Source organism: Colias croceus, chromosome 18 (genome assembly GCF_905220415.1).
Source record: "Colias croceus chromosome 18, ilColCroc2.1".
Lineage (NCBI taxonomy): Eukaryota > Metazoa > Arthropoda > Insecta > Lepidoptera > Pieridae > Colias > Colias croceus.
The window spans coordinates 1,813,159-1,885,247 of NC_059554.1; the positions used below are offsets into that span (position 1 = coordinate 1,813,159).

The following is a 72,089-nucleotide window of genomic DNA, read 5'->3' on the forward strand; positions in this document are numbered from 1 at the left end:
ATTTCTCTATTTAAGTTGTATATTAAATACTTGTATGAGAGTGGAAAGAGTTTTTGGAATTTGTTGAGTAATATTATTTGTTTTTTTTTCCTGAGAGAGCTTTTACTCAGTGTCCTATCATTAAAAGCTCTACCTAGTCCTGAGAGAGCTTTTACTATCATTAAAAGCTCTATGAAGTCCTGAGAGAGCTTTTACTAATTATCCTATCATTAAAAGTTCTACCTAGTCCTGAGAGAGCTTTTACTAATTGTCCTATCATTAAAAGCTCTATCAAGTCCTGAGAGAGCTTTTACTTATTGTGCTATCATTAAAAGCTCTATGAAGTCCTGAGAGAGCTTTTACTAATTATCCTATCATTAAAAGTTCTACCTAGTCCTGAGAGAGCTTTTACTAATTGTCCTATCATTAAAAGCTCTATCAAGTCCTGAGAGAGCTTTTACTTATTGTGCTATCATTAAAAGCTCTACCTAGTCCTTAGAGAGCTTTTACTATCATTAAAAGCTCTATGAAGTCCTGAGAGAGCTTTTACTAATTGTCCTATCATTAAAAGCTCTACCTAGTCCTGAGAGAGCTTTTACTTATTGTTTTATCATTAAAAGCTCAACCTAGTCCCTATAACTTTTATAACTTTACATTAAAGTTATTAATGTACATAATTATCTATCTCTTCCAAATTTATGATGTGAGGTCTTGCAGTATTCCTGAAAATCAACGTTTTATAATATTACTAGCTTACCGCCCGCGGCTTCGCCCGCTTTGTCTAAAACCTAATAAATTATATACTAAAACCTTCCTCTTGAATCACTCTATCTATAAAAAAAATCGCATCAAAATCCGTTGCGTAGTTTTAAAGATTTAAGCATACAAAGGGACATAGGGATATAGGGACATAGGGACAGAGAAAGCGACTTTGTTTTATACTATGTAGTGATAAACATAATTATCATGTAGTGCCCAAAGTGAAATGAAGGAAAGGAGGAAAGAGAGGTGGAAAAGTATCTACTTTTCCACCTCTCTTTCCTCTTTTCCACCATACATTTAAAGTTCATTTTATTTCATTTTTTACTGACTTTATCGTGACGAAATTAACCATTTTCACAGAAAGTCTCCTTAAAGACGGTTCTACGATGTTTAAATTCTGCACACGAGTAGACCGTACGTTACTGCAGTATAAATTGGAACAGTCTTTTAAACTGTATTTTAGAACTATTTACTATAAGAGAAGTTTAGTTGTAGTAACAGCCCGAATAACTTGTCTGTTTTTATAAGTTTTAATCATTAATGATTGTGCAAATTGGAAGAGAGAAGATTTATTCAGGTTTTATGTTTTTGATATTATAATGTTTGTAAGTTTAACTGGGACTTCAAATAAGACAAATTACAATAAATTTCCAAACTATATTAGACAAAAGCCTCCAAATTATAATATTATAGAAGATCCTCTTTGTTAAATGTCTGTAAAATAATAAAATGCTGATTATGGTAGGGTTTCACGATTCGGCGCATTCCATATCTCAGTTAATATGGCGTCCCTTCACAGGTCACAGCATTTATCATTGCGATAAAAGGACATCATTTCTGGTCCACTTGTTTTCGCCTTGGAGGGTAAATTACATATTTGGTGCGATGGCTTGGAAGAAAACAGTGTGTGAGACAAGAATTTATGAAACTTTGTAGCTAAGATTATCACTACATAGTATAAAACAAAGTCATTTTCTCTGTCCCTATATGCTTAAATCTTTAAAACAACGCAACGGATTATGATGCGGTATTTTATAGATAGAGTGATTCAAGAGAAAGGTTTTAGTATATAATTTGTAGACAAAGCGGGCGAAGCCGCGGGCGGAAAGCTATAAAATAATACTAAGATATTATTAATTTAATGGTGAATATAAATTCAATTGTAATGTCTGTAATCTTTAGTAATAGAAAACCTTTAGAAAACAGATGTCTCATCATCCCTTGAGTCACTATGTATGCGTGTTTTTGTTGATTATTTTTCCGACCCAAATATCGACCAATAGAATTGCACCATTCGACGTCACGTGGTACAACCTACATGGTATTATACTGATAATTTTTTGAAAATTTTCTCTGGTCGTTGACGTCAAACTGACAGGTTGAATTCAATTGTGAAATTATATTGGCCGACATTTGGGACGGAAAAATAATCTCCCGAATACCACACGAGCTTCAAAATTATCTGGCATTTCCCTCAAGGTTCCCTGCAAACAAATAAAGTCGTCAAGTTTTTCAGGAAAAATCACTCGCGCTTCGCGCTCGTGATTTTTTAGCCTTGACGAAAAACTTGACTCCTTCATTTGTTTGCAACGAACCTATCGGAAAATACCCGATAATTTTGAAGCTCTTGTGGTATTATAAGTGATTAATTAAGAGAAAATAAATGAAAAAGCTTTTGAAAAAGAATATTTATGCTTACAAATAAATAAAACAGACCAAGTCAAAAATTTCCGCAATTCTAATTTTAACCATGAAATGTTTTTACAAAAATCTAAATACAATCCGCATGAAAGGTCATAAATTCAAATGAAGCTCTATTATTTCAATGTAAATTAATCTGTTGGGCAAAAGTAAATATTTATAACATCCTAAATAAATATTTTCTGGAGTGAAACATGATAAGGCGTCAGTTGCGTTGAAATATGAGCAAATCCTTATAGAAGCCTTGACTATAGTGCTAGTGAAAGCGGAAAATCATTGACTCATCACGACTGACTGGTTGGCTTGGTTGGTAGTGGCCCTGCCTTTCAAGCCAGAGGTCGTGAGTTCGATTCCCACCCGGGGCAAGTATTTGTGTGAACATAGATGTTTGCTCTGTGTCTGGGTGTTAATTATCTATATAAGTATTTATTTAAAATTATATATGTATGTTTATCAGCCATCTGATTTCCATAACACAAGGGAAAGCTTAGTATGGGATCAGAGCGTGCCGTGTGTGAAAATTGTCCTAAAATATTTATATTATATTTATATTATTATATATCTTATTATGAATTTCGGAACTACGAGTAGGTATCCATCTATTTTTTCGTCAGTGGTACATAATGTAGCTTATATCTATTACTCGGGAATCACGTAGGTACATAACAATAAAAATATAACAAAAAATGTTACCTCTTTATATAAGTTTGGACAGGAGCTTGTGCTACAGTGGGATGAAATATATGAAAATAATATATGTAATGGTTACTCTACATCAAATATCTTGGAGCAATGCAGTACTGAGTACAGTTTATTTTACCGTGAAAAAGCAGTAGATACCTACTATGGCATACAGCAATAAATGCCTACTTAAAAAAAGTAACATTGCTTTTGCCCGCCGGCGAAATATTATTCAAATGCGATTCATTAGTTCTTTGAAGATATTTTGCGAGTCTTTCACAAAGTCTATGTAGATGTATATCTTCTTTTTCTCTACAAATTACGATAATTTTCGCTTCTTTTCCCACCAAAATCTCAGCCTAATGCCGCAGAATGTTAAGTCATGTTGTCTAAAAGCTGAAAGCGATAAATTGTAAATTTTTGCAAACGACATCTCATTTCGGAGAATGGAGACGTTGATGGGACGCTGTTTCTTTTGAACTCAGTGTTAATTGTCGTACCTAATGAGATTATTGTGCTGATTTATTTGTGTATTTGCATATTAAATTACATTTTTCTCGTAATAATGTTGTTTGGAATCGTATCGCTATGATTTCATTCATCTACCTGAACTTTTATAAATACGATATTTCAGTATATACCTAAGTGTAAACAGAGATCACTGAAGTATTACATAATAAAGTTACATGTTTACATGTTACATGTTTACATGTTACATAGTTACATGTCATAGTATATAACTATGTTAGGTAATACTTTTAACACAGTTTTAATTTTAAATTTCAGTGTACCTGCAATACGAATTGCTTAAACAAGTTCTCCTTTTGTGTTTAATTTTTATATTGTTATTCCACATAAACAAATTTTTTTAACATATTTTTATTTTATTGAGTTGATATCAAAATTCCTTAAATCTAAGTCTAAAAAGTTGAACGTTGAGGAGTTTTTGCTGTTTGCCGAATACACACAACACACATTCTTTTTCACAAAAATGTTAACACATTGCAGTACTACCTTATTTTTATAAAAATAAAAGCTGGGGGCTTTTAGTTCACAAGGGTAGAACCGTAGAAAGGTAGAAAGAGGCGGGAATTGCCTTAAGCATCACATGATGAGTGGCGAAATGCCAACTACATAATTAAACAAATAAGGAGTCCTTAATACATTTTAGTCTCATAAAACGTAGCTTTGTGTAGTAAAAGGTAGGAAATTTTTACCAGTAGTTCCTGAGACTAGCGCGTTCAAACAAACAATCAAACTCTTCAGTTTATAATATTAGTATAGATTAATACAATATTCTGAGGCGATATTTGAGTATTATTAGTTTTTATTGCGAATAATTCTTGTTGAAGTCTAAAGCCCCATTCGTGTAATGTAACAAAGGGGAAAGACATTGCATTTACTTCGGAGTTCGGGCTCGTGGATGGTTTTATTTGAAGTTAAAGCTCATAATGGGTTCGTGTCAAATTAAACTGTTTATGTATATAGCCTATAGGGAAGTTTGTTGTTTGGTTTGTTACGTAATACGTTTATTTCTATATGAGAGTTTTTATTTAGGGAATTTTTGCAAAGAACCTTCTGAAAAAAAGACGTGTGGCACTCGGGGACTGCCGCGGTAAAGCTATTGCATGCTATGCCTTCAAGCCACACCTCTGCCCGTCGGAGTGGGGAGCGTGAGGTTTTTTCGTTACGGAATTACTCGATTCGGTCCCCGCGCTCATGGCCCGCAATAGAAGCTATGCAATAGCTTAAAAGTATAAGATAATATTTTAAAATGTTTTGGTCAATTGAGTAAAACCTTACTTTAACTAACATGTTAATTACAAAAATTTATTTACCTACCTGTAATATACATTTTTTAGTCCATGAAATAAAATACAGAAAAAATAAACAATATGATACAATAATGATATAAAATCGAGCCCCCCAGCTAGGCTTATCACTTGAACTTGAACTCTACCAGACTGCAGACAAGCACTAATAAAATGGGTATAATAATTTTAACATAATATACCTTTACTAGCTTTCCACCCGCGGCTTCGCCCGCGCAGTCAAAGAAAAACCCGCAAAGTAAAGTTCCCGTTCCCGTGGGATTTCCGGGATAAAACCTATCCTATGTCCCGGGGTAAAAAGTAGCCTATGTCCTTTTTTGGGTACCAAAATATCTTATAGGTACCAAAATTCATGAAAATTGGTTCAGTAGCGTGATTGAGACTTGAGTAACAGACAGACAGAGTTACTTTCGCATTTATAATATTAGTATGGATATAAAAGCTATTACACTAACAGTATCTGATTTATTTAAGAATACAAAGATATTTCATCCAAATTAAATTGAAACCGTCCAAATAAGATGTCTATATTGTGGTCTATATCATCGTGTATGTACACTGTACAGTGTACGCGGTAGTACGTGGCGTGGTTTCTAAGTCAGGAAGTAGACAGAATATGAATGACTTGTATACGAGTATAATGTGCTTAACGTTTAGACGTGAGAACATTTTCATAGCACTGAAGGGAAATTTTAGGATTCATTAAGACGTGTATTATTATGAGGCGTTTTTAGTGTGTGTTAAAACAGTTTATCTTGCCGTTTAATTAGATACTAGCTATGTCCTACAAAAATGGTAAAATACACTTGTGTTTATCCTGGTGACTATTTTCATGCTAAATTTCATCCAAATCCATTTCAATCACCACTTTAAACTATTTAAATAAATGCATAGGTATTAATTAATACTTTGATACTTCTATTTAGGTACATCATACTTAGGTACCTAATTTATAACTAATTTATCGCCGAGACAAGAATCACTATACTTACAGTTTGAAAAAAATGTGTACCTACGTGTACTATAGTGTACACATAACACACGTAAGAAGTGAAACTTCTTTATGACCTTATTTAAAAAAAAAATAACAATATACAACTTTACAGAAATACGTCAATCACGCGTGGTAGGGATAAAAACAAGATGGCGCGTAGCGGGAAAATGTCACGCGTAACGAAAAAGTGTTAAACTAAATTTTTTTCCAACCCCGATAAAGAAGTTTCACTTCAATAATAATAAAACTGCATCAAAATCTATTGCATAGTAAGCATACGTAAGGACGGACGGACAGTGACTTAATTTAATCTATACCTATAAATCTAAATTTTCTTAGATAAAATAAAATACAAACGTCATTTCCCAACATAATACATTACAGGGACCTCGCCTCAATAAATCTACTCGGCAGTTAATATAAATAATGCCGCCATTTTCTCGTCAAGCTCACGTAATGTTGGTATTAATGAACTCGCTCAAACAAAAACCATTAACATCTATTAGTGACGGAATAAAACTGTCACCTGCAGTGAATTAGAGGTTCGAGCACCCTTGGGTGTGTGACAAGGTCGTAATATAGGTAACTACTAGCTAGCCGCCCTGGGTTCGTTTGATGTTCTTTTATTTATTAAGAAGTCATTAGGTAACGAATGTATCCTATGTGAAAACCTATTCATTAGGAAGTTATTGTTGTTTATTATGTGCCTGGTTAATTTAAACATATTCAAATGTTCTAAATTAAAAAGAAAATGATTTTGATGAAGATAAACTATTTAACTGAAAATAATCGTAGGTACCTAATTAATACATACCTAGGTAATTTTGATGATGCTTTAAAATGTAAAATTTATTAGATATAGGTCCTATACAAAAATTGACAGTAAATGGTATCCCAGCCAACACAGATTAGCTGAATAAATTTTGCGTAAAAGCAATTCTTTTAACTTTATGCTGGATAAAGTATTTGTATAACTTCTGTGTAAGCGCTTATACAGATGATATTCAAGCAATTTGGGCACAAAATATCTTGCTTCAATTTGGATAACATTTGATTAATAGCCACATAGCAGCTGAATAAATGTACAACACACTGAATATCTTCTGCATAAATTCTGATTTTTCTTTAGTCCAGAAATTATACAGCTTTTATGCAGTTGTTAATTTGTGAGTTCAGATATTCAAATGATATTCAAAATTCCGATCTTAGAAGTAGTTTTACAAAGAAATTATGCAAGTAAAAAATGTATAAATGTATTTTTAATTGTGACGAGAGTATATTTTGTGTTATTATTAGTTGAAAATTTGTTAAAATGTCCGCTGATGATCACTTCTTCAAAAATTGGGTAAGTAAATTGTTTAATACATTTATTATGTAAGTATAAGGTGAATTATATAAACGCATGGCACTTTACTGTGAATTATCAATATGATAATTGTACATTTTTTGAGCGCCTCAAGATAAAGCTACAATTTAAAAGGTAAACAAATGTGAAATAATATTGAAAATAAATTATCTTTACTTTTTATCAAATTTCAGTCCCAGCAAATAATGAGAATATAATTTTATATCACTGCTAATGTTTCCTACTCACTAAACAAAGCGTTTCATAAGATAAATGGTGAGGATTTTTTTTAAAGATGTTATGTCGAACCTGATATTAATGGCGGATGCCAATGCGGCGGCCAATTTGAATAAAAGTGTCTAATTCAGTGATTATTTTGCTTATTTCTGCATAATAGTTCACATACGACTACATATCCAGAAAATATTTGGTTTAAAATACAATAATTATACATTTCTCAGAGAATGGTCTTAAATAACATAATGCAGTATAGTCTTATTCAGCTTTTTAGGGTTCTTTTTATAGAAAATAAATCCATAAATATTTGAGGTTGATGAGACCTATAATTATGTGGGTAGGACCCACTATTAGGTATTTAAAGTTATTTATTACAACTATGAATGATGCATTGCGTAATATTTAGTTAGACAATTGTTTATATTACCAACTAAAATATTTATTAATTTATTATTTTAAACTGAAACAATTATAAGCTTAACTAATATAGAAAAAAAATTTTTTTTTTCAGAAACATGTTCAAAATCATTTCGACTCGTAAAAAAGGCCGGGTTGAATTATCAACAGTGCCCGCTTCTTGGGAGAACCAAGGAAAATTATAACTACTGGCCAAAAAAAAAATGGCGAGCTTCTTTGCAAGAACCCTTAAATCCTACCACAGCCGGACTGGAACACCTACAAAACTGTACATTAAAATAATTTTTATTAAATTCAGAGTTTTCTTCCAAATCAGTAGAACTTGTATCACTATCAAATTGTACAGTCTGTGATTGAAATGCAAAGTTGTCACACATATTATATAACTCTCGTTATCTGCACCTAAAGTTGGACCCGCGGGTCTATTTGTTTGAATCACTAATCCTGATGGTGATGCACAATCATCGTGTACAGAACCCTCTTCATTATATCAGTTTTGTCACAAAATGGTGAAATATCTGGATATAAACATACGATATCTTCAACTAATCAGTTATTTGCTGCTTTAGATATCCACATTTGTAACTGATATTGTTTTAAGCTGAATATAAGACAATTGTACGCTTATAGCGCTATAAGTTAGGTAAAACAAAGAGTTTATTTACAATTATGCAGAAGTCAGCTGTGTAAAGAAGAAAAAATCTAAAATATTCAGCATCTGAATAAATTAGTACCATTTCGTACACTATCCAGCTTAAAGAAAATATTTCGTCTACTATTCAGCGTTTTGCTGTTTAACTGCTTTGCTTGAATATGTTATACAGGACAATGCATAAACTTCAGCTACTGTGCAGATAATAGCTGTTTCAATTACTTTTATTTGAATATCGCTTGTTTAGCAGATTCTACTCTTGATTACTATTCAGCTTGAAATAATACCACGAACTTTATACAGAATTTAGTAAGCTTACAACATTATTTTAAATTATGAACTCTCTTATTCAAAATAAAGCAATGATGTCAGCTGAAATACAAAAGTAATAAAACTTGACACTGATTAGTGTGGTATATTTTCGCTACTATCTGGCTTATGTGTTGGCTGGGATGTAGAGGCTAGAGCTGAACATCTTCGAGAGTTATTTCTTACAATAATATTTAATACCATCGATTTCAAAATTACTCATTCGTTTTGATGCTTTCATAGACTAACACACAAATGAAACCTTTAAAACTCTGTCATTTCATTTGAATTTAATAACACAATTTAATACAATCGGCTCTATTAAGGTCACATTGCAACGTTGGATTAACTCGATGTTCCAAATTTCATAAGCCTAATTGATTAGATTATTAACATAGACTAATTCAAATGAACATCCACAAATCAGTAGAACACCTGTAAATCCAATAATTTACTACTAACATTTAGGGAGTATTTACCAAATAAATACTTGAGAACTTCGCTAATTGCGTCGTTTGTTACGAGTGGAATCTCATAGTAGATTTATTATTCCCTTAGTTTTATTTAAGTTCACGTGAAGATATATTTTTGTCTTTACTGCAGTTTAATCATAATATTTAGCAGTTTAATCATAAGCTAATATTGATAGTTGTTCTGTAAAAACAGACAAGAACAAGTTAATAATTCCATACATACAGCTCTTGAGCTCTATTATTGTGATTTTACAAAAATTATTCATTTAAAATTCTAAAACTCACTCACTCAGGATTTACTTGCTCCGGAGTAGGTACTACACCTATATTTTAATTTAACCTTCTCAATTCTGATTTTTCAATGCATTAAAACCATAAATAGTCTAAATCTATACTAATATTATAAAGCTGAAGAGTTTGTTTGTTTGTTTGTTTGAACGCGCTAATCTCGGAAACTACTTTTCCGATTTGAAAAATTCTTTAGATGTTAGATAGCTCATTTATCGAGGAAGGCTATAGATCATCACGCTACGACCAACCGGAGTGGAGCCACGTGGTTATATTATAAAGCTGAAGAGCTTGTTTATTTGTTTGAACGAACTAATTTCAGGAACTACTGCTCCGATTTGAAGAATTATTTCGGTGTTAGATAGCCCATTTATAAAAGAAGGCTATTTATCATCTTGCTAAGACCAACAGGAATGGAGCACTGCGGGTAAAACCGCGGAGCACAGCTAGTTTCTTATAAGATATCTTTGAAACTGGGTACAGTAATCAGTAATTGCATAATATGTTTTCAATCAGACCAACAACGATGATTCATACATACCTAATCGGACGCGTGAGATTCTGACCTATGTCACACACATGTTGTTCATAAGTTTACCTCTTTGTAAATAATTTAAAAGGTCTTGGAGTCTACGGTCTAGATTCTATGATTAGGACCGACAAGAATAATTTTAATCAATAAATTAACTTGAGAATAGATTTATAATTATTACCTACGTACTATGTAGCGGAGCAATGCTACTGTAGTGTATAAATGCTAAACTTTTATTACAGCATTTAGGAATATATTATGGAAGATGAAAATCCATGAAGGCTTGTCGCGTAAGAACTACAGGACAGTTCTTTGGCATATTATGATAATATATTATGTAGTTAGATGTAAATAACATGTAATGTAAAATTATATTGTAATATTATATGGACATGACTTTAAAAGAGAAACTATGGAGTTTCTTGCCGGTTCTTCTCCATAGATTCAGATCACTTCTAAATGTTTAAACTCAAACTCAAACATTACCGCTTTGTACTGCTTTCCGAATCGGTGGTAAATTAAAAAAAAAATGTAACTACGGTTCAAAAGTGCTTCTGGAAGAAGTCTAATTGAATAAATAAATGTTTGAGTTTTTGAGTTTAAACATTTAGAAGTGATCTGAATTCTGAATATACATGAATCCTGACATATTACATTCCTTTTCATACTCGAGTAATGTATTAAATTAATTTATATCAATATACTTTCATTCCAACTTACCTATACGTTACTTTTGGTTCGACAATCGACATAAATTGTAGGTCAGTAGGTAGAACAAGCTTGCCAAAAGTTTTAATTGCATTGATCAGTTGTATCTCAGAAACCGGTGTAGACCAAGCTTATTTGTATACATATTATAATATTTATTGGCAATTTATTTATAAATAATGCAACTTTGTATAAATAGAGTTATCTTAGGGTCGAGTCAGTCACCCTGTGCGAGATGAAGAAATAGGACACTTTGAATAAAATAATTATTTTATTAATTATTTATATTTTTAATATTATAATGGATGCTGAAAGATTACCTCTGCTTTATGAAGCGCGAAGGAGACATACAAGGTAGGGTAAACCGCTTTTATTTCTTTAGTGGATCTCAATAAGTAACTCATTTATTTTATAGGTACCTATAGGCTATCCATAATTTTAAATTTTTCAATTTGTCATTTTAATTTTTGTAATTTACCATTTATGTTTTATATAATAAATAAAGAATAAATAGGATATAATATTATAATCATAATTGATTTACTCAAAAATAATATTAAGAATTTGTCATTCGTCAAAATTTAAATAAAAATTAAATCTATATAAGTATCTAAGTAGGTACATACGTATAGATTTAATTTTTCAAAAAAGATTTGCAAAATTCGTTCAGTGTTAGATAGCCCATTTATCGAGAAAGGGTAAGTATAAATTATAATATAATATCATTACCTCATTACGCTGACACCAACAGGAGCGGAGCCAAGCGGGTGAAACCGCGAAGCGCAGCTAGTTAAATATAAACTAGAGGTCCGTCCCGGCTTCGCCCGTGGTACATATTTCGCAATAAATGGTAGCCTATGTCCTTTCTCGGGTATCAAAATATCTCCATACCAAATTCCATGCAAATTGGTTCAGTAGTTTAGGCGTGATTGAGTAACAGACAGACAGACAGAGTTACTTTCGCATTTATAATATTAGTCAGTATGGATAGGTAAAGGTAGGTAACCTTTACCTATCTAGTTTACACAAAAACAGTCATAGTATTATTTATTTTAGAACATAGATATAAATGTCAATTAAAAGATTTGCCCTTTCAAAAATAGCGGTACGTTGACCTTTAGAGAAACAAGTTGCAATTTTGATGCACAATTTCACTGTTTTAGAGGACACTTTTGAATAAATTATTTCGTGTATTGTTTGTTTCCTTATAGCTGATGTAAGTGCTCAAATATGTACCTACCTATTAAATAACACAGTATTTATTAAAACATACGAAAAGAATTAAAGAAACTGCCGTTATCTCTGAAAATGTAAAAAAAAAAATACCTACAGCTCTAATACGCAATTATATTGTTATAGCTTTCATTCCGCACATTGGAAAATTTGAAATAACACTAGCATACTATTGGAACACTCCAGATAATATCAACATCGAACACTCTAAAGTACTACTTTTTAAGTAATTTGTTCCAGACCGCTCTCAATCGAGGAAGTACGCAGAACCCAAAACCAACAACCCTGGAGGCGCGCTCAGTACTTCATTATCGTATTTTTCTGGGCGACCATGGCCACGTTCCTATCTCTTGTGGTCTGCATTCTGATGACCAGCGCTTGTTCTCTAACAGGGAAGGTGCCCAGTGTTCCGCCAGTACATTTAACGTTTGCACCGCTTTTGTCGCGAACCTTGCAGTAGATTTTAGTTGTAAAAAATCTATGTAGAAATATTGTTATCTAGGGATAAGTGACTCGAAATATAGTTTTATATTGTACCTAATGATTTAGCTTTGCTTTTGATTAAAAATATCAACTAACAGGTTTCCAATTTAATGTATTCTTGTAATAAATTTGTGTATCTTTGAGCTTAATTTCACCAAAACCAGTTCAGCCATTTCGGTGTGAAAACTGAACCTTCAAGCAGTTTCACTTGTAGGTATGATTAGTTTAAGGAATAGTAGGTATACGTTGGTACACCGTGAATAGGTATTATAATAACATAATATTATCATTCACTAGTCTAACAAATCAAATTATTAGAACAGTGACAAGACATTATCAGGAGTCTAAAAATAATTTTATTGTTTTAGACTCCCGATAATGACTTTAAGACTACCTACTTCTGTGTTAGGTAATCTATACATATAATAAATCTGTAGAAGGGTCAATTCTGTACATTGAAAATATTAAAAAAATAAATAGCAGGGGGTGTTACTGGATCGATACCAAACCCAAATATGTGATTAAAAAAATTTTTGTCTGTCTGTCTGTCTGTCTGTCTGTATGTGAAGACATCACGTGAAAACTACCGGTTCGATTTCGATGAAACTTGGTATAATTATACCTTATTATCCTGAGCGTAAAATAGGATACTTTTTATCCTGGAAAAATACGTAGAAAAAAATTAATCTTAATTTTTCAGTTTTATCCATAGACGTTGTTCCGTAGAACCGCGAACACACGTTGCGTATTATTATAGGCCTAGCCGTATTTGGGTCCAATAGATATATTTTATGTCATTTTCAGAGTTACTCAAAATGGAGAAAATATAAACCATCCACGCGACGACCGACATCCGCGCGGACGGAGTCGCGGGCGGAAGCTAGTTATCTCTAATATATATAAATCTCATGTCACAATGTTTGTCCTCAATGGACTCCTAAACCACTTAACCGATTGTAATAAAATTCGCACACCATGTGCAATTCGATCCAACTTGAGAGATAGGATAGTTTAAATCTCAAATCGTTTTAGAGAAAGCGGGCGAAGCCGCGGGCGGTAAGCTAGTTATAATAATATATTTATGACAGTGAATATACATTGAATGGCTTAGGTAGCTATGCACTTTGTAGAAAATGGTATCTAGATAGATTGAATTAGGACACATCATAAATCATTTATTTATCTTAGTGTAGGTACTATCCAAAGAAATAGTTTATCGCACAGTATACTTGTACCAGCCTAATAACTGTAGTAATATCACAGAATAATAACTAGCTAGCTAGTTATATGGCACATACTAGTCGTGTTCATGCTTAAGTCAATAAGGTTATTACAGAAAAGGTGTCAGAAGTGAAACTTTTTTGGCAAGATTTAAATCAAAATCCCCGCCTTACTCAATGACGTGACGGTACTATCATGACGCGACTTTGAAATTTACCCTCCATGTGCCTAAAAAAGTTTCACTCCAAAATCTTTTAAAACTAGTCTAAGAGTTAATGGATAAGTCGTTGAAATAAAACAAATTGTAACATAAATATTGTATTTTATTCATCCTTATAAAGAAACAATCATTAAATTAACTGAAATCAATATTCAACTGTATCATGAAAACATTCCTTGGATAATTATTTTTATAAATTCACTATAAAAGTTTAAAAACTTAATTAGTGGCTTGAACCATGGGCTATTTTATGTATTTCGTATTTTGAAATACTTCTATTGGCGCGATGGAGAAAAATGATGAGAGTGAATTTTTACGATGCGCGCGCACACCGACACCTAAATTTAACAGCATGAAGTTAGTTCTAGGTGGTATGAAAATTGATAACTAAGTTCAAGTTGTATATTCTAGTATTTTTTCCATACGCCAAAGAAGTATAACTTCTAACGCGTTTACATAAGTACACACACTCTTTTTTATACTGTATCAATATAAATTTGTCTTAATAAGTACAATTTTTGAAGTCTTTACAGTACGATTCAAACTTAATGGCGGCTCGGAACATCATATTTATCAATTTTAGGTATTAGCGGGACGTTAGTGGACCTGTGCGCACCCGCACTCGTACCTGCACCTAAGGCTGGTTGCAGAGCTTCACCGACCATCAGTGCGTACGTCAGTCGCGCTTGTCATATGTATGGAAATTCATAAAACCGTTCATAGCTAGACCGACCATACGCACGCATTTCCATACATATGACAAGCGCGACTGACGTACGCACTGATGGTCGGTGAAGCTCTGCAACCGGCCGAGCTTCCGAACCGCCATTAAGTTTGACTCGAACTGTACATGCTTATTAAATGTATATGAATCTAGTTTCTTCGTTTAGTACCATTTTTCAGTTAGACTGATTAGAATTACATTTATAAATAATAGTTATAGGCACGTTGTAATACTGGTTCATTATTTTACCAAATTTTACCTACTCTATAATCTAATTCTATAATTAGTGTAAAGGTACTCGAATTTTTAGGGAATTTTTCTAGGTGAATAATATATTATAATAAAAATTTAATTCATTAAACCAAGGTGACGAAGGTACATACACAAAATAAAGGGCAAGACACAAAAACGATGAGGAAATTTAATCCAAAATCATAATATTTATGACAAAAAGAAACAAAACATATTTTTGGTTTTAATGATAATTATAGCACCTGTTATTATAAGTATATAATATTATTATAGACCTGAGACGTCACAGGTTATTATATTAGATTGTGACCTGTGACGTCACATGACAGAAATAATTTTATCTTAGAAAAGTTTTGACTGTCGTTTATGTTGATCGGAATTAACTAAACCCGAAAAAAGCGAGTCTCATTTCATATTGTATAGTACTTATTTCGTAGTTACAGGTTGTACTTCTATTTTGATAGTAACAAAACAATTCCAATCTTTTATAAGACAACAATTATAGTGTCTGGAACTTCGTCAAGGTCTTTCTTTAATTTATTTTTAGGTTCAAATTGCCTCTATTATTCAAATCCAAGAAATTTAAAGTCATGAAATTTGGCTAAGCCGTTCTTAAGGTGGATGTTCCGACCGTCCCTCCATACATTTTTGATTACCTCTAAACACTTAACACAGACACTATTTCTTTAAAACTAATCATTTTATCACTTCTCTATAATGAAATGTGTGCGCGTTCGACCTTTTTAATCAATAATTTACAATATTTACTTAGAAAAACAACAGTAAAATACCGGAAAAATTTGACACTTCTACAGTAGTGTGCGTGACTTTTGCCAAGCGAAACACGACATAAAGCACGACATCTAGCGCATAGACTATATACTTATTACAGATCTAGCGCGTCAATGTCTAAACGAAAGGCGATGTTTAGACATAAGACGCGCTAGATGTCGTGCATTCGCGTTCGTTATCTTATATACATAATGAGCATAATTCTAATAAATCAAAGTTCTGTGTAAAAATTGAGTAATTTCATTTCCAATCGTTCAAAGAAAATAACAATAAAATAAAATAAAACTAATGACCTTAGAAACTATGTTTTTTTTTGTAAACAATTTATTACTCATTATTGTTCGTCCGTCGTAGGTCTGTAAACTGTATTGTACACTGAAGGTAAATGGTACTCATAGAGGAAGGATGTATAACTGAGAATGGTACTGTAGGTACTTTAGTTCGGCGTCGTCGTCGGCTTGATATAAATTACATTCTTGATTTCATTGACACGCGCTATGATTTGCGCGCGGAATTTCTTGTGTTGTGAATTTATTTTTGTATGTTAAGCATTTTAATTGATTCAAATTGCAATGTTTCTCTAGTATGCATTTGAGACTATATTGTAAATTGTAATAATTGATCGTGGGTATAGTAATTAATTATTCTAATAACGCAATTAGTAATAATATATGTATTTTCGGTGGGATTCAAAACAAAAAATTGGCCCGTGATTTTTATGAAATTTCACCACATTGCAAATCACATCAATCATAGTTCATACACATGTATGACGAAAGTGATTAGTATTGTGGCTAACATTGACTCATCAGTTCATCACTGAAACCAGTGATAAATCAGTACCTATATCATATTGTGTTTGAATATTTTTAAACAATGATATAAGTATACAATTATTATAAATCGGTAAACTATCAAAGTAATCACAAACTTGCAAACATTGGTAAAATGTCCAGTAGTTTATGAGCCTATTCATTACAATCAAACAAACAAACAAAGTTTTCCTCTTTATAATATTAGTGTAGACAAACACTATGAATACGATCACGAATGCGGGGATTTTCTAATTATTGCTAAATAATAATTGAATTCGTTTTGAAATACTCTATAATTTTTAGTGTATAAATATTAAATAGACATTTATAATGTGGTGCTCATTTTTTTTGTACTGCTAACGCTATTGTAGGTACCTATTTTCGTTGTTTTATTTCAAGTGAACACGGCCATACAATTTTGTCACGAGCCGCCTATGATTGTAGGTACTTTTGTTAGGCTCCTTCGTCGTCCGCGTCGCGTCGGCTCGAAAGTTCTTGATTTCATTGTCACGCGCTATGATTTGCGCGCGGATTTTCTTGTGTTGTGAATTTATTTTTGTATTATTATTATTATTTTTTTTTTTATTTTATTGATTTAAATAAAATATTTCACTAGTATGCATTTGAGACTATATTGTATTATGTATAATTTATCGTAGGTATAGTTATTCTTATAACGCAGTTATATTTTCGGTGGGACAATTTGACCCGTGATTTTTCTGAAATATCACCACGTTGCAAATCACATCAATCATACACACGTATGACGAAAGTATAGTGGCTAACATTGACTCATCAGTTCATCACTGAAACCAGTGATAAATCAGTATATCATATTTTATTGTGTTTGAATATTTTTTAAACAACGATATATACAATATTATTATAAATCGGTAAACTACCAAAGTACTTCCGAATTTTCAGACAGACAAACAAGTAGTTTGAACACGCAGTTTTCTTATACTAGTAGCAAAAATCAAAACCATAATATTATGTTGACCTACTATATTTTACTAAAAGTCGAGTGCGTCGAAATCGTAAATAATAATATAATGTTTTTCACCTTCCTGGTTATTTTCCCATAGTAAATAGTGTTTTAGGTTTGTTGTTGTAGGTAGGAATAACAATAATTATTCTTACTTGTTGGTTATGAAATGTATATTGAAATAATTTACTTTTACAAATCATTAGTGATATTAGTTTTGAGTGAAAATGCTTGGATCAGCATAATATTATATGGTACTTCAAATACATGTTTTGATAAAAAAACAATAGTGTAATAAAATAAAACTGCGTTTTATTGTAATCAATGTTGACAGTTTTAAATTCCAAAATTATTGATCAATAAAATAGAATATAAAAGTAAATAGAATATAAAAATAAAAGTTATATTTGTTGGTGTAAACCAACAAATATAACTTTTATTTTTATAACCATCGTTCATAATATAAACCGTAGCAGGTGGCGTTTTGAAGTTCTGTCTACTCATACAGAAAAATGGAAAACTTGTTTTTTTTGTAAACAATTTATTACTCATTATTGTTGTTTGGCTGTGTGTTTGGCAACTCGAAGCGTGGTCGTCCGTCGTAGGTACTTTTGTTCGGCGTCGCGTCGTCGCTCGTCCGCGTCGGCTTGATATAAAACATTCTTGATTTCATTGACACGCGCTATGATTTGCGCGCGGAATTTCTTGTGTTGTGAATTTATTTTTGTATGCTATGCATTTTAATTGAATCAAATTGCAATATTTCTCTAGTATGCATTTGAGACTATATTGTAATAATTGATCGTGGGTAGGTATAGTAATTAATTATTCTAATAACGCAATTATATTTTCGGTGGGATTCAAAACAAAAAATTGGCCCGTGATTTTTATGAAATTTCACCACATTGCAAATTATATATTATACAATTACAATTACAATTATTATAAATCGGTAAACTATCAAAGTAATCACAAACTTGCAAAATATGCTTTTCCGAATTTTCAGACAGACACACAATTTTATTAGTTTGTTTTAGCAAAGTAGGTACCTATACCTATACGCTTACGTCGCGCGTCGCGTCGCGTCGTCGAAAACGGTGCGCCCAGAAACAAACATACCTACCTAATTCAGTTACAATCCTTTTTTTGTTCCGTAATATATTGTATTCTAATACGATTTTTTTTATTCGTCGGCCAGTTCTACTAGGTATAAAAAGATAAAATTGAAATATAATTATTGTAGCGACAGCCATATGTTACTATGTTTTCGTAAATATGTTTTTCACCTTCCTGGTTATTTTCACATAATCTTATATATAGGTATATAAATGAATCGCAAAATGTGTTGGTAAGCGCATAACTCGAGAACGGCTGAACCGATTTCGATAATTCTTTTTTTATTATATTCCTTGAAGTACGAGGATGGTTCTTATGTAGAGAAAACGTAAACATGTACCACGGGCGAAGCCGGGGCGGACCGCTAGTCTAATATAAAAATGAATCGCAAAATGTGTTGGTAAGCGCATAACTCGAGAACGGCTGAACCGATTTCGATAATTCTTTTTTTATTATATTCCTTGAAGTACGAGGATGGTTCTTACTTCTTATGGAGAGAAAACGTAAACATGTACCACGGGCGAAGCCGGGGCGGACCGCTAGTAAATAATAAAATAATAAATAGTGTATTAGATTTGTTATTGTAGGGTCATTGCGCTGATTTTCGTCCAATTATAGGAGTTGCCAACTTTGTGATACGAAATAAATATTTTGGAGCACCCTTCCTTAAACATATAATTTTTTTTTTAAGTCCTTATATAGTCTTCTTTAAGATAATATTAAGGGAAAATAAATCATTTTGATGTATCTTTTTATTTAAATTATTTTCTGCAAAAGTAGGGTAAATGCTAGTTTTCGTCCAAAAAAACTGGTTTTCGTCCTAGTGTAAGCTAGTTTTCGACCACCGTGTAGAAAAAGGAGGGTAGGTCAACTATTAAGTTCAACTATCAATTACAGGTAAATATATACGTTTATTTAAACATTACAATTTCTCACTACCCAGGCTTAGTTTTACTTGTGGTTTTACTAATAATAATCAATATAACTAGTCAACACTGAGATCTATGTAGCACTTGGCAGTCCTTATAGGCGTTAGTGATGACTGTATAATCATTTGTAATAAGAAGTTCGTAGAAAGGAATGCGTTCCTTACAATGTAAATGAAACAAGTAATAATTACAGGACTAAGAAATAACATCAAAAAACAGAAATATTCATTCTAACAACAAAAATTTTCATTCTAATACTTTGTTTATCAAATGAAACGTACTATAAACACACAGCCATAATAATAAGTTTTAGCTACAGAATCTTCAGTGTACGCAGCGTCTATTTTTTCTAGATTTCTTAGACTCCTTCGAGGCCATCTAAAAACAATAAGATCTTTCTGAGGATACGTTGAGTAAGTATAATAAAAAAATACTGCATTGGCAAAACAGACCTAGAATAAAAGATGATACTCAAGTGAATGATAATCAAGAAAAATACAGTGTATTATGTCTGACCTACCCCCATTTATGCTACGAATAATTGACTCTACTTCACATAAGGAGAATGATACATGACTGAATGAATGACAATATTAGGTACCTACAACACTCTGGCCCTCACCAATTATTTATAAGGAAGATACTGAATAGAAAACTTTTCAATACGTAAAAATAGACGAAAAGTAATGCAAAAGAATGGCTATATTTAATTTTTGGATACTCATTCATGGACGAAAACTAAAACATTTAAAGCTAAATTTAGTTTTCGTCCACTTCTTTAAATATTTTTTTATTTTGGCAGCACTGACATAGCAGTGGACGGAAACCAAAAAAACTAAACTAATAGCAATAAAGATCACTTCGGGAGAAACTATTCAGTATTTTAAAGGTCCGATAAAGTAAAATGACCCTAACAAATATTCACGTAGCTGTTTGAGTTTCCGTCCACTTGGACGAAAACCAAATATTTTGAGAATTTGGTAACCTAGTATCCGTCCACTTAATATTTCGAAGAGTATTATAAAAATGTATGATAAACACTTATAATTGCGTTTATTATGCTTATAAATAAACATACGTACCAAAAACATTACGTAAACTAGCTAAAACAGTGATTTACCTTACCATGAACTTTTCTCGCCGGCAAATTTTTCTCTCGCGCGATGACATCTGCAAGGCACGTATGCGAAGCGGCCACATTTACGTTAATTTTTTGAACTCTCTTCTTGTCAAATCAAATTTTAATGTTGATAGTACTGTTGCTTAAACATTATGGACCGTAAAAAGTGCAAACTTGCGCGGGAAGGTAGGTTTGTATTCAAGTTTTACGCACGTGATTGTAGCAGGTCAGTCAAATGGACGAAAACAGAAGCTGGACGGCAAACCAGCGCAATTACCCTATCTTGTATACCTACGAATAATTATTCTTACGTCTTGTTGGGAAATGTTCAAATACCTACCTATTGAAATAATTTACTGTTACAAATCATTAGTGTTATTAGGTAGTTTTGAGTGAATAGGCATGGATCAGAAATTCAGAATATAATATGCTACTAACTACTCAAATACATACACGCCAAACTTGTTTTACATTCACGCCATCTAGAGTTCAATCTTTATCATTTTTGTATACGTCTGTGTGTGTAAACGACCCTGTATGCAATGACAGATGTTAAAACGCATGGTTTTACCGAATTGGGTGGATTTTAAGGCAATGATATGACATATTTAAATAAAATATAATATTCAGTAATCGCCATGACTATTCCTACGACCTTAATCTTTTCCAATTACGCAAAAACTCAAATAAACTAGAAATGTAGAATTCAGCGCCATCTAGCGGGACATTGGCTGGGAACAGATCGTAGCAATCACCTTAAGTGACACTATTTATTAGTAACAAAATAAAGTGTTATAGTGTCATAGAGTAAGTACACTTGCAACTTTTACATAACATTTTTGACATTTTACTATAAAATAAACAAATATCAAGTGATCAATCGACACAATGAGTCCGGTATAGAATACAGAGCGTATAATAAAATTTCGTCTGGACACCTGCTTTGGCTGCTTTGCTTCACGAGGTTTGTAAGTTCGTCCAACGCTTCTTCGAGAATATTCTGTCGTTTGACGAACCTGTTGAAACAATAATGAAATAATTAAAAACTTGTTAATGGATTTTGAACCTTATTAACAAGGTCATAAGGTTCAATTATATTTTAGAGTAGTAAACACGCAATGCTTTAACACTATCGCGATCGTTATGGTTGATTTTCATTTGGATAGTTGCAGTAGATGTTCGTAGCCGTCGCATTCACTGCAACTAGTGTGCGGTAAGAGTGGTCTGTGCTACGAGTGTGGGTGATCACCGGATATTGTAGGTGCTATGGTTGTTGCATATGCTTGTGCCGTAGGTGTGTCCGGTCCTTGGGGGTATAAGGCCTTGGGGGTATAGCTGTTAACCCCTGTCGCCGAAGGTGAACGGCGGCCACCGTTGGGTTTTAGTGGGTATTGCTTTCTGCGAGTCCCACATACCCCCTCATACAGCAAAACTGTAGAGGGGGAAGCGTAAATGCATTTTCCAATGTTACAAAAAAAGGTGTGTCTGGTCCTACTCACAAAGCATATACGAAGAAGAGATGGCGTATGTCATTTTCTATATAGAATTGGGTGAAGCCCGTGCGCGGAGTGTGGGGGACGTTACGCAATGCACCGCCAGTACGGTACCTGAATCGCTTGAATAGCTTGAACTGCAATCTGTGACGTCAGGACAACACTGGTGGCATCAAGGCAACATTATCTAGCATCTCTATAAATATAAATAAACAAATGGATGAATTGGAAAATATGTATGACACACAAACATAAACGCGCGCAAACACACACTCACAACACACACACAACACCCAAACACATACTATATTAAAAAAATAATAATATGCTTATTAATAAACTTATGTCGTTCTCACTACCTAACCACAAACTTTTGAATTATGTGAAACATATTTTTGTAATTGTATTTTAGTTCCGAGGGCGGGGGCCTAGTGATCTGTGATACCGGTTAAAACCCAATTCAGACACCAGCTCCTCCAACTCCAGCTTATTGTTTGATAATTTTGTATGCATGTAGATTAATTTACGTGATTGGGAATTGTGAGGAGAAATAAAAAAAATGATTTGATTTGATTTGATCTCTTCTTTGTATCTGCTTTGTGGTCGTACTACTCACGCAGCGCACGTGTGTCGGAAGGCGGGCGGCAGGTGCGGCGCGAGCAGCGGCGCGGACAGCTGCGCCGCGAGATGCCGCACGCACGCCGCTTCGCACGCTAGCGCTAGCACGTTGACTCGCACGCGACCGAGCACGCTTTGTAGACCGAGGTGCACCAGCATTGAGGTGACTTGGTTGTTGATCTGTTAAAAATAATAAAATATATAACCGCACGTTTCTCTTCGGAAGTTTCTATTTACACCCGATTAGATATCGATAAATTCAAACTTAAACATTTATCTATTCAATTAGACTTCTTTTAGAAGCACTTTCGAATCGTCATTACATATTTTTAACATTTACCACCGAATCGGAAAGCAGTATATATGGAGAAGAACCGGCAAGACACTCTTCGTGCAACGCATTCAATTCTCTTCATTCAATTCAATTCTTTCAAAATATGGAAATGATTGTACCTAAAATGTGACGTAAAGAATTTGCTTTGGCTCATTCAAAAACACCTTTGAATAAAGTGTATTGTTTTGAAATTGTAATTTAAAATCAATTTTATCACGTGTGAATATATTGTATTAGGTATGTCCAAGAACAGATCCTTGAGGTACCCCGACATGACAGATGTATATGGCAGATCTAACGTCTGCATATTACACCGAATCACCATTTACAGCTTAGCTTCTCAAGGTCACCAAATGATAAAAAGAGTGCTAAAGATTTATGCTACACTACGTGCTATACTTATTCTTATTTTTTGATATATCAGACTTTATCGAATGCTTATTGTAAATCTTGTTTTTGTGATATTATTTCCTTTAAAATTCTGATTCATAATTTTTAACATTTACTAACCTGAACTTCACAGTGTCTCTTGGAGTTCTTGGTGATTCTCTCACTGGCCGTGATGAAGGTGACAGATAAACATGGACTGTTTGATTTGTCGCTCTCGGTCCAACTTATTGAACGGCCACCTGTAAAAAATTGAAAAAAAACTAAAACATCATACAGCCTTCAACTTCTGTCAATTTTTTTTTTATTTGACAATCTTTATATTTATGTCAATTTCAAAACGAAAAATCTCACCATATTCAGGATTCCGAACTGTGGTATCCGGGTTCAGCTTCTGTTTGACAAAATCAACTACATCTATGGCGGCTACTTTGTATTCTCGTAACCTGAAAAAATTATATTTCATTAAAAAATTTGAACATATTTTTAACAGGCATTAATAGTTTCTTTTTTATTATATTTCTGGTAATTTTAGTGGTGTTAAACCTATATGTTTTGTGTAATAAGTGTTTGACCTACTAGTGCTATATTTTGTGGTGTTACAACTGTGTTTGTTATAGTTCGATTCAAACTTAATAGCGGTTCGGAAGTTAGCTACGAGAGCATGAGCGCGCAGTCCTTCAATACACGTCCGCGTTCCGCTCATATCTAAAATTGTTTACTGCGCATCGGATCGTATGACGTTCCAAGTCGTTATTTGGTTTGAATCGTTCTATAAAAACTCAAACTCAAACATTCATTTATTCAATTAGACTACTATTTAGTAGCACTTTCGAATCGTCATTACATAAGTATTTTTAACATTTATCACCGATTCGGAAAGCAGTATATTCTATGGAGAAGAACCGGCAAGAAACTCCATAGTTGCTCTTTTAAAATCATATCAATATTACATAATATTTAACTTATATCTAACTACATAATATATCATAACTAGCTTACCTCCCGCGGCTTCGCCCGCTTTCTTTAAAACGATTTGAGATTTAAACTATCCTATCTCTCAAGTTGGATCGAACTGCACATGGTGTGCGAATTTTATTATAATCGGTTAAGTGGTTTAGGAGTCCATTGAGGACAAACATTGTGACACGAGATTTATATATATTAAGATATGACATTGAGATAATAATACTTCGTATGGAGGAGACACCACGAACAAAATCTGTGCGCCATTTTTTTGCTCTAACTTAGTTTTAAAAATTATTATCTATATAAATTTATAAAGAATAGAAAAAATTCGATCACGAGGCGGGACTTGAACCCGCATCCTTTCGCGCCATTCCGGGGGGGATGCCTAACCAACTCAGCCACTCGTGACCCGCCTGAGTAATCGAATTTTTTCTATTCTTTATAAATTTATATTTACAAAGCATTTGAATGCCATAAAACCAAAAAATATAAATTCAATTATTATCTAGTTAGGTACTTACCGATGAAAGTAATTCCTTTGCACTTTTCCGTATTATTTGTATTATTTGTGCAATATCGTAACACACACGAAGGCATATTTGATGCGTTTCACTTTAAAACAAATAAAAAATGAGCGTGCAGTTACGCCATATGGCGTATGTTGAGCGGAACATAAGTGATGTAGGCGGTGTCGTCTCCATAATATGTATATCTCAATGTAACATGCCAAAGAACTGTCCTGTGGTTTTTACGCGACAACCGTCCATGGGTTTTTATCGTCCTGAAACGCATGCACTCACCTGGCGCCCTCCCAGCACGTGGCGAGCACGTACGCGTGGTCGTGCCGCAGCAGCAGTGCGGCGCGCGTGAGGTGCGCGCAGTCCGCCCCCGCGCCCGCCCAGCACGCGGCCCGCACGCGCTGCGCCCACAGCGCGCGGGCCAGCACGCGGCACGCCCGCGCGTGCGTGCTTGATACGCACACGCACACTAAGTCTTGCTGCAATACGTTATTTACGTCACCATACAGTTGAAAAATCGTTAGATTATGATGTATCTGGAGAGTTTGTAAACGAAAAATTGTGATCCGTAACGTCTGCTTACAGTTTAACGCATTATTTTTCGGAAGATTATCTATAGAATAGACAATCTATAGAAGTGAAACCGCTAAATTGTGAACTGGTATTCGTCGGAACGTACCACTATTGCTATTTGGCCACTGCGCTATTTGGTTGTACAAGAGACCGGCCAATTATTATAACAGCCTTTAGATAAACAATTTTACGGCCTTCTGAATGTGATTAATACGTAAATTTTAAGCTTAATTTATTTTATATGTATACTGGACCTCAAGTCCACTAGTTAAATGTCATAAATTAACGATTCAATTCAGTTTTCATTAAAATCCAATTGTCATTGTGACAAAATTCGTATTCTTCAATAATTAAATAATTGTAATCATTGGAATGTAATGGTCTCACGATGGGACAATTCTCAGTGTTTCCAAAGAAAATTAAAATCTGAAAATAGTGCTTTTTAAACGTGATATTTTCAGGGCCTCTAGTCCGCTAAATTTGCTAATTGTCACACCATTACAATTCAAATGGACACATCAATACAATCCAATTATCATTGTGACAAAATTATTGACAGTATGCAAAATAATCAATGTCGCTATTCAATTGTAATGGTGTCTCAATGGAACAATTCTTAGTGTTGCCAAGAAAATAAAAACATAAAATACTGCCTATTAAACATTTTAATTTAATGTCCTATTTTGACCTCTTATTTCCAGACAGTTTACGCCGTGATTTGAACTGACTGGCAAATTCAAATTATTATGATCGCAATAATCAGCCATGGTATGGTAAAGTCAAACGAAGTTTTTTCCTAGAACTCATTCTTTTAATATAATCATGATTTTAATTAATATTTCCAAGAAAAAATGATAAAAAGGCATTGTTGATCAATTGTAAGATTATCATTGTGAGACCATTATGACAAGCGACAAATAACGAGCAGACTATCACTTTTTTAATCAATATGAGCCACGATTAAAGAGCCAGAATAGCAAACATTTCTAGATGCGATTCGATTGTGTTGCAATACAACATTGATCTTAAATATTTAGCAGACTACCAAATCTGTCTGACATGAACCAATTGAGGCACAATTAAAGCATTTATTTATTTATTTATAATTATAGAATTTCCAACAAAGGACACAGTTCACGTTTATTACATCTTATTAAAATACATAATCTACTGTACCTTTAATTACAGGAAATTACAGCGTACAACATACGTTCAATGTTCATTACAATTCAACTACAATTTGTCATTTTATTAAAAAATATTAGGTATATGTATAACAATAATAATTAAAGAGCCATTATATAAATCAAACAAGCATTACTATTGCAGATTTTAAATTCAATAATATGTAAATTTGCTGAAAAATAATATAATATAAATTTAAATTAATTTTTATAATATAATAATAATCTAAAATTTTAATGTAATAATATTTTAAATGTCAAAGTGCTTGAATATTCCAATTAAATTCATTACAATTCATTCAAACTCCTTACATAAAATTTATTTTCTTCAAGCATTTAGCATTAAATGCTTGAAGCAAGTATACATTTTTCAGTTTTAATTCCCGCGAGATTTTTACCAATATTCACCTAAGTGGTTATTTTGGTCATATATGACCAAACTAAGTCATGTTGGAATGTGTACACACCTAAATAATAGTGTATCTAACTAAAGTGGCAAACAAGTAAATATAAAATTGCTCTTGATGTCTTGCTAAAATGTATGCACATTTCATTTCATTTTTTACTTAATCAGCTTCAGCAGTAATTATTTATGGCATTAAAATTTAAAATAATTAAAATATTAGATTTTTTTAAGAATACAAAAATTCTATCATGAAACCGGATTCGAAGATGCGACACCAAAACATTTTATAGCGTATTTTTTAAAGGGGTACCTCATAATTTTTCCCAACAACATTTGGCACTTCCACTTCCATACACTTCAAGATGGCCGCCATTCGTTCCAGAGACAGCGAGAATCCGACCGAACTGCACGTTAGTTCAGCATTATCGTGATCTTTCTCAGCACGGGCCACTTTCCAGAATTCTTCCACGAGGTTATCGTATCTGAAAGGATTTAGACTAAATAAAATTTTTGTAAAAGGCAAACTACAATTAATTCCAACTTCTATTAAGTTTCTGTACATACATATGCTTGACCTATAAGCAAACTAGAACAGCGACTAATTGCTAACTTCAAGACAGTCCACCAACTTCATTCCTAACATACTACAGGATGAATAAATTTTGAATTATATTGAAAACAATTTCTGTTTAATTTTCGACTATTTAAAAGCGCTATATCATCTTTCCATAGATTAAAAGGACTTGTGATTTGTGTCTTTTGCGCAATACACATAACTGAAAGTAAGACTGAATGACAGTACTTTGCGTAATTATAAACATTTTAAACATACATTTCACAATTTTATCATATTACTAGCGGTCCGCCCCGGCTTCGCCCGTGGTACGTGGTATTTACCTACGATTCCTCTCGATAAGATTCCTTCAAGGAATATTATAAAGAAAGATTTAAGGAAATCGGTTCAGCCGTTCTCGAGTTTTGCGCACACACACACACATTTGGAGATTCATTTTTATTATATAGATTATACCTGCCCCCCGCAGCAATGAGGTCTTTAGTGCGATGTTTAGCAGCGGGCTTAGAATGTTGTCTCAATACTGACATCTGCCAGAAAACTCCGCGATGCTGCGTCGCGTTGTAAGCTAGAAACGGCGCTACTGTGATTGGACACTAGTGGGAGAATAAAATGGATAAATACATAAATTAGTATATTCAACTTTAACAGTAAAGTATTGCAGTTAAACTGTCGTCTTTATGGAATACACACCGTTATTTTAACAAGATTTAAAATTATAGAGTTTAGTTTTGTATCTTTTCTGTTGAAACGACTTTCAGAACCTGTAGTAAATATTAAATTGTGTATTTTGACAATAATTTAAAAGCAATCCTGAAATCTGGTCAAATTAATTTGAATTTGAAAATATCATTCAAAATTCAAACCTTACCAATAGCAAGAAGGATTACCTCAAACTCTACATCCTTTCCGTTTTCTACCTTTTGGTATTTGACTTTTTGTGTGTAGTTATCTACACACAAAAAGTCATTCAAAATTCAACCCTAACCCTATAGCAACAAGGATTACCTCACACCCGAGTCCCGCAGCATCATTGCACACTTTTTCCAAATTCTACTCTATCTACCCAAAAATGGCAATCAAAATTCAACCCTAAACCAATAGCGATAAGAATTACCTCACACCCCACACGTTTTGATATTCTACTATAACTAAGCAAAAACGTCATCCAAATTTGAACCCTAACCCCATAGACATAAGAATTACCTCACACCCCAGTTCCGCAGCATCACTGCAAACCGTCTCCAACTCCCTCACAGCTCTTTCCAACGTGTGACTCCACTTATCTCTTCTCACTTGAGCGACGAGATCTCTCACTTGCTTGATATCTACGTTCGCTTCCATCAGACGAAGTAGATTGGTTATGTCACGGTTCGTGACGCATAGAGTCGCTAAATGAGTCTGTAATTGGAGACTTGTTATACGTCCTGTAATAATAAAAATAGAATTTTCTAGCTTATGTAAATTAATAAATTGCATTCTATTAAATCAATTAAAATGCATTTTGACAAAATTGTACAGGAGATGAACGTAACAATTAATTTTATTTCGATTTTTTTACATGACTAAAATTTTCAAAAAATTTTCGTTCTAATTAATTATATTGGATAAAAATTTTTTTACAATGTTTTGTCCCCATGCAAACAAGCTAATAACAACGGTAAATATGTTTTCTATTAGTTTATAATACTTGCGAAAACTCAGAATTATTTGACCCAATAGCTCCTAGTACAAGTTTATTGTTAAAATTAGAAAGAAAAACTGTGTATTTTTTTTTTTTTTTTTTTTTTTTATTATTTATTTATTTATTTTATTCTATCATAAACACACACTATTTATTCAAATTTTTGCTTGCTTAATATAATATGTAAATATCAGTTCATAAGGAGACATTCACTCACCCAGACTGACATCGACCAACACTGGGTATATTAACGAGTGTTTGTCCAGAGCAACGCCGCAGGACAGTAATAGTGCTTTAAGTAACTCCGTATGATTTAATTGTATGGATACTTTTAGGGAACTAGCTGTAGCTGCCCTGTAAGCTACTACTAATAATTCTGCGTCAGGCCAGAGGGTATCTGTAAATAAATTAAACTATACTGTATTATTATGAAAAATAGCATGTTTAAATGGATGGTTCTTAATTTGATTATTACTGCTGGTAATCTTCTTTTACTAAATGGAAATGATTTATTGAAAAGATTGCTACATTCTTATATATGTACAGGTTACAATAAAGCAACACTTCAAAATAACAATAACTAATCATAATAACAAGTGATAACCGCGTTAAAAACAACCGACTTCAAACTTGCACTTGCAACATTTACAAATACAGACAAAAATGCTCATAAAATAAATACTACTGGACCAATTCCACACTATCCCGCATCGAACAAAAAAATAATCAAGTAAATCGGTTCAGTTACCTCGGAGTAAACGGTGTACATACATAAAAAAAACATACCGTGCGAATTGATAACCTCCTCCTCCTTTTTTTTTGAAGTCGGTTAAAAAGAAGGTTATCCCAAATAGATATAATATATTGCAATCTGTCTTTCAAAATAACTAAATTTACAATTCTTATCTATACTAATATTGTTAAGCTGAAGAGTTTGATTGTTTGTTTGAACGCGCTAATCTCGGGAACTACGGGCACGATTTGAAAAATTCTTTCGGTGTTAAATAGCTTATTTATCGAGAAAGGCTATAGGCTATATATTATCACGCTACGCCTACAGGAGTGGAGCCACAGGGGTGAAACCGCGCGGAGCAGCTAGTATGTAATATAAAGTAGATAGATGAATGACTATTCATCACAATTAAATATAAGGCCCGTATTGACATTTGCTTTCGCGACGTAACTAGTGTAACGTGTAACCATATTTTTACACGCTTTATATTAGCTTCACCTGTATGTTTGTAACCGACTTCTTTGGCCGCGATTTTGACCCACTTTAAACGGCCAGATTTCGTTCAAACTTTGTAGATTTATTGAGGACCGATGACAATACACTAATTTGATAAAATTTTCTATTTTTTAGTTCGGTTTTCTATAAAAAGCGTGTTTTTTAGTTTTTTAAACTATTATTATTATTTTAATTATTAAATATATATTTATCTTACCAGTACACGGTGTGACCATATCAAAAGCGCACTCAATTATCTCTCTCGGATGGAACCCTTTCACAGTCCTCTCGGTTTCCCTATACACGCGATCAACGACGTAACGACGCATATATTTAGTGCCCGAGTACGCAATGTGCCTGGAAATATATGACAACTTTAACGGAATATGGTATGAATGAATGAATGAATGAATGAATGAATGAATACTTTATTTGCACCAGTAACAAAATAATAAACAAAAACACAGACAATAGAAAAAAAATACAAAAAGGCGGCCTTATCGCTAATACAGCGATCTCTTCCAGGCAACCTTAGGTCAAGGATCATGAGAATGGTAAAAATGGAGTAATATTTATTTGTATTTTGAATCGGGATTTTGAGAAATAAATAAAATTAATGTATTTATTGTTAAAACAAGATAATATCTCTACTTTTAATATTATAAAGCTGAAGAGTTTGTTTGTTTGAACGCGCTAATCTCTGGAACTACTGGTCCGACTTGAAAAATTGTTTCGGTGTTAGATAGCCCATTTATCGAGGAAGGTTATAGCGCTATATATCATCACGCGGCCATCATCAGGCCAACAGGGGCGGAGCAATGCAGGGGAAACCGCGGAGAACAGCTAGTAAATTTTAATGAGGCATACGGACATGGCTAAGTGCTGTACGAAACGGCAAACTTTAACGGTTTTTAGGCTGATCCGGACAGTAATGTTTTGCATGTGTAAATGATTATATGATTGCTACATTATATTTAATTTTACTGTTAATCAATAGAAAACTTAACGCCTCATTAATTATATTAAATTACCTAGCAAAGGGCAGTCTCAAGTCATGTGGCAAATGACACACAGAACCCGATAAAGTCATAACTTTAACCGCATTAGGACATTGGTCCCAGCGACTCGCTCTAGGCGTCAGTAATGGTGGGGAGAACTCGATCGCTCCGTGACTTCGGAATATCTGGAAATAAATTAATTGCATGTTATGTCGAATGTAAAAATTCCGTAAAGAAAAAACCTTACACCCCCCATTCCAACCGGCACAGCGGTGCAGCATTTTTGAATAGATGCTATGCAATATCTTTACCGCGGCAGTCCTCGAGTGGCACACGTATTTTTTTTAATAATACTTCTAATAATAATCGATATCGAAGCCAAAAAATATAGTTTTCAGTTTTTTTTGTCTGTTTGTATGTCCGGGCTAAACTCGAAAAGTACTGCATGGATTTACTTCAAATTTTGCATTAATATTACTAACAGGTCGGGTCAACATATAGCCTATATATCATCATGCTATGATTAATAGGAGCGGGTACAATGCGGGTAAAACAGCGGGGCACAGCTAGTACTGTTATATAAGGAACGAAATCAGTGGAGACCATCAATAAGTAGCTGGAAACATTACCTTTAAAATCGCCTTCTTAATTGCTTCTATCATATCCAACGGCTTGGCCTTCACAGCACTATGGTACGTAAAGTCTTCTGCAGCTGAAGGTCTCTGGTCCAAGCAGGCGGAGACCAGCTTCAGGTAGCCCCTGGATCCCCTGCCCGCGAGGGTGTGGGACAGGAGACCAGACAGCGCACCCTCGGGTACTGCTCTTGGTACATGCTCGCTGGCTAGCAGTTCTGCGCTCGTGGGGCGGAGACTTGCGTCGTGGTCGAGAAGCCATCTGTATTAAATATTCTCTCAATTGACTATACAAGAATATACTATAAGTATTGTAATTAAGAACAACATAAAAGAAAACTTTAAAGGTCGATTGGTGGTGAAACCACTCCTCTGAAAATCAGTGCAGCAATACATTTTTGTTAATGATTGCTGCTTTGCTGACGGAGAGTTATTTTTGCTACCATTGCTATCTTTTTTTCTGCTCTGTGTGTTAGATTACAAAGATTTATATTTTTTTAGATGGTGGCAAATAAAACGCTTTCTATTTCTATTTTTAGCAAAAAAATTGAATAATCACGTTGAGAAATTGCTGAAATTCTGTTGCAAATGTTGGCAACATGTTGCTTATCAACACTGCGACACAATTGTCATCCGATAAGCGAGATCAACATTAAAATAAAGCTTCCAGGAACATTGTTTATAGCATTGCCCAACAAATTTTACCATGATAACAAGGCTCAACAGTGTGTTCAGCAGATATTAATGAACAAAAATCATCAATATCACGGATAATAGTTGCATACCCACTGTTCACCTAATATAAATAAAAATTCAAAACGTAATTTTGTCTCATTAAAATAAGTATGATTAATATCTGTAATAGACTAACCTGATAACATGTATCTGCTTCGAATTCTCTTCTATCTCGAAGTCACAGGGCATTTTAATCTCTCTCTTTCTCAAGTTAGATAAAACAGTAAATCTCTCCGTCCCCGTTTCGAACGGAGAATGGAACATCTCAAAGAGAATTATCCCAAGGGAATATATATCGACTTTTTGATTGTAAATCACTTTGGTGGCCGATTGTTGAAGTTCCGGAGCCACATATAGTGTTGTTCCTACCTATAATTAACAAAGATTTATGTAAGAAATTTCTTCGTAAAAATATTCATTTATTCAACAAGTGATAAATGCGTTAAAAACAACCGACTTCAAACTTGCACTTGCAACATTTACAAATACAGACAAAAATGTTCATAAAATAAAAACTACTGGGCCTATCCGAATACAATTTTTATGGGACCAATTCGACACCATCCCGCATCGAACAAAAAGAAACACGAAAATCGGTTCAGAAACCTCCGAGTAATCGGTGTACATACATAAAAAAAACATACCGGCCGAATTGATAACCTTTTTTTGAAGTCGGTTAAAAAGAATTATATACTGAAAGGGCATCGATCTCTTTAGCAATTTAGATGTTAAATATTACTTACTTTTCCAGTAAGCAATCCATCAGTATCCTTACTGTCTTGTATTCTCTCTGAAATAAGAAAGCATCTTAAATTAACATCAATAGAATGTTTTAAACTGAAACAATTTTTGAAGTGAAACTTCTTTAGGCGCGTAGAATAAAATTTCAAGGCCGCGTCATAGCAATACCGTCACGTCATGGAGTAAGGCGACGATTTTAGTACGTGATGTACCTTTGAATTATGCCAAAGATGTTTCACTTCTGACACGTGCGCTCGGAAAACACGCTCTTTTTTAAATGCTGTTGTCATTTCATAATTTGAGAAATATAACCACGACAGATAATTAAAAATGTTAACTGAAAATACCATAGAATAATATAAATAAGTTAAATCAATTCAATTATTTGCATATCAACTTACCATCAACTGGCAAGCCAGTAAAGACCTTAGTTGCCAGACCGAAATCACCAATTTTAACATGGTCATTTGAATCCAAGAATATATTGACCGGTTTTAAATCTCTGTGTATCATACCCTTTTGGTGAACATGCGCTAAACCTGCAAAATAGATTTATTGCAATAATTCTTATAAATAAATTCTCATAATATATTGATGAAAATATTTTCAATACATTCCGCAAAACAAATTTTTAAACAAAATATCCAAGAGAACAATTGCCATAGGAAATTATAAGTACCTTGAGTAGTGTCCTGGGACGTCAGAAACTATTTTTGCAGCAGTATTTTATACAATGTGCTACTTATGTGACAAAAAGTAAACATGTTTCGTACACTACCATATACATTTGACTGACCGATTGGCTTGGTTGGTAGTGGCCTGCCTTCCAAGCCAGAGGTTGTGGGTTCGATTCCCACCCGGGGCAAATATTTGTGTGATGAACATAGATGCTTGCTGTTTATCAGCCATCTGGTTTCCATAACACAAGCGAAAGCTTAGTATGGGATCAGATGGTACTGTGTGTGAAAATTGTACTGAATTTGAAAAATTTACACTAACTGACAATATTACCTACTCTTCTATACCTAAAAATATGGCTACTGACCTTCCAAAATCTCTCTAAACAGTCTCCATGCCCTAAAATGCTCCTGATATAGGCCATTATCAATCGCCTGTCTCAACGTATTCTTTTCGCAGAACTCCATTTGTATATAAAGTACTTGTTGGAGACGAGGTTCTGATGATATTGTGGTGTCTTCGGATGGAGTGGACTCAGATTTTTGGGATACTCCCTCGAATTCTATCATGCTACTTGAGTCGTCGTCACCCCTGGATAATATAAATCATTGGGCAAGTAAGTCGTGTTTTTTATAATAACACAATTTAAAAAAAAATATTATTTATACATATTTATTATAGCAAAATCCCAGCAAGCAAAATACCCTCATAAACGTAAACCTATTTTATGAATGTTAGAAATGTTGGTTGTGGGTCCAAAACGGTTAAATAGGCATTGATAAGACAATTCCTTATTCATTTTATTATTTTTAGATGCTATCGAATTATATTCTATTTCGAAACAAACAAACAGCGCGAAACGCCACTTGTTACAACGATGTTACTTAAATTTTGTATATGTTTGTCTTTCTTTCACATCCCCATGGAGCTATTTTATAGAATTTCCTCTAAATACGTGAACGAATATACTTAAATATCTATCCATACTAATGTTATAAATGCGAAAGTAACTCTGTCTGTCTGTCTCTTACTCAATCACATCTACTGAACTAATTTTCATGAAATTTGGTATGGAGATATTTTGATACCCGAGAAAGGACATAGGCTAATTTTTATCCCGGCAAAATGGCGCAATATCGGAAATCCCACGGGAACGGGAACGATGCGGGTTTTTCTTTGACTGCGCGGACGAAGCCGCGGGCGGAAACCTAGTATTATATAAGTACCAGAATATAATCTACAAATATTCCACTTACTTCATAATATTGAACCATAGATCCGGTTCATCATCATCATCATCACTGGAATCCTCTTCGCTATCCGAAGATTCGTCTCTTGCCTGAACTGGCGCATCCGACATAGACCAATTTACCTTTAAGTGAAGTTTTATATAGTACTGTTATAAAGCTGAAGAGGTTATTTGTTTGTTTGAACGCGCTAATCTCGGGAACTACTGATCCGGTTGGAAATATTCTTTCGGTGTTACAAAGCCAAAATTAAAATTATTTTATTCAAATTAGTGTTAATGAAGACAATGTGTTGCTATCAAAAAGGAAAATAGTGAAAATACATCTCCTACCAGTAATATACTTGGTATTTTAAAAATTATTACATAAACAGACTGAATAAAATGTTTTCTAGCTATGCTAAAAAACGAGATTAATTAGTTATTTACCAACCTTAACACCCTGTCCTAACTTAGCTACAACATCAGCTAGGCTATCCTTTTTCCTCACAGGGCTTTTAGATATACTTGTCTCTTCTATTTCAGTGTCTATTATAGTTTCTATCCAGGCATTGTAATATCGCACTACGTTTTCATGATTAAGTCGAGATAGCAGTTTAACTTCGCGAGTGATTTTCTTATTTAATTCTACGCTCTTAGGGTTCAATTTCACGTGTTTTATTGCGTAGAAGCCACCGTCTAGCTTGTTCTTGACCTGAAATGAAACCATTAAAAAATTTTAGGTATAGATTTTGTTGGGATTTATCGATTTATCTTCTATATTTATTTATCTATACTAATATTATAAAGAGAAAAGATTTGTAATTATGTATGTATGTATGGTTTTCACGCATAAACTACTGGACCGATTTTGATGAAATTTGGCACAGACCATCTTTAGACCCTGAGAAAGAACGTAGGATACCTTTTATAGCCAAATATGTACCACGGGCGAGGCCGGGGCGGACCGCTAGTCTTTTAAATAAATTGGTAGATATTTGTGACATACCTCTAGATACACATTATACGTAGCACAAGCAGATATATTTTAATTATATTTTTCCTGTTTAATTTTCAATTAATCTCAAGATTTTGTTACGCAGACAATATTTTATGAGTGTCATTGACAATCTTTATTTACTTGAAATAATGGTTTATCAAACATTAATTTTACCTTTAAAACATCACCAAAAGCACCTTTGCCAAGCCAAGTTAGTATTTCGAACTCGGCGTTCAATCTCGAATGCCCATTGACTAGATTCCCTATATTATTCAACTTTTTGGCACCATCTTCGTCCTGCAAATCACATCAAAAATTATTTTCCAACAATACATAATATGAACCTTTTTCATCATTAAAATCTGAATATACCTACTTGAATAACCAAAATTAAGTATTTTTTATGGCAAAAAGACGCGGGTTCAGGGATTTTTTTCTATTCTTTAAAAATTTCTAATTGATAAAGCATTTGAATGATATAAAACTAAATATTAAATCATAATTTTTTATCATGGTAAGTAACATAATTACGACATAAAAAAACTCACTTCAGACTCACTCTCTCCATTATTATTCTCTTTACTATTTGGCAATTTCAACGGAGCATCGACTAAGAAGCCATGTTTGACCAATTGTTCTGCCGACCATTGCGTATGCTCATCTTCTGTTAAGCATCTGTGATATAATAATTATTGTGTTACAAATAAGTATTTATTGTTTCTGATACATTATGATACAAAAAGCTGATAGTGTCCATCATATTTTGTCAAATAATCAATTTCCAATTATTGCAGGAATGAACTGTAAAATTAATGGACAAAGTATATTCATGTATTTCAAACAATCTGATGCATGTATGATAATGTTTAGTTAAATATATAATTTCGAATATTTATTAATAGAACATTTGTATGTAATGTTGACAATTTATACATTTTTTTATAGATTTAACATGAGCAAATAAATAAGAGTAAACAAATATGTAAATAATTACACCCCCAAAGAGAAAACATATGCATTAAGAAATATTTCATAATTTACCTTGAAAAGAAGTCCTTTGCAGAACCAGGAAACTCTGGTGGTATTTCATGTATCGCATCTGGAGAAACAATGGATAATAATAATTGTGCCGCTGCAAAAATATCTTGCGCTTTTGTCTGTCTGAAATCAAGTAAAGTATTGTTTAATTTGCATTTTAAATATTATGTAGTAAAAGAAGCACATATCATAGTTACATAAAGCATATTTCCAAACACAAAACAGGAAAAAAATTTGAAAAAAATACATATTATACAATAAAGTGAAAAATCTGTCTAAGAGGCAGAATAGTAGAAAGAGTCTGTCAATTTTCTGTTAAAAGTAGAAAGAGTCTGTCAAAGAGACATAGAATCAGCAAATACGCAAAAAACAATAGTTCTGAATATCTCACCGATCACAATAACTATCTCCATCGACCACTTCCACCAACCGTATATCCAAGCTCGCTCCAACCAACTTCACCGTGCCACTATCTTCCAGAAACACATTCTCGCACCTAACATCACGATGCAACACATTAACACTGTGCAATTCACGCAACGCACTATACAAGCCCAACGCTATATGACGCACTAGTTTCAACGCTTCCAACATATCACCGCACGTTCTGGATTTATTCTGGAGATATTTCAACGAACTGCCCAGAACGAAACTTCTAAAGATGTACACGAATTGTCTGGCTTTTTTCGACTCTGTGGAGATTTCCATCGCTATGTAAGGGATTAAGGACTGGTGTTTTATCCGGCACATTGCTTTCAAGTCTTGTTGTATTTGGTTTATCTGCTTGTTGCGCGTTTGGAAGTCTGATGCGGACGAGAGACACCATTTCTTTGCTATCACTTGCTGACCGTCGTCGTCTATTGCTAGGTAAGTGGTCGAGCCGTTTGCTGAATGGCCTATGAAAACAATTATACATTCTATATTATACTTATTTCCTTCTCTTTGTTATGAGAATGAAAAATGCATCAAAAATTATGTTCAAAAACTTGTGCCATGTGCAATAAAACCTTTTACCATACATAAAGTTACTAAATTATTGTTTCTTTGTTGAATCACATGCTAACTAATTATGTGACGATTTTTAAAATATTTTAAGCTATTTATGTTTCAATTAAAAACTATTTCTTTTTGACTGGATTGTATGAGCTATCATTCTATTTTTATAGTTTATCTCTAATCAACAACAAAATCAAATTAATAGTCTAACTAGTATCTTACCTAAACAATTTCCAATATACACTTTCTTGTTATTTCTCTGTGTGTAGCGCATAATTTGCGTCCCTTTAGCATGACAGGTGCATGGTATGTGTGTATTCCGACTACGTGATACCTTCTTAGCTGGCGACATTTTATCATCTGCATAGCTGTAAACACGATAATATTTTAATGATAAATACTCCATTTCAGGGTAAACTAATTTAGAAGCCTTGTCAAAAATTACCACATTGAATACATTTAAAATTTTGTGATACCATAAGAGAAAGATAGTAGCTGTAAAGCCTGTTTTTAACCGCGGTTTCTGAGGAAAAAAAAGAACACAGCTTGTATTATTGGAACGAAGTTCCTTATCGCGCGTTGTGAAAGGGGGCTAGACGGAAAAAAATTCTTACGAAAAGTTGTCACGACACTTTTTGCTAGATTTGTAAGCCGTGCGGCGTGCACGTGGTTCTCTGTCTGCCTCTCTCTAACTTAACACTTCGTTCCATCGGTATGTCCCTTGACATCGCTCAAATTTTTTGATACATAAGCTACATCACGTATCATTAAAATCCGTTCAGTGGTTTTCGCATGACGTATCACAATAATCTTCTTCTTATATATAAAAATGAATCGCAAAATGTGTTGGTAAGCGCATAACTCGAGAACGGCTGAACCGATTTCGATAATTCTTTTTTTATTATATTCCTTGAAGTACGAGGATGGTTCTTATGTAGGGAAAACGTAAATATGTACCCCGGGCGAAGCTGGGGCGGACCGCTAGTTTACAATGAAAATCACACACTACCCTTCAATAGATTAAGGAACCAAAGGGGATTAAATAAATTATTGATTTTACTTACTACACTAATTTAGGAGCATCTCCCTGCCCTTCATTATCCGGTTCTGACTGGTTAAGACTTGATCTGTGAACACGCTTATCAGAATTACGTAACGTCTCTTGCCGTCTTTGTATTTCATCTTTCATTTTTTGCCTCTGAAAATGATGTACCAAATATTACATGTATTACATCTTATTTGTTGTGATAAATTGTATACGAATCAAATAAGGTATTTTTTTTACGGGTTTGACTTATCAATAGTACTTAAACTACTAGGTTTAAAAATATGAAATTTTATACCATGTTTTTTATTCTTCACCATATAGGTGAGGCCTATATGGTGAAGAATCATTCATCAATTCATCATCATCATTATTATAATTTTAATTTGAGTTCAAAAAGTTTAAAGTTGCAACTTATTCTACTTCATATTTGATATAAAAAACTTTTTAATACTGTAATACATTATAATATGTACATACTTCTTCATTTTCTTTCACTTGTATATCATGCTGTTTTAATTTTTCCATTTCTGTCTTTTGCTTCAACATCTCATCATAAAAAGATAATGTAGGTTTATTGTGATCATGTAGGAATTGCTGAAATGAAATATGAATTTCTTTATAACAATATTAGATTTAGACCAATAGTTAGTCATAAATTAATGTCTACTTAACAATTCAAAGAGAGCCAATAGCATGACTATTATAAAGGTAACATTTAAAGAACTGCAGGATGTTATTAATAAAAATAAAAAGTCTATTCCAATTTATTTTTCACTAGCTGCTCCGCGCGATTTCACCCCCGTGGCTCCCTTCCTGTTGGTCGTAGCGTGATGATATATAGCCTATAGCCTTCCTTGATAAATGAGCTATCTAACAACGAAAGAATTTTTCAAATCGGACCAGTAGTTCCCAAGATTAGCACGTTCAAACAAACAAACTCTTCAGCTTTATAATACACACACCGGCACAATTAGCGGAACAGAAACCGTCTGGGATTTGAACGAATGGCAGCAGGTTCTCTTTACTGATGAGTGCAGAGTTCTTTTAAAACAGATCAATGGGAGACAGCTTATATGGAGACGCAAAGGAGAACGCCACATACAGTCTAATTTTGAACACACAGTGGCTTATGGTGGCGGCTCGATTATGGTTTGGGGAGGGATATGTTTGGGAGCTCGCACGGAGTTAGTGATAGTCACAGGAGGGACCATGACAGCAGATCGATACATCAGAGACATTTTAAAAGAACATGTTGTACCATTTGCCCCATTTATTGGTGACGACTTTATTCTAATGCAAGATAATGCTCGTGCTCATAGTGCACAATCGGTACAGGCATATCTGAGCCACGTAGGTATACCGGTGATACAGCGGCCAGCAAATTCCCCCAATATGAATCCGATAGAGCATGTCTGGGACTTGCTAAAAAGAAGGGTTAAATCCAGAATGCCACCCCCCAACAATCTGAATGAACTTGGAAACGCATTACTTGAGGAGTCGGAGCAGTTGCCTCAAGAAATCATCGATTACATAATCTGTAGCAAGCCCGGACGAATGGAAACCGTAATCAGAGCAAGAGGGGGAAACACTCGTTATAAATTTTGCTTTAATTTTATTGTTAAATCATTTAATGCTTACTTTTTTTATTTTTTGTGATGGTTGATAATCATCTAAAAATGGTGTGTATATTAGTATAGATCAACTTCATTCCATAACATTTATCTATTCAAAAATCATTGCTATTTTTAGTTTTTTACAACTAATATTAAATTTTGACTTATATATAACTACATCCAAATAAGGAAGATTTTTAAATTTTCTTTAATACAACAATCAAAAATCAAACCTGTGTATGTTGTGCCAATTGAAATATCATCACTTCACCACAATACTGTTCTGCCATAGCTTTAAGGTCATCCAGTAATTTGTTAGCATTTTCATCAGATAGGCCATTCATTTTGTTAATAGATATAGTTGGCGGTCTGGAATGGAACAACTATGCAGTTTAAAATTAAATATAAACGAAATAGTAAGGTCTAAACATGTTATAAAAACTTTTCAACTTATAATATTATAAATATTTATTGTAGATATCTCATTAAAATGTTTTGTATCTAAGATAACCTGTCTTTTTTTAGAATAATAATTACTTATAACTTTCGTCTTCAAGATTTCTCCTAAGATAGTAACAAAGTAGCGATTGAAGAAAAAAAACTTAGCCAGAGGCCACTTATTTAATATTACTGTATATTATTTTGCTACTGACTTAAAGTAGGTATTTAATACTAAGTTTTTTTATTAAAATGTAATATAATTTTTATTTAATTACTAAAATACATACTTATCAGGATAATTATGACAGCATTTAAACTGCAGTGTAGCAGAGCAATGTACGCCTTCTGAATTGTGTAATGGTTGTAACTTCAAAAGTATATCCAAGGGACGCCATCCGTTCCATGCTGCTTTCTTGCGTATATCCACAACTGCTTCTCCATAGATTGCCTGTGATTTTAAAGGATAATTTATACAAATATTATAAAGCTGAAGAGTTTGTTTGTTTGTTTGAACATGCAAATCTCAGAAACTACTGGTCCGATCTGAAAAATTCTTGTTAGATAGCCCATTTAACGAGGAAGGCTATAAGGCTATATATCATCACACTAAGACCAACAGGAGCCACGCAGGTGAAACCGCGGAGCGCAGCTAGTAAAAAATATTTGAAAAGTTAAAGTTATACTTCATTGAAATATTGATGATTTATTATGTTCATTTATTTCAGCCGTGGGAGGTCCATCGCTGGACAAAGGCCTCCCTCAAATCTACACTAATATTATAAAGAGGAAAACTTTGTTTGTTTTTTTGATTGTAATGAATAGGCTCATAAACTACTGGACAGATTTTAAAAATTCTTTCACCATTCCAAAGCTACATTATCCACAAGTTAGGCTAGGTTTTATCCCAGAAATCTCGGGAACTATGCGGGTTTTTCTTTGAAAAAGCGGGCAAAGCCGCAGGCGGAAAGCTAGTATTTGATATAGAAATATTGATATTATACTACAATTTAATTAATATAGTTGCATATTTTAATTAAGTTTTCACATTTGTTTTTGGATATAATGAGTACTACTTACCCAACATATTAATAGATTTTTTTAAATGTTTTTAAATGGTTTAGCTGTTTTCAGAACAAGTCCTACTATGGATGTTAACATTAAAAATTATCATACAAATATGAAATGTCAATTCTAATATAAATATCAGCATGTTAGACTAAAGCAAACATGTTTTGTAGATAATAATTGTAATCCGTGGAAACCGCCAAAATAATAAAAATAATGTTGGTAATTATTTAAGTAATTCACAATTTACTTAAAATTAAATGTTTATGTATTTACTATAGTAAATATTTATTTTTGTCGGTAGTTGAATCATACATGTTGAACTAGTAACTACCTAAATATTTTTATAAACGCAGCTTACCTGCAATGCAACAAGTTCATTGTTTTGTCTTTCTTCGTGAGTCTCTTCATTCATATTCTTGAAAATAACACAAGTTTTATTTTTTTCTTAATATTTTGTTAACGAAAAGTCCGAATGTTTTGCACTTGCAATGTGACAATGTTGATTGTCATTTGTCAAAACTCAAAACTCAGAAGACAGAAATTGTCAACGTCACAACATAGCATGTCAAATGTTTACGTTTCGTTTCAGCCACGGGTTTCAGCTATATTATGAACATAAAAAATATTAATTTTATTTACAGCAAGCATGGACGTATAAAAAAAGATGTAAAATATATTTTTATCTTCGAATAATAATAATTGTAATATGTAAATGTCACTGTAATGTTATCGCTAGTGATAATGTTTCTATTTTTTACATGGTTAGTAATATAGAAAAGTCACATTTACCTACAAGTTAAAAAACATAATATCCCTTTTTTGTAGTCATATAAAATTGTTTGGGTTGCCTTGGTTCTAATCGAAGACTGATGATGATAATATAAAATGAAGGTACCTACAAAACTTTGCCTTATAATATAATTATGTAGCCATGTAGGTACTTTCTATGCGAATGGAAATATAATAGGGTAGTACAAGGTCTGCCGGGGCAGCTGCTAGTACCTATTAAAATAATATCACAATTTTGAAATTGTCTAGAAGTAAATAAATGCTTTCGGGTAATGTTTTTACTGGTTTACTGATTAAGGACAATGGGAAACAAATGTATGGAGTCTGGGCCCACCCCGCAATAGTAACATGTGATATACCATTGCATAGAGCTTTTTAAGCGGAACATTATTTATTATTACAACTATGGTCAAATGTTAGTACTTTCGGCGTCTTAAAGTATTTTAATCTAACTTATTATTTATGGATTTTTATAAGGTACAATGGTAATAATACACGTATTTCACTTTAAATAAGATTTATTCGTCGTCCTGTACATCGATAACAATTACATCGTTTAAAAAAGCCGCGGGGGCCAGGAATGGTTGATATCTCCCAACTCCTAGGTACCAAATCAAAGATATTATATGAGCGCAAGTACCTACAGTTCGCCGTCCGGTCAAGCAAGTACAATAATATTGTGTTATCGCGTTTCTTCCAACTTGGTAGAGGGGGCAGCAGGTCGGGAAATAAGCAATTATTACATGTAATACGGTTCTAACACTATTCGGTAATATATTGAAGTAAACTACGATAATTAATTGCAGGGATTGGGATCACTTTTATGACAGTATAACTCAGAAAGTACTGACTTTTAACCTTTGATGTAATACTAAGTTTTATTCGGTATAAAAATACCAATTCATTCATGAGTTTCTCACTTCTATTGAGAGGTGGGCCCACCATTACTCATTGTCCTTTATTCTTTTTTAAATTATGTAAATTTCCATTTTATTTATAGCTATATAGTGTTGTACATGGTGCAGGATAATAAATTAACACATGTTAATATAAACTCCTTAGGGTTTGGAGAAAATATTATAATTATTTGTTATGTGGTAGGCATTGGAAAAGTGCGTTATGATCAATCTATTGTTCATCTTCTGTTAATCAATTTTCATCTTCTAGGTGTGATAAGTTTTGCATAATAATGTGTAAAAAGTGATTATGCAATCACTATCAGCAAGTCGTGGAACAGAATCTTAGTGGGACAATAATTTTGGGACAACAGAAGAAGAAGAAATTCAAATTCATCACTTTATTCTGAAAAGTTTTTTTTTTATATCAGAAATAATATCACAGCTCTATCTTATTATTCCAAGACCAAATTTCAACTTGATCAATCCTGGCTATTTCATACTCTGTGAAAAGGGTCGTCATTATTTTGATAGATTATAAATAAATTAAGCCATCTCTTTTCAGGGTACATTAAGGTGTCACGTGGAAACGCCTGCCTAAATCCATTAAGTTTCAGCAATAACCAGAGGAACAACGAATTAAGCTGTCACGGGCTGTCAGTTCCATTCATGGCGGGAAGGACGCCTGTCAAATTGTGTCAATTCGTTCGGACCTCTGTCTGAGTAAATACTTGTCGGAGGCTGGAATTTTTTGCAGGTTGGTGCAATTTATGAGGTATTAGCGTATGTATTATATTTTTTAGTAGGGGGTAGATATATAAATCTCAAGCTCAAGTTTAATTTTTAATCGAAATATAAGACTTCTTCTACAGCCACTATATTGCAAAAAAAAAGGTTTTCGTTATTTTTGACTTTACTATTGCTATAAGTTTTTCCGAATTAAAAGATAATAATTTATTTATTTGTGGGTAATTTGGAAAAAAAGAAATACAGTAAAATCAAGTCATGTATACGACGTAATAATTGAAATCACGGAAGTAATACTATAAAATGACGTAATATAGATAATGTAAGCGATAATATTTTTATTTTATTTTGCCAAAACAAATGCGTGCGTAATTACATTAGTTACCTTATTAGAATAGTTCAATTAGAATGATGAATGAAACCCGTTAACAAGTGTAATTTAAACCACAGCATAGCCACCTGAGCTCAGAATACTAATAAAGTTTTTGTGTTAACCCTTTCAAATCTAAAAGGGTTGAAGTTGTCAAGTAACCTAGGACATGTAGGGTCACTGCGTGAAGGATTTTAAGGTTTAGCCGTGACAAACCGGAATAATAAATTAGGGATTTTAACCAAAGAAAGGGTTTCACTTTTATCTTTATTTTTAACGTTCGGAAATTAACTAAAGTAGAATTTATCGTGATAGAAATTCTACGAAAATAAAAGTCCGACTGTCCTCGTAGAATATAGAATGTATTATGTTTTATGCATTGCGCTTCTGTTCCACTAAAAGATTTTCTTTTTAAGCAAGCCTTTTGTGAAAGACCAGACTCAAGACTAGTATTAGTGTTTTATGTGTGCTAACTACTGTTCTATGGAAACTCATGATAAAAAGCCCAATAAGAGTATTCAAGTGAATAAATAATATAGTATTCAATTCATGGGCGTAGCTAGCCATGGGCTCAAGGTGGGGCAACAATAAAAAAATAATATGTAACTACCAACTGTATGTACCCAAAGTCATATCCAGGTCTTCGAACCTCACCTCGCCGGCATTTGCGAAGGCATTTGCGAAGGCATTTGCGAAGGCATTTGCGAAGGCATTTGCGAATGCATTTGCGAAGGCATTTGCGAAGGCATTTGCGAAGGCATTTGCGAAGGCATTTGCGAAGGCATTTGCGAAGGCATTTGCGAAGGCATTTGCGAATGCATTTAAGAAGGCATTTGCGAAGATATTTGCGAAAGCGCTTGCGAACGCATTTGCGAACGCATTTGCGATTGCATTTGCGATGGCATCTTCTTTACCTTGAAAAATTTTTTATAACACTCACTTTATTCTGTGTAAAATAAAAAAAAACTTTTTCTGAAAGTTTTTTTTTTCTAAGGCCCATATTTTTTGAGTTGTAACTCACGTGACACGTTCTATAGATAAGATAGTGGGGTAACTAACTGTACTACACTCATTTTTCTTAAAGTTCATGTAACATAGAAGCCTCAGCTATTTTCTTTTTTCGTGTGTAATTCGTTATTCGAATAATTATTCTTATTCATCATCATCAGCCCATATACGTTCCCACTGCTGGGACACGGGCCTCCTATGAGGGTACAGGCCATAATCCACCACGCTGGCCAAGTGCGGGTTGGCGGATGACACATGTCGTCGAACTTTTTTAATTCTTCGACATGTCGGTTTCCTCACGATGTTTTTCCTTCACCGTTCGAGCAGTGGTGATGTTACAACATGCGCAGATAAATTGAAAAATCAATTTATTTCCTGCGCGCTCGCCTGGTCTCGAACCACGGACTTATCGATTCGAAGTCCGAGGTCTCACCACTGAGCCACCACTGTTATTTAATATTCTTATTCAAAACACCTTATTGTTCACCTACCACATCACGAAATAGATCAAAAATGTGTCCCTACTCCCTATCTTCAGCCGTTTGGTCGCTGGGCGTATGACAATTATTTGTTAATCAGTCATTGTAGAGGTAAATAATACTAATGTTTTGGTCTCATTTTCTGTGTCGACTGTCGACTTTCGAGAATCGAGTGTGAATTTTCTTACGGATTTTAAGCTTAGTAGTTAGTACCTGGATAATTCAATTTTTAAGATTTGGTTAGGTACCTTCCAGGTCAAAGCCTGGGTGGGGCAAGCGCCCCACCCTGCCCCACCGTGGCTACGCCCATGGTATTCATCACAACTGCAACGCCATTTAACCTGACGCGTATGTTACGCATGATTTATTATTATATACCTACAAAACTAGTAAAGACTATACATTATGCGATCTTCATTGTGTAAACTCTCAATTAGTAACGAGAGAGCTTACATTTGCAAGAATAATTCCATTATGTTTTTAACTGAAGGAAGACCCGGTGTTTCTCAAATAGAAATAACATAATCACATAGCATTATCCTGTTGTACCGGTGCAAGAGTTATATTATCATAGTAGAGGTATCTCTAAAACGTGGATGAGGTCATCCAAATGACCAGGGTCACAGCATAATGAAGGAGACATAAAATTCAAACGACGGCCGTTATCGCGACAACCCTTTCGCAACGTGTTTACTACGTTACGAGGCTCTAAAGCGTTCGTAAAGTTGAGTTGTAGGGTACTAGGACTTAGGTTGGCCACCTTATTTAAATTTCTAGTAAATGGGAAAAATAAGCGATTGTACTACAGACTATTTTTCGATGGGAAGTGACTGGATGACATGTTGAATGTGTGGCTGAAATGAAAAAAAAAATAAATTTCATATGCAAATCACACTCTGACACTTGCAGATATTTTAAGTTCCTAAAATCTTGTTCCTAATATTCAAATACATCGACAAAAATTATTGAAAAATAAGCAATAACTGTACCTATAGCAACCAAATCTTTCAACGTTAATAAATCTATTTATGATGATTTTTCTTAAATTTAATTCTACATTACAATAGCTATCATCATCTTCATCATAGATAATTTCTTATATTGTTGTATTTTAAAATATTTTATTCTGTTTTGAGCAAGTGTGTCACACTAGGTGTCTTTACCCTCGCAATGGACGAAGAATAGGGTTTAATGGGCGATTAAGGGGGAGCTAACTCTTTTTTATTTAAAGGGAAGGTTTTTCAGTTACGATTATGCATGTCTGTCGTGTTTCACTGAATAAAAGATTAAGTGAAGTATCACAAAAGGCCTTGCTGAAATTAATGAAAACATAAATAAATTAACTAGTCCTGGGTTTTTAGAAAAAATAAATAAATACTGATTCGATGATAAAACCCACATATTTTTACAAACAAAACCAATTTTATTATTATATATCTAGATACATCTAGATTCTAGACAGTCAACAATAAATAACAAGTGATAACTGCGTTAAAAACAACCGACTTCAAACTTGCACTTGCAAAATTTACAAATACCTACAGACAAAAATGCTCATAAAATAAAAACTACTGGGCCTATCCGAATAAATTTTTTATGGGACCAATTCGACACCATCCCGCATCGAACAAAAAAATAATCACGTAAATCGGTTCAGAAACCTCGGAGTAATCGGTGTACATACATAAAAAAAAATAAATATACCGGCCGAATTGATCACCTCCTCCTTTTTTTTGAAGTCGGTTAAAAATAGGCTTAAATAAAGGTATTTACGCGAACAACGTCGCGAGAAACATGTAGTTTGCAAATATTGAAATACGTTGGGTGACTTTTAATTAAAACCCAGGGTTTTGGACAATCGCTGAATACATTTGAATGATATTAACTGTTGAATATTGATTAAAGTATGGTTTTTTGATTAAAAGTGTCGTGGAGCATGATACAGTTTGGTTGAATACCTTTTACTGTATCAGTATCCAATACCTAGGAGTGCACAAAATAAATGGACCGAACATGATGAGGTTTCAGAGTTTAATAGCGTGCCATCAAATAAATCGTACAGGTAATGAGGTAAATATGTCGTATATTATACCTAAGCAAGGAGGCATTTTTTTATGGCATCGAATTAAAGAGAAGTAAATTTCAATTTCTGCATCACGACTTAGTTACGTTATAAAATATTATTTTCATAAAAATAAGCGCAAAAGAAAACACTGTTGTGTAAAAATTAAAAAAGAACATAATGATATTAATGATGATTTATAATATTTCACAAAATAAGGTTAACGTACTTATTACCGATAGTTTCTTCAAACAAAAGATAGCACAGCTTTAAAATATACCCCATTTATTGTCTAACCAACTTCAAGCACCGAGATAGTTCCGGATCTCAAGAGAATTGTTACATTGTCGGAATAATTCTAAGACAATTCACATTTACATTAGAATTTTAACTAGTTTCCTATGACATTATTTTATGAAACCTCACATAATAAGTACTTAACAATATGAACTATAAATGCAAGTAGTATAAGTCTAGTTATTCATGTAACTTGTTTCATTATCTTTATTGCATTGTATTAGACGTCATCATAATATTAATTTATAAGTACCTATGTATTTGTGATGATGAAGAAAACTGTTTAGATGTGCTAAGTTAAATTTGTTGTGTTTAAAACTATTTACACACATTTTTTTTTAAATTCCGTAGTATAGGTACCTACCCAATTCATTATTCTCGGTCACTTCATATTGAAGTGGTAAGTTCAACTCAATCATCAGATTGAGCTATCTAGATTATAATTGTTCTACGATATTATTATTCATATGACGTAATGAGTGACAAAAACCAATACCAATATTTAACAAACCACATTAGATAGTCTCCTTGTAAAAATTGCTAAATCAGAGTCAATTCCCCGCTAAATACTAAAATAAAAGTTGAGAATTCAATACTACCCTTGTTAATACCCCGATACGATTGCAGTGATTATTATCATTCCTGTTAAGAAGTTTGTAATTGAGCATCATTAATTCAGAATTTTCACCATTATAATTTCGTATAACCTCGCTCTACATAAGATAATTTAATAATTTATTCTTATGGATGTAAAAAAATTAAACAACTCCTTTAAGAAAAATAAAATTTGTAAAATCAAAAGTAAGAAAAATGTAGGTACGATGTTTGGTTGGAAACTTGTAAAACTCCAATTATTATCGAACATCCTTCTTCTTAATACTATAATTAAGTGTGCAGAATAAATTTCTAAACAAAGTGTTTTCCAATTAGGTATAAGTTAAAAAATCCACATACTTCTATAAACAAGCTGGGTATATAATGCTGAAAAAACGGATTATGTTCTTGTAATTTTATAATCAATAGTGTTAAATACTACATCCTTACACGGAGTATCATCGTGAGATGTCACCACAGCCGCCTGAAGCCGCAGTCTAGACGATTGGCCGATATGGAGGAAAACTAATTTCCTTGATATAATGTTTTATTTGTACATTATTGGGCATTATTGGTTCTTTGTACTTCGAACAAAGTATTATAAAGGTTATTTTAAACTATATTTATATTAATTTTTAAGAACACAATATGTTTGATACCTCAAACTGCTTCCGCGTAGAGTTAAATAATGATGGATTTTTAAATATAATTTAACAGTGGAATCAAAATTTATTTCAGCTTATAAACTACCGCACACCAACTTCTAGTAACGGCTATGAGTTGATTAAAACAATAATTCCGAGATAAAGCATTTCAATTAAATAATTTTTGACGTGACAACGTCTTATAATTCGATAGAGCTGGCTGCACGCCCGAAAAAACATGACTCATGCGGCGTTACCTCGCTCTGAGGCGTTCCGTGTAGGCTTGAAGTGCAAGCGAGAGCGCGGAACGAGCGACAAAGAAGCACAATCGGCCTTAAGACGTTGTCACGTTCAACTATCGTCAGTAAAATGACTTTGCTGGACCTCATATTTGTATAACACCTTGTATTGTACCCATGTTCATGGAATAAAATATTTGAATTTGAATTTGAAATTTGCAGACAATCATTTTTTTAATCATTTATTATTACCTAAATTTAGTGGAACTGTTTAGGTAACAAGTAGGTAGGTACATCATTCGAAACATGCTATCCTCACGATGTTTGTGTAGGTAGTTTCAGTTAGGATTGAACCACAACCTATCGATCAAGTCGATAACCATTATGCCAGTATGGCCCATTTATTATTAACTAGCTTACCACCCGCAGCTTCGCCCGCTTTGACTTAAACCTAAATTATATACTAAAACCTTCCTCTTCAATCACTCTATCTATTAAAAAAAACCAAAAAAAACGCATCAAAATCCATTGCGTAGTTTGAAAGATAAGCATACAAAGGGACATAGGGACAGAGAAAGTGTATTTGTTTCATACTATGTACCTAGTGTAATACGAATAAAATCAAAAATTCCTTTACCAATATAATTGGTTTTACCTTCAAACACAATTAATTTACGAAATATAAAATTCCAGTTAAGAAAGTGGTTTTCATACAGAATTTTTCGCTTACCTTGAGTTTTTTAGTATTCAAAGCCTTGCAAAGGAGTTATGATAAAATTCTAGGATAAAAGAGCCTTTAAGCAAATTTGCGGTTATTTTAATAATGTTGAGTGCTAGAGCATTGCTTTGTAGATAACGTTGTGATTATATTTGTGGAGTACAAATAATTTGTCTGGTTATTTAGAGAGCACTATCTCTACATTAAAATTATGTAGAGACTAGAGAAAGACTTTTTATTACCACGATTTTAATAGCTTCACCTGTAGGTATGGTGGCCACCTTCAACTTATCAAGGATCCGTGTACAATACGTAGGTAATACTTTCTAATGAAAGTATTGTATTATACACGGATCCTTCAATATCAGCCATAGAAATCTAAATATATGATATCAGCTAATGCTGATTACATCGACAACGTTGTCGATGGCTGATTATTATCTTACTAACGCGTCTTTTTTGGCGCGTTGAGTTCCAAATTCCAAAGAAATTTACTTCTGACACGTGTGCTCGGCATACACATTTTTTAACTATATATACCTAGATGTATTTTTTGTTGGTATGTTTTTAAACATTGTAGAAATGCTGGTGGTGTGAATTCATTCTTTCGAATTCGGTTCAAAATTACAAAGTAGTAATTGCATATTTTTATTAACCAAAGAGACAGAACAAAGGAACAGTTATTAAACTAATTATGCGACGCATATTAATTTCAATACGATGTCGATTCTCTTATTACGTTTAAATTAAATCTACGTACGGTTTATAATTTCCCATGAGAGGAACATGTTCATGAAATTGAAAATTTTCACATATTAATAAATTTGTTGCGAAACAAAGTGTTTAAAAAATTTAACTTTATTGTAACATTTTAAAACGGCAATATATTATGAATTTTGTGCGAATATTGTATAAAATATAATTTTTATTCGAAGAGGTAGGATAATTAAATAATATTAGGTATATACCTACCTATTACTGCTTCAGCGCTTTCAAACATACTAATTTTTATACAGTTAACATCACACAACATAATATTTTTTAATAAATAGGCTTAATATTTAATAACAAGCTTTAAAAATCTCTAGAAATTTCGCGCGTTTAAAGTAGGTACTCCTCTTTTCATTACACATTTCATACATAATCGAAAATCGAAATCTCTAGACATAGCCCTACGCCGCAATTATTGAGACCCATTGTGTATGACAAGTTCGAATTGGTTCCTCCCCTTTGTGTGTTTATTTAATTTTACACCAATCACTTTCTATTGTACGTCACAAAAATGAGATTAAATTCGAGATGTGTTTGTTGCTGGTTCTTTTGACAGTATAATTATGTGTGTGTGTGTGTACCTTGTACATGATGGTACGTGCTTTTCTTTAAGTACCAACTTAAAAGACGATGTGAGTCTTCTATATATGACATCTTTTCAGCAAAAGTGTCGATTATGACTGGCCCGTGGCCATGTCATGTCAAAATAATTGAGTGGCCTCTTTAAATTAGGTAGTAGCTTTACATCAAATTTTGTAGATTATTACGTTACGCAAAGTATAAATGTCAGATAAAGTTACTCTTATGCTATAGCTTTCTGATAGCATCGTAAGAACTAAGAAACAAACAAAATTTTGCTCTTTTCTAGGAAACTAAACGAAAAACTGAAGTCTGTAAGTTCTGCAACATAATCTTTGACGCTGTCAATATAGGTAGAGTGACGTCATGTTCCCGGCGCGAGAATCTCGGTTCGATTTGCTTAACGTCGGTGTCTCCGGAATGCTTGAATCGCTTATACAGGGCCCGGGCGTTTTTTTAGCTTGATGGTACCTATATTTAAATTAATATAAAATTCTCAAACGATAATAACTGTATGGTTCGCTATTTTTGGTGTATAATTAAATAAATGGTAATATAATATTCGAATATTACAATTATTTGATTTAGATTAAGTAATTCGAATCGTAGATTCGTTAAGGTGATTTCAGCAATTGAATTGGAAATAGAAGCGTGTAAAAATACACTTGGTGTTACGGTTAATCAAATTAGAATATTCGTGATTTTACTCCTAATTTTTGCGTACTAATGAGTTCAATAATTCAGAGAAAAATGTTTGAAAAGGCGAATCTTCGTAAAAAAATTCCAGTTACATAATATTACCTATTTATTTTTAGTCCCATGTTACGTGCTTTCTCTCGTATTTCTCATCTAAAATTTCTTCTCAAGCGTATAAAGAAAACCAAAACATTCCCAAACACCCTGTACACAAAACCGGCACGTCAATATCGCATGCCAGACAATGTTCCGATGACACCAGCCGCGCCGCACATACTCCGTGGGCGGCGTAATTAAGTGCCGGATTATACCAACTTTCATTAGCTATTTAAGCTATCAGATATTTGGAATATGCTGCGAAATTGTTACGCATTCCCACCTTGGTTTTACAGAGTCGGAAATTTCGTACGAATAATTTCAGGTCGAGTTTGGAATATTTGTATTATATTGTAATTTGGTGAGTGATTTAATGGATAAGCTGGTGGAATTTAGAATAGGTACCTATTTAAAGAGAAAGTTAACGTTGAGTTAAATTGACCTGTGTTCGTGTTGTTTTAGCATTTGTTAATTTTATAGCAATAACATTGATTTCAGAATTAAATATTCAATTGCAGGTACTTTACTTGTCTCTAGAGGACATAATATTATGCTTATAAATAAAATTTAATTTTTTATGTATTTTAGGTTCTATACACTTGACAACAAAAAATCGTATCTATATTAATAAACTATGTACCTTGAAGCAAGTATCGTAAGGAACCTTTGGTATTGGAAAATTATCAATAGATTAATAATAATTATTCTAGAAAAAAATGAAAACTTTGAGTGTGGCTAGCTTCCGTCGAAAATTATCTACTTAATGCATGGTACAATCCCCATTTCCCTAAGCGACTCGGCTCAAGGAGCTTTCTTTTAAGTCCAATTTGCTTTAAAAACCCTGCTTAATCTTTGACAAATTTACAGGATTTTATTAGGAAGTGTTTCAAAGGGAACGCTATTTATACGATAAGAATGCACCCCAGGGGTGGAAACAATTTACAATGGGTTCCTGACATCCCCTAGTCACGTGGAAACGATTAGAGTGCGCTGAAAAATTGGCGGGTTTTCAGGCAAATGTGAATAACAATTTAGTGTCATCCTTATCTGCTCTTATTGCATTTACGCTTCATAAAGGAGTCGTGGTTTTTGGTACAGGTAAAACGGATATTCATTTCATTGAAATAAGAAATTATTCAACACTGGTGAGACTATACAGCGAGGCCTGTCAAAATCTACTTATCTTAGTGAGGATAAGGATATAGGTACCAAAAGATGTATATTATAATAAAATATTAAGATCTAACTAAATTGAACGAGGGCTTAGTGAAACTTAGTTATCAAGCTATTTCGTATTAAGGAAAAAATAAATGCACAGTGTTTGGTACATTTATAATTTTTGTTGTTTTCCCTTTTTTGAGAATTATTGCTTTGATCTTACATATTTTAACATAATAATAATAATATAGTATTTATTTTTCTACATTTATTTTAACTGATTCTTGTTTCTTTTCCTTTGGCTTCTCTACTTCTTGCTGTTTCTCGATTTTTTTAATGTGTTGAATTTTTTCTGCTTTTGGCTTTTCAGGTTCAACATTTTTTACAACTTTATCTGTTTTTACTTGTTCTTGTTTATTTACTTTTATGTTTTGATCTTTCTCATTTGATTTTGCAGTTTTTTCCTTAGATTCTATTACTGTTTCAACACCGTCTCTTATAACCTTTGTGACTAATTTTCCCGACTCGTCTAATTTTTTGATAGTTTTTGTTACTTTCAAATTACTTACGGGTTTAATATTTTCACTCTCTTCTTTTTTCAAATCATCATTCTTCACAACTGTTCCTGGAGCTTTCTGTGCGTTATCTAACTTATCTGGTTTTGATTGAACTGGCATATTCTTTGATGGAACTTCCTTGGCTTTAGTTGTCTCTTCTTGATTGTATGTTATGTTTAACTCCGCTTTAACGGTGGTGGGGTTCCAGTAATACTTTTCATAAAACGTATTCCAAAAATTATATTCTTCATTGAAAAGACCTTGTTTTAATTGAAGGCGTTTATTTATTTCGAGATATGTTTGCACTTTATTTGTATAGGGTGGCCATTTCACTGATATAATTGAGCTCTCATATTCTGTGGGATTTCTGGAAAATATAAAAACGTATTATAATTTAATTATCTATAATTATTTTTAGAAAAAACAAAACACATTGTAAAAAATATTACTAATATGTATGAAAAATATTTGTTAGGAACATTACGATGTAGTTGTACTATTTCCACGATGTCACTCATTCAAGTATTATATTCAAAATTATATGTATTTACCTACCCATATTGAACATAATCACTCCACATTGACGTTAATCTTTCCCTAGTGTCTAAATCTCTATAATTATTAGTGAATCCGAAGAAATCTAAAATGTATGCTGTTTGGTCTCGGTGACTCGCACCTTTTATCCTGTCCATATAATTATGTTTCATATTTAAATTTCCAACGTATGAAAACTCATACAAATATACCGGCCTATCTGAAACAGCTGCATGCAATTTAGCAGACTTCATGATAGCATATTTGAACATTGCATCAGAGAAGTAATCTATGTATCTTGCAAGATTTGCACTAGTTACGTTTTTATTGTCAAAATAGTTTTGTTTTATAGCTTTTATAACATCTTCTTTATCCTTTTCTGAATCAAATTTCAAATCAGCTGGTAGGAAATCAGCGAAGTTTTCATTCATTTCTTCTCTCCAAGTACCGAATTTGATTGTTCGACTTATGCCCTCCATATTTGAGAAACCAGTTAAAACAGGTATTTTTTTGTAGTCACCACGTTTTAAGATGTCAAGTGGTGATTCAGTAATGACTGCTCCTTCTTTAATTTTTTCAATGCATGGAGCAAATCCAAACGTACTGTTCGTTAGAAAATAATTAAGGCTGTGGAAAGCCAAGTCTTTATTATCAGCATTTAGATAAAATTCTGTTAAATCTTCCATTGATGCTGTTCCATTGTATCCTATAGCTTGCGCTATATTCCAGGCTGTGCTTACGGGATCACGATTGATTGCAAATGGTGACAATGCTGACCCGCTTTCTAAGATCAACTGACTGATAATACCATCCGTTTCTTTAGATAGAGCAAGTACTTCAGCCATAGTCGCTCCAACACTGAATCCTGCGAGTGTTATTTTGTTGGGATCTCCACCAAACTTGCGTATATTCTCTTTGATCCATCGTAAAGCTGCTACTTGGTCCTTCAAGGCGGCGTTACCTGGTATTTCTTCATTACCGAGGCATACAAAACCAAATGCACCTACTCTGTAATTGAAGCTAACAACGACAATATCATGTCTAGCAAGGTAACCGAATTTGGCCATATTGCCACTTCCGCCAGAAAACGCTCCACTGTGAATGTATACAATGACAGGAGCTAGTTTATTTTCATTCACTGCTAATGGTACAAGCACGTTCATAGTGAGACATTCGTCATCTCCCGCTAACAAGACGTCATCACCCGTATCTTCGGTTAAGTAGCATTGTTGGCAGAGTATGTTATTTTTGTTTGCATAGAACTCGTCGTCCCATGGTTTCACTGGTTCTGGACCCTGGAAAAGAAATTTATCATTGACAAAGGCATCATTGTTATATCAGTTCTGAATTGAAAAACACAAGTACATGCTAATTAGATACTTTAGAAGTGCTTAATTTATATACATAATAACTAATTTTAATATGACAGACTAATCATGATTTGAATAGTGTATTCTGTAGGATGCAATTATAATCTTATTGCTATATAGTTCATCAGTAGTTCTAGCAAACAAGTTTAAACTATAAATTTGAAACAATTCAACTGTTTCTCCGTTTTGAATTACAATGTTTGTTAACATACTGAAAAACAATGTAATTCAATTCGACAAAGTATACACGAAGCTCATGTCTACCATACGTACCATACATTTTTCCGTCGCTAAGAAAAAAAACACTTCAAACCTAAGTTGCCTATCAATGATTTTAATAAATATTCCAATATGGAATTGATCCCAATTACGGAAGGTATTTCTAATCATTATTATTCACTCTACTGACGTAGCCGGGAACAACTACTAACGTAGTACTGACTAACTTAGCCGGGAACAAAAATATAAAAAGTTTACAGCTGTTGTTCTTCACAAACTGGTCATTAGATATTAGATGAGGTAGAAAAACAGATCTATCAGGTTTTTTAACTATAAGGTATTCTGTCTATAATATTATAAAATAGATTTTTTTCAAACTCAACTAACCTTAAACTTATTCCTGCCGGTCGGCATTGAGGCGTATGGAATACCATAAAATTCATAATAGTCCCCATTCCAATACTTATCACCTCTCACATATCCAGAATCCAATTTAACAATTTTAAATTCCTCTTCCTCCGCTGTTACACTAAAAATCAAATACACTAAAATGAACGTCCACATTTTGGAATTTAATGAAATTAATTGATAAACAAATTGGTCAAGTTATCTCTCATTGAAGTTGACATAATGATAGATATAATTGATACGAAGGAAAGATTACGTGGATTACTATTTGGCGATTAATTATGGTATTACGTGTATTGTTTTAATTGATTCTTACAAATAATACAATTTAGAAATCTATAAGTACATTTCTCTTTCCTGATAACGTTATCAGCTAGATCAATTTCCTCTCGTTTTCTTTTGTTATACCTAGTAAGAAAAGTCATGATAATAATTAGGTATATGGATTCGTAGATGATTTACGAACCAATTAAATTTTTTTTTTCTATAATTAAACTTGATATATTCATATATTGGTGTAGGTAGGGTACCTTTTAATAATTGTAGATTTATTCACTAAGTTATAAATTCTAAATAGAAAATATTATCAGTATCATACTATCAAAACACGTTAAATGTCTAAAACGCTTACAATATCGTCTATCATGACACATAAAATATATTATGCACTTCTAAAATATATTACCAAAACATCTTTATAATATAATAACTAACCATCAGACATTGTCGCTATAATTGAATACAGAGAGTTTACACTACAGACGATGTAAACGGCGAACTGCAAACAATATTCACAAGTTAAACTCTACTAAGAACAAGACATCAAACGTAATGCCCCCATCTTTAATAAGACTGGTCAACGCCTTCTGTTACACCATTCGGTTTGGACAATATTTAAAATGACATGAATTTTTTCATCTTATAGTGCTTCAAATCATTATATTGATGCTGTTGCTTGATGATGCTAACGAGCATATGAATCGAAAATATTGTAATATTGTAGTTTGGTTTAATCTTCGTCAGACATACATTTAAAATAAGTAAGTCAAGAATTTTCCATGAATTTGTATCGGCATTATCGCTTGCTCTATTCTCGTAATATTTAAAAAATATCTTAATGTACTTCATATTATAATTATAATTATTTTTTCCAGGGATTATTGATCAATTTATCTATACTGTCATTTTCAATGTCTTATCGCTATGGAAAACATTATACCTACATACAACAGCATTACCATGTGAAATCAAACTGTTCCTTATTGAATACACGGTTCTTCAAATGTTACGAGTCGGTGTGACTGCAGCCAAAATTTGTTTATTCGAACATTGTCCCTTTTCATTAGGGTAGTTGGGATTACTAGCGTTATGAATAAAACATATTGGGGGCTGAAACCAATTATTAATGAGTTGTTTACGGCTTGAGGGTTATCTGGACCTTGGTGTTTCAGATTGGGTTAATATCAGGAGTGGACATTTTGTGACCTCTTGGAAATATTAATTTGTTGACGGTACTGACCCGAGAGTTAGAAATGAACAGACCCCTCGCTTGCTAAGCAAGGTACCGTCAACAAAGAAAGATAATTTATTAATTTATAATTATGGTTTATTTTCAACTATTAGGACGTCCGGAGAAGAAGGATTTTGTACAATTGAGATGTCTTATAAACTGGAACGTCGTGCAGTGAGTTGGATGTCATATGTATGTATCTACTTGTATACTCCATACACACTTGAATATTATACAACGACAAATATTTGGAATTAATTATAAAATATAGGTAAGTACCACCGAATACTTTTGGTGTATTAAACCATTTAAGTTCGACCATATTCAGCTGGTTCCAACAATAAAATTTCCTCTTTCATGAGATATAAAATATAACATATAATTATTCTAAATTTTGTACATAGGTTCTATGTTCAAAAATTAAGTCAAAAAGTAGTACAAGAAACATGAAAAATTCACCTGAAAAAATCGGATACGTTCGCGCCATCTGCTCAATGATTTATATTCTCTGTTACAGGAATACGTGGACTAGGAGCGATAAATCTGCGCAAAGGAAATCTCGAATAAAATATCGTTTGACTCATGTATTGTGTTCTAATGTTGCGTTGTCACATGGGAAATATGGATTTACTAGCTGTTCCGCGCGGTTTTGACCCGCATTGATCCGCTCATGTTGCTATTATCGTGATGTAACTATATAGCCTATAGCCTTCCTCGATAAATGGGCTATTCAACACCGAAAGAATTTTTCAAATCGGTCCAGTAGTTCCTGAGATTAGCGCGTTCAAACAAACAAACAAACTCTTCAGCTTTATAATATTAGAAGAATAGATTTGAATTTGCTTGGATTATGGTGGAAGAATATTTGAGGAGTACTTACTAGGTACCTATGTCTGTAACCTCATCTTTTATTAAAATATCAAAATCTGTTACTATCCTTAATTACTGTCTATTAAAAGATAAACATAGACCTCCTGTTTTTATGGCCATGCAAAAGCCATGATTGATTCATAATAATGGTACTTACAACTTATTTAAATAATTGACATCAAGAAAGTTGAAGGTTCAAGGACTCACGTGAATAACTTAAATAACTTCTCAATTAGGTTGAAATTTATTATAAAATTCTTTATTGACGGCCTGTGTACCACATTCAAACCAAACTTTATTTTTGAACATATTGAAGTCGTATTTCCCCATCACATCAATACCTACCTATCGGTAGCAGCTAGTCCGAAATGAAATTATTGGTATCCAATTTAAAGTAAATTTGGCTTAGGCATATGTTCATCATAATATATGGTGTAAAGGCTATCACGAGATAGTCGATAAGTTCATCTCAATGGGCACATAACACCAAGACAACTATGAATAGACTGTTATTGGACTTATGTTGTGTTAAAAGTTATAAGCGATAGAGTATTTTCATCTACCACCATATTATAGGCTATGAACTGATGTCTAAGAGTGTAGATACGAGTTCACACTCGTATACGTAGGGGATGGGAATGGCTCGTTACGTCGCCAGTATCTAGGGTAAACACACGTCCGCTCACGCCCGAGGCTGCTGCGTGACTGTCTCCCCACTACCCGCGAACCCGAGACATCCGGGGATATAGTACCTATACTTTACTCAAACACTACATCCCTTCCTTATTCTATTTTTTTCTTTTATTAAAATATAATCGTTTACAACAACATACATTATAGAAAGCAATCAGACTGATTTAGTTAGGTATTTCCTTAGCGGTATTCTTCGCTTTCATTTACATCACCGTTGTCTCCACTTCTATCCTGAACATTCTGGACCCCTTCCATTCCATTCCCCCTCTGTTCTTATTAATTTACATTACTTCTATGCTTTTGGCTAGTATCCACGTTTCTGACAAGTACGTATCCACCTTCTAATCGTTCTACACTGTTTCGAGTTGGTTTAAAGTTTGCTCTCAATTTGTTACGCTTTTCCATCTCCTTTACATATACTTTATCACCTGTTATTGACCTTAAAATCTGCTCTTTCTATCTGTATGTTATTTTCTATTGTTTTTTAATCCCTGTCCCTAACATTGAAATTGTCAAATTCTTGTTCGTTATACAACCGAGAGGAAATTTTATCTTTATTTTCTGTCTTCCAGAGAAATGTCCTTGTTTTCCAAAAGAATTTCATTTCATCGGTTGTTCTTCGGAGCTTGTTTGTATATTCAACTTTCCAGCTTGGTTCCGCAGTTTTCCTACAACTTCTCGAATATCTCTCCTTCTTCGTTTTATTTGTTGAAACATATACTTTTCGATAATTAAAAACACAAACTCAACATTTATTCATTCAATAAGACTTCTTCTAGAAGCTCTTTTGAACCGTCGTAACATAATTTCACGCTTTACCACCAATTCGGAAAGCAGCATCCATGAATGGAACCGGCAAGAAACTCTTTAGCTACTCCTCTAACATTATGACAATATTACATTTTAATTTAACATATAACATAATGATGATGCCAAAGAACTGTCCCGTGGATCCCACGCGACAAGTCTCCATGGCTTTTCATTCTCCATAATACATATTATATTCCTTAATGCTGTAATAGGCTCACTGAACTAATACGTTTTATATTTAAGTTTTAAAATTACCAATACTAAACTCTTTAATTCTATCAGGAGTTCTATTGTAAAAGAGTATAATATCTTGACCCATTAGATAGCCGGAAAAATAGCATGTCAATTTTATTTTTGTTCCTTATGTGATAACAATGTCCATCTCTTTCTCTTGCGTATTATTGCAGTATTTTATACATTTAAAACGTTATAAAAATTTAATTATATACTGTGAAGGTACAGTAAGGATGCCAGTATCTCTTAGTGAGTCCCGCGCACGTAATTTATATAAATGCGTATGGACCATTTGTGTATTATAAAAACAGTTTCAATATCTGCTGCCAAGCCCCATAGTAACCTTATGCCATGAAAGTAGTTAATAAACCAATCTAGTCGTATCTTTATCCGTGATGATTATCCGTGTTGATGATTATCCGTGATGATTATCTTTATCAATGATGCTTCATGTTCCGAACTGTACGCAGCTGAGCTGGTCCTAGCAGCGGCAGTGCTAACATAGACTCCCCATTGTAGCTTCTCGTCTTATTTTCCTATAGCTGTGGCAAATAACTACACCGACTCCTTCAGAATCAGTTACATATATTTCAGGTAGACTGTAAATAGTCTCCTGTAACTCAGATCCACCTAACAATAATAAAGTGGCCCTATTCTTTCCGGCGCCTAACGCGCATCCAAGAAAATCCAAGAACACCTTTTCCATCTTTTCCAACAAAAAGCAAGTGTTGCATTGTCATCTTCTAGGTCGAGTATACCAGGAGGGAAAGTAAGTTGGTCATTCTTTAGTCCAATAGGGACAACCTAAAATCAGGTTTGATTTTATGTGATAACACCGGTACGTATGCTTTACATTAATATAATGAAGGCTCATACTGCCTACTGCTAACAAACAACATACATTATACGTATAGTTTACATTTTAAAATGAGGCCTATACAGCCATCGCAAATTTAAGACGAACGGTTTACAAATTTACGAAGGCCCGTCCTGCCCACACTACTTTTACATAAGGTTTGGAGGGCCCGTACAGAGTAATATTATTAGTACGCACGTACTTTCATGAGGGCCCGTACAGTCTATATAAACAATTACGTACAATTTACCATTTATGGAGGCTCATATAGCCTATATAACAAATAACGCACGATTTACAATTTATGAAGGCTCGTACAGCCTATGTCAACCAGTCACGCACGATTTTCATTTAATGAAGGCTCGTACAGCCTATACAACCAGTCACGCACGATTTTCATTTAATGAAGGCTCGTACAGCCTATACAACCAATCACGCACGATTTTCATTTAATGAAGGCTCGTACAGCCTATACAACCAATCACGCACGATTTTCATTTAATGAAGGCTCGTACAGCCTATACAACCAGTCACGCACGATTTTCATTTAATGAAGGCTCGTACAGCCTACACAACCAGTCACGCACGATTTTCATTTAATGAAGGCTCGTACAGCCTATACAACCAGTCACGCACGATTTTCATTTAATGAAGGCTCGTACAGCCTATACAACCAGTCACGCACGATTTTCATTTAATGAAGGCTCGTACAGCCTATACAACCAATCACGCACGATTTTCATTTAATGAAGGCTCGTACAGCCTATACAACCAATCACGCACGATTTTCATTTAATGAAGGCTCGTACAGCCTATACAATCAATCACGCACGATTTTCATTTAATGAAGGCTCGTACAGCCTATACAACCAATCACGCACGATTTTCATTTAATGAAGGCTCGTACAGCCTATACAATCAATCACGCACGATTTTCATTTAATGAAGGCTCGTACAGCCTATACAACCAATCACGCACGATTTTCATTTAATGAAGGCTCGTACAGCCTATACAATCAATCACGCACGATTTTCATTTAATGAAGGCTCGTACAGCCTATATAACCAATCACGCACGATTTTCATTTAATGAAGGCTCGTACAGCCTATATTTCTTGCATAAACCAATAATTTTATTCATTATTATTATTTTAAATTTGATTTGTACACCGTGTGCAGTCTCGTCTAACTTGAAGATACCTATCCTAGGTTACATTTCAGTTTATAGACGCAAAAATATTGTTTTTTTTTTTATTATTTGACAGTCAGTTCTCTGTGTATCTGTTACTTCCAATCGATCCTTACATAATAATATGGCAACATCTATTGACTGGATTGAGTAAGTATTCAATAGATGGCGCTATTTAATAATTAGAAGACTACGCGTTTGACCGTTCATATTCATAATTATTAAGACAAGACAACGTCTGTCGGGTCAGCCAGTATGTTTAGATTTATCGAATATAAAAATTATATTTACAATTGCATGCTTAATATTAAGTGAAATACGTAGATCAAGCGTAGATCAATTATAAAGTTATATCTTTCTTTTGGATACTACTTACATAATATTATTTTATTTCATTTAGTCGGTACACAATTCGCTATAAGATACTACAGTACAGTTAATAGATTTTGTATCCAGTAAGTATAAGTTGTAGTACCTACATAAAACTTCCGACTAAATACTCTAAATAGTTTTATGGCCATACAAATGTGTACAGCGGGTACTGTGCAGTGTGCACGCGTAAAGAGTGTAATAATAAATAATAAAAATACTTTATTGTACACACAGATGAAGTTGACAGAAAGACAATAAATAACAGCAAAAGAGGTTAAGGTACAGTAGGCGGATATTATATGAATTAAGTATATTTGAACAACTAATACGTAGAAGAGGAATTAGGTTTAGAGACATTTATTTTCCAAAAGAATTTTACAATTCACTTATTCTAATTCAATAGTGTTAACTTGTACACCTTGACAAAAAAGTTAAAAACTTGCGGGTGAGCGGAGAACTACTCTGTACAATAATATCGTCTTATGACGGTATGGCTGTGTTCGTAAGGAATGCTAACGCGGATATAAAACAACTAAATTAGTTAAGTATTTCTTCATTTACTTTTTACGACAACATATTATATAAACAAATATATGTCTGTCTCTATCTCTGCTAGAAAAACACAGTGTCATATACGTAATATTTATTAGAAAATTATTGCATTCGTACAGTCACGTGGTCTCCTCTGAGCAGCCATACCCTTCAATTATTAATGGTTGCTGCTTTGCGGTAATCCTTTTTGCCGCTATTGCTATTTCTTCTTTTTTATTTTATTTTATTTGATTATTAAGAATTGCATTTTTTCTTTATGGTGGCACATATAGTCTTCTATTTCGAAACAAATCATCATGTCATATTTATTAATTGTTCTGATACCGACTATATTATAAAATATAATTATTATTTATAATAAGTAGTTACAGCCCTATAAATGTACATATTATTTACTATTATAAAACAGAGCGCAGCAATCACATAATTAAATCATAATATTTAATACAATCTACAAAATTTATGATACAAAATCATTGGCCGCTTTGTTTGGCTTATTTAACTTCATGTTGGTAACTACATATAACTTTGGCAGACAGTGCACGTACTTAGCACCGCGTTGCTTTAGTGTCACGCTCTGCTCATGTCACACAGATTGACTAGTGCCTCGCTAAGCAAAGCCCTATACACCAAAGCGTAGCAAAACTCGCAAACCATTAATTTAAGAAACTATTGCATTACCACCGATCCCTGATAAGTATGCAAATACTGAACCAAATCTGCCCGTTCAAAATAGGTCAAAATCTAGTCTGAAGGACTAACTTAATACAAGTAGGTGAAGCTATTAAGAGCATGTTATAAAGAGAAATCATTTAGCAGAATATCATTGTTTGTGTCATGAGTATATAAGTAAGAATTATCATAATGCAATAATTTTGTACACGCTAGGTTTTTTCTAATAATATCCGTTTTACTATAATTATGTACTCAAATACATTAAAACGCAAATATTTCGTCTGACGCTAATATAAATTTTATGAAAATTATAACGTTAGACGTCAAGCGTCTGAGTAGGTACACCCAGCGCTGGCGCTTGGTAATCTGTTTAGCAGTATAGTTACTGCGCATTACAACCATAGAAAATATACTGGTACAACCAAGGTACAACACGTTAATTGACATATTAGCGCGGCGTCAGGTTAGTGTTACGTTTTAGTTTAGTGCCTTGACGTCGCGTACGTACGCATCCTATGTGTCAAACTCAAAGCCTAATCATGATTATCGCTTACGACTTGAACAAAAGCAAAACGTAACGTAATTAACATTAGTAATCTACCTCCCTTATTTTTATAAATTCTAAGAATAATTATTTAAAATTATAGGTCTGACCTTTATCCTCGTCGCCAAATGTAGATACGAGTTCACACTCGTATACGTAGGGGATGGGAATGGCTCGTTACGTCGCCAGTATCTAGGGTAAACACACGTCCGCTCACGCCCGAGGCTGCTGCGTGACTGTCTCCCCACTACCCGCGAACCCGAGACATCCGGGGATATAGTACCTATACTTTACTCAAACACTACAAAGAGTAAATATGAAAAAAATATAACCAAAATAGTGTAAAGAATTAAGTAATTAATTTATTTATTTATTTAACAGCATGTTCTTACAAACTGTAGTTATAGAGGCATACTTAATGCGAAGTTATGATCATAGTTTTAAGTAATCCCAACATTGAACAGTTAAGAAACTTTAGATGAGGTTACTGTCTTGATTGGTCACTCATTTACCAAAGGAGATTGCCCAAGTGACTATGGCACTTGGTATCGCAATCAAACTTATTGTGTCAAGATGAAATATAGCTCAATTTAAAGCTTGATGTTAGTACTTTTAGAAACGATTAAAGTTTTTATGTAAATAAGCCGCAGTTCGCGACTATAAAAATAAAACAATAGTTTTATTCAACACTTAAAAAAAAATACTTTATCGAGTTTAAACTTTAAACTAACGATGAACGTTAAGTTTTACATTTATCACATAGATAATATTTTAATTTACAAGACAAATGTGAAAACACAGTGTGAAAAGTAAATCGTAATAAACATTATTTCAAAATAAATAACGTCGAACAATGCGTCGAATACATTCATTTCAAACAGAAACTATGACATGACGCTTGCAAAAGAGATAGATATATGTGTCAAAACAAAAACTTTTACTTTTATTTCTATTTATTCGGTATAATTATACGACTTAATAGTGATAAATATGATCATTATAAATACAAATAGGAATTAACAATATCACGAACACGAGACACAACTAGTATTTTACCGATTCCATACGTGGTCATACATGTTTCAAAACACAAACTTTTACTATTATTTCAATTTATCCGGTATAATTAAGACTTAATAGTGATACATATGATCATTATAAATACAAATAGGAATTAACAATATCACGAACACGTGGCACAACTAAAATTTTACCGATGCCACCCGTGGTCATTCTCCTTTTGTTCCAAACTGTGTTAGGATTGGTTGGATAAACGTTAGCGGAAGTTACTTCATAGTAATAAATAAAAAAAGGAATTCGGCATGCCATTACAAAATCTAAGGGTTAATAACCTCTCTTTATAATTAAATTCTCTAATGACTTGTACCAACCCGCAAAAGGCTAGACGCAACTTGATTGGTGGAAGACGATCTTAAACCCCACTTTAATCCGAGATAAGTCGGAACGTCGGGACACCCTCGCACGTCGCACAAGCACCTGTACTATTTTATTGTCACAATAGTATTCGTTGAGCGAGTACCGTCTGCAAGAAAAACAAAATAAAATATTTAGACGGCGAATGGAAAGTGCACCTACCTACTACTGTCTCATATATTTTATAAGTAGCGACTGCCCATGTCTTATAATTTTATTTTAAAACTGATAAAGCAATTAATACGAATTTTTATTACTATCTTAGCGTGTTATTTTTCAAGTGAGTGTTACCTTAGTTTACGATAATTGTTGTTATTTAAAATCATAGTAATATGAAATTAAGAATGCATACCACGGACGAAAAAGTATGTAATTTACGAAACGTAGTTTTAATAACCTCCATGTAAAATTCCTATTAACTCGCTTACTCTCTATATAATTTAGATTTGATTTCAAACACAGTATGGCAGACGTCTGGCATCCTTCGATTGCTGGATCTTAAATCCTACTACAGACCTAGATAAATTGCAACGTTGGACACCCTACACATAAGCTCACACCTGTCTGCATTATATTGTCTGATAGATTTTGCATTCGTTTAAAAATGGGGAGAGATAATTCAATATGCACGTTTGAGTGAGAATCGGAAAAGTAAATAGCGTAGGATGTGATATTGTTTATGCATTGTTACTCCTTGTAAATGAATACACAATTGTGCATTAAATATATTTTGCTATGACATTTTGGTAGGCGCATAATGTTTGAAGAAACTTATGGCGACTAGCAGTGCCGGATTAAGCCAGCGCGGGGCCTGTAGCAAATTCTGTCAAGAGGCCCTTCGTTTGCTATAGTTTCTCAAGTTAAAGGGTATTAAATAAAACTGTACGTACACGGTGCTTCTGTGTGGGTGTTATGTTACCAGATATTGAAAATTTTCCCAAATTTTTCCCCGACTACGGAAGAAAGAGGGTTATGTTTTTCGAGTGTATCTATGTATAATATTTCTTTGGCACGCCCTGCAGTATAAACCGCTGAACCGATTTTGATTTATGAGGTGACATTGCAATCATCTGAATTATTATGGTAGTGGTGTTAGTGACGTTCTACATAAATTAGCTGTCAGGGTTTAATTTTAATTTTAATATAAATATTTGTATATGATAATTTTTTATAATATTGTAAAAATTCTTTTGTTACATAAACGATAAATTTTTAATTAAATAAATTACATAAAAAAATGTTTCAAAATTACAATGATTACCTATATTATTTTTTATTTTCAAAATATATGAATGCGGATAGCGGTAGTTTTTAGTCTAGAACACGGGACATTTTATTTTTAGAAAGAAAGAAGGAAGAAACCATTTATTCCAATACACACAAACACACAACAATAGCATTGTAAATTATGAATAATAGGTAATATAAAACATAAATTTATGTATGGTTGCTTGCGCTAAAAAAGGAAGCCACTCAGGATACCTGAGGCATAATACCATAACACTGATTTTCAGTGACACCTTACGACATCCACATTGTCAGCTGCTTTACTGGATAATAAATAAATATAATTCCTGAATAATAATAACTTTAACCAGGTCTCCGCCCGCGGCTTCGCCCGCGCAGTCAAAGAAAAACCCGCATTAGTTCCCGTTCCCGTGGGATTTTCGGGATTGCGTAATTTTCCCGGGATAAAAAGTAGCCTATGTCCTTTCTCGGGTATCAAAATATCTCCATACCAAATTTCATTAAAATTGGTTCAGTAGTTTAGGCGTGATTGAGTAACAGACAGACAGACAGACAGAGTTACTTTCGCATTTATAATATTAGTATGGAAGTATGGAATAGTATGGATTGTCATGTCCATCACGGAGTTCAAATGAATTAAAAAACGACAACGAAAACGACTCTGACGTTTTTAAGCTATATAAAAGTAACAAAAAAAAAGTATTATGCTTATTAAAATTATCTTATAATGATTGACATTATAATGACATTATAATGACCTTTATTGCACTATACAAATAATCACATTCACGATCGAAAAATCCAACAGCACTACCTCGAAGATCTTTTAACCATTTTACCGTTTTACCCATAAAAATGGCAAATTCATTTTCAAAATACTGGCAGCATACGTTGAAGTTTTGTATTCCTTCGTTATTCGTATACGTAAAATTATTATTTCTATACAAAATTAAATAAGCCAAATAATCTACAGAGAACCTGTAAAACGATGTTTTATCTTTTTGTTTGTTTTCGGGAACAAATTTTACAGCGTTTTAATATCACAAGACAGCATATTTTTTTACTAAAATAGCAAACCCCTTTTGACGTATTGCATGACACTATAATCGCTATAGCACTGGCGGAGGTTAGTATTCGTTTTTGATTTCGTATTTTCTTTGACAAGGGCGATGGATGATTGTCATGCTCCATCTGCCTTTTATTTTGTAATCTAAGGTTTGATAGTCGATAGAATCCTATTTTATTTGATCCGCTGCCTTATTACGTATCTTGCAGACGACAAGCAACAACCAAAAATTGCACAATAGCTGTTGTCAATCGTCTATTTCTTATTACGTAAAAGCAGACAACAAGCAGATAATCTGCCGTCAACAGTGCTGCCTCTGTCGAGCAACTGAAAAACTAAAAATGCAGTTGTCGCTAATGTAAAGTCAAAGGTTGCTTTGCAAGCGGTATTATCTATGACTTGTGACAGCAACACGACAGCAACAACTTAGCAATTCATCTGTTAAATATGCGACAGGTCTAATACTTGTTGTTGACTAGTTGCTGCTTGTGTTATCGTCACTAAAGTGTATAAAAACGCGAAATTACTCACAAATATAGTGTTTTTTATTGATTGTTAACTAAGATCATCAAATATTTATAAATATAATTAAAATATATTGCGGTAAGTGTGCAAAATGTTTTAGGTTAAAAATTTTGATAAGTTTTCGAACATAATTGTAGCATTGTACCAATAAGGAGGTATTAAATTTTGTCGTCGCATACATTAATAATATCTTAATTTACGGTTTTATAAACAATGGCAAGAACATGTTTATTAATTAATAAATGTTAGAGGGAGAACTACGAGTGCCTGTGCTTGTTTATAAACATACGTAGTACCAACAGTTGCCACTTGATTGTGAGTGTCGCTGCTTTCCATACAAAATCAAGTGCATCGGTCGAAGAAAGCAGATGTTGTGCGACAGCGACGCAACTGCTTACATAATACGAATTTGTTTGACGTTTTGCGACCAGTCGCAAACCTGTCGCGCTGCTGTTGCGCGGTGGTCGTTATCTGCTGATTTTTAGCTAATAAGGCCGCGGGTTGTTACGACTAGCTCGTTCGATGACAATATCAGGGGATTCCCCTGTTAGTTTTGCCGTGCTACCAACTTGCCTGTAGCGCAGTGCAAGCAGTAAAACACAACTTTTGGTGTAGCCAGCGCTCGATTGTAGAAACGTGGTAAAATTTTAAATTATTGTTGTAGATTTTGATACCAATTCCGTGTATTTTTTTTTACGGTACGTGTATTATAAATTGATATTTTTTTACGGTCAGACAGGTATTAGACCGCGGGGCCCCCCGAGGCGCGGGGCCCGTAGCATTTGCTACTCTTGCTACGTGGCTAATCCGGCACTGGCGACTAGGTATAGATAATATAATTAGCTTATGATAAAGATCCCATTTTACAAAAATAAATATAATAAATAGATTATTTTTATAACCAATTTACATTTAAATTCGAACAAAGACCAAGCTCTACATTGATATCTTAAAATTTTGTTAAACATTATTTTTCTTATGATTCGTACATAAGCTCATAGAAAGAGCAAGTACAATGGGGATATCGTAAAATTACTAGAAGCAGCTGTATTATGACAGGGGGATAAAAAGAAAAATAAGGTTGTCCATTACCAGGGGATTATGCGATGTAAGGGTGTCGTGGATTTTATGAGGAAACAGCAAATATAACAGGAAATAAATTTTTGGTTGTTCGGTGCTTTTAATTATTCGTATTGAAGCAGATTGTATGTAGATAGTATTAGGCAGGAATTATAATTAAAACAGGATATTTTGCACGTGGACTTGTGTTTTGCATGTTTATCAACCTGGAATTTATGC

General features: G+C 33.5%; 2 protein-coding genes and 1 long non-coding RNA gene across 3 annotated transcripts; 1 reads left to right on the forward strand and 2 right to left on the reverse strand.

Moving 5' to 3' along the window:
- The first annotated feature begins 11,090 nt into the window (after positions 1–11,090).
- Positions 11,091–12,685, forward strand: LOC123699715. The gene is made up of 2 exons (XR_006752551.1): positions 11,091–11,264; positions 12,384–12,685. It is a non-coding gene; the product is annotated as an uncharacterized LOC123699715 (long non-coding RNA).
- A 2,513-nt stretch (positions 12,686–15,198) lies between these two features.
- On the reverse strand, positions 15,199–43,464 carry LOC123699682 (eIF-2-alpha kinase GCN2). The gene is made up of 29 exons (XM_045646691.1): positions 43,340–43,464; positions 42,201–42,361; positions 41,706–41,841; positions 40,337–40,453; positions 39,876–40,009; positions 39,034–39,179; positions 38,207–38,711; positions 37,819–37,938; positions 37,326–37,452; positions 36,952–37,074; positions 36,232–36,492; positions 35,809–35,924; positions 34,920–35,143; positions 34,276–34,413; positions 33,877–33,923; positions 33,270–33,502; positions 32,396–32,660; positions 31,800–31,951; positions 30,986–31,125; positions 29,758–29,937; positions 29,063–29,283; positions 28,313–28,452; positions 27,593–27,764; positions 25,402–25,598; positions 23,987–24,078; positions 23,756–23,874; positions 22,910–23,091; positions 21,556–21,816; positions 15,199–15,654 (listed from the first exon to the last, which is right to left on the reverse strand). The coding sequence occupies exons 1-28, from the start codon at positions 43,391–43,393 to the stop codon at positions 21,669–21,671; spliced, it is 4,650 nt and encodes a 1,549-aa protein (XP_045502647.1). The 5' UTR covers positions 43,394–43,464; the 3' UTR covers positions 15,199–15,654; positions 21,556–21,668.
- Positions 43,465–55,227: 11,763 nt separating this feature from the next.
- Positions 55,228–58,403, reverse strand: LOC123699724 (esterase E4-like). The gene is made up of 3 exons (XM_045646739.1): positions 58,192–58,403; positions 56,237–57,510; positions 55,228–56,048 (listed from the first exon to the last, which is right to left on the reverse strand). The coding sequence occupies exons 1-3, from the start codon at positions 58,366–58,368 to the stop codon at positions 55,379–55,381; spliced, it is 2,121 nt and encodes a 706-aa protein (XP_045502695.1). The 5' UTR covers positions 58,369–58,403; the 3' UTR covers positions 55,228–55,378.
- Positions 58,404–72,089: the final 13,686 nt, after the last annotated feature.

Excerpts from the sequence above, each read along its gene's own strand:
- LOC123699724 (XM_045646739.1), bottom strand. The coding sequence starts at position 58,368 with ATGTGGACGTTCATTTTAGTGTATTTGATTTTTAGTGTAACAGCGGAG. Across the intron at positions 57,511-58,191 it reads CCGGCAGGAATAAGTTTAAG|GGTCCAGAACCAGTGAAACC; the intron begins GTTAGTTGAGTT and ends TTTCTTTTCCAG. Across the intron at positions 56,049-56,236 it reads AGTGATTATGTTCAATATGG|AAATCCCACAGAATATGAGA; the intron begins GTAGGTAAATAC and ends TATATTTTCCAG.
- LOC123699682 (XM_045646691.1), bottom strand. The coding sequence starts at position 43,393 with ATGAATGAAGAGACTCACGAAGAAAGACAAAACAATGAACTTGTTGCA. Across the intron at positions 33,924-34,275 it reads TACTGGCTTGCCAGTTGATG|AGAGAATACAAGACAGTAAG; the intron begins GTAAGTTGATAT and ends TTCTTATTTCAG. Across the intron at positions 25,599-27,592 it reads TTGTTGGGAAAAATTATGAG|CAAGACTTAGTGTGCGTGTG; the intron begins GTACCCCTTTAA and ends AACGTATTGCAG.